At 37.1% G+C, this 72,089-nt stretch overlaps 1 long non-coding RNA gene across 1 annotated transcript; it reads left to right on the forward strand.

Moving 5' to 3' along the window:
• The first annotated feature begins 9,991 nt into the window (after nucleotides 1-9,991).
• On the forward strand, nucleotides 9,992-57,065 carry LOC130857911 (uncharacterized). The gene is made up of 5 exons (XR_009054912.1): nucleotides 9,992-10,094; nucleotides 10,702-10,780; nucleotides 13,146-13,293; nucleotides 18,385-18,459; nucleotides 56,734-57,065. It is a non-coding gene; the product is annotated as an uncharacterized LOC130857911 (long non-coding RNA).
• Nucleotides 57,066-72,089: the final 15,024 nt, after the last annotated feature.

A 72,089-nucleotide genomic window follows, 5' to 3' on the forward strand; every position in this document is an offset into this window, starting at 1 on the left:
TAAAGCCAATCACTTATTAAATGATCAGACTGTTTTGTTAAGTCAGTTTCAAAAGCCTTACATTTCATGTGATGAATGATGTTGAATTATTGTATTTGTGCAATAACTTGCTTCTCAAAACATTGAGTCTAATTAACAAGACTCATCCTCTGTAATTCTAGTACCTAGGAACATAGTTCAAAGTTTACAACTTTTTTTCTGCTGTAGTCATGAAACATAATCAAATCTTTTTTATCCAATTATTTATCTATCTGTAGTACCACATTTTCTAAAAATCTGACATTTTAAGGATGAAGTATTTTTAGGTTGGCCTATTTTTTAGGATAAAATGATTGAAGTTTTAAAATATTCAATAACATTTGGGTAAATCCATAAATATACGTTTGGTCACATATTTGAGGATTCATTTTTGCTTTAAAATTAATTTTACGAATTTGGGAATTTTCTGGACCATCTGGGTTGTAGAATTTCTTTAACCTCACCTCTTGCTTCAATTTTACCTAATTTCTATGAAATTTAACCACATATACAAAACATTATCTATGCGTGATCTAATAGAGTAAGAAATAAGTAAATTATTAAAGTAATTAAAATGGATAGTTATTTATAAAAGTTCATAGACTTGACTCATATAAGAAATTTCTGGTTTTCACGCAGAGCCTCTGTGGACTTACATTGAAGATAGTTATAGCTGAAGTAGTCATCTGGTTTCCAACCCCACAATAGATTACAAGCAATAAAGCATAAAGATCAGAGTGTCTACTGCAAACCCATATAGACACAGATAAATGATTATACATGATAGATAAATGGTTTTCCAAACCTCTAGGATCACCAGAAAATGGAAACTATCACCTCCAGAATTTCTGAATCACTAGGTTTAAATTAGTCCCTGAAGATTTATATTTTTAGCAAATTTCCAGGTGATGCTGTTGGCTGAGGGACCATACTTTGAGAATAATTGGGACAGACAATGGGGGAATAAATGCAGAAACTATGAAAAGTTTTACTTATGTGTGAGTGAATAGAGGAAAGCCTGATATAAAACACTAGGGTGGGACCATAAAATTTAGGGAAAATTATCTTTCCCATATCAGCAAATGCCATGGTCACTACTATATTTTACATAGTAAAATAATATCTAGAGAGATAATTCTAACTTATCTAGAAATGCTAGTGCATAAAAACTCATGAAGTAATTACTGTATTTCAAAAATGTGTTCATTCTGTATAATTCCTCTAATAAGAAGTCTTTGCCAAAAAAAGAATAAAGAATTAGCTATCTGGAAAACCAATGTATCCAAAACAAGTCAATGCCTGAGTGCTTTGTGTGGTAGGCTGAATAATGCCCATGTCCTAATTCCTGAAACGTGTGAATGTTACCATTTATGGGTAAAGAAACTTTGCAGATGTGATTAAATAAAGAATCTGAAAATGAGGTTATCCTGGAATATCTGAGTGGGCTCACTATTGTCAAAAAAATTTTTTTTAATTAATTAATTTATTTATTTATGGCTGCATTAGGTCTTCGTTGCGGCATGCAAGATCTTTTGTTGTGGCACCTGGGCTCTTCGGGTTTTCTCTCTCATTGTGGTGCGTGGTCCACGGGCTCCAGAGCATGTGAGCTCTGTAGTTTGCAGTAGGCAGGCTCTGTAGTTGAGGCACACAAGCTCAGTAGTTGTGGCTCACACAGGCTTAGTTGCCCTGCGGTATGTGGGATCTTAGTTCCCCAGCAAGGGATTGAACCCATGTCCCCTGCATTGGAAGGTAGATGCTTTACCGCTGGACCACCAGGGAAGTCCCCAAAAGAGTTTTTATAATAGCAAGACAGGAGATAAGAATGAGTAGAAGGCATTGAACAATGGAAGCAGAGAGTGGAGTGATGCAGCCACAAGCCAGGGGAAGCTGACAGTCTCTAGAAGCTTAAAGAAGCAAGAAATGGGTTCTCCTCTGGAGACTCCAGAAGGACCTAGCTCTGCTGACACTTTGATTTTACCTCCAATAGACCTATTTCAGACTTTTGACCTCTGGAACTGTGAGAGAATTACTTTGGGTTAAGTCACTCTGTTTGTGGTAATTTTTTTACACTACCAATAAGGAAACTGTTACGCCTTGTGAAGTCAAAATATTCCATTATTATTTTTTTAAATAATGTGACACTATCAACACTGGATTTCTTAAATCCTATTATGTGTGTGTGCATATGTACATATCTGCTAGATCAGAATTCCAAAATGCCATAGGAAAATGAGCAAGCAGTTAGGTCAGAAAGGCTTTGTATAGGATACTAGGGACTTTAGGTTGCTGGGTTTTTTGTTAGTTTGTTTACTGGTTTAGTTATGCCAAAGGGTTTCAGGCATTGTACTAAATGAAGGTGTGGCAAACTTTTTAAGTACAGGGCCAGACAGTAAATATTTTAGGGTTCGTAGGCCAACATGCAAAATAGAGGATCTTATATAGATGCTAACATAATAAGAGAAAACAAATTTCCACAGATATTTTATTGAAGAAATAAAAAAAACATAATAATTGAGTGTAATTTTCTTTAACATAGGACTACTATGAGATAAGTAGAATTCTTTTTCTTGCGGCGGAGGGGGGTGGGTGATAACATTTTGCTTAATTCAGGTTCAGAGTTAGTGTTTTTGTGATAAAAATCAGTTGCAGATGTTCATGTGTTAATGTAGATAAGCATGCTAAGCTGCATGGTATAAATCTGGCTGAAAGTGGCTTCAGCTTTCTGTGGTCCCATCTTTACCTTGTAGATCATTTCATCTGTAATTGCTATTCATTTGCTCAAATCTCTGTTTCATTTTGTTTTGAGCTGAGTTTCACCTTCAACTGGTTCTTGTTTAATTTTTTAAATTATAAGTCATTTATTTTTAAATTCAGCCTTTTCTGGATGTTTTGTTAAACTTAAAATGTGTAGTGAAGCATATTTTCATTAATAGTGTTACCAGTAACTAGACTTTAAGATATTTACCAGTAACTAGACTTTAAGATACTAATTCATTGTAATTGAAATAAATCATCCATACCGTCATTGCTAAAACAAATATAATACATAGACGTAGATACAGATATGCCACCTAGATGTATGTTTTGAAATGATAATTCACAAGAGATTAGTAACTGAGTTTATGTTATTAAATTCATTTATTGTGTTTATTCTATGTTATGATTTTGTAATATGCCTTCTATGTATGTTCATATTCTTCTCTTGTAAATCAAGCAAAAATCCTATATGGATTAAAGACAGCTATTTTTTTAAGAATGTATCTCATTTAGGTTGTTAATCTAAAGTTAGTCAATTGATAAACATATTCCTATGAAAAGGTTGAGGTTTGTAGCAAGGGAACAAAATTAGCTTTTATCTGAGTCAAGTTGTATCAGGCTACTTTTGGAAGTAGCAACTAAATAAGGAAACTTATTTTCCCACAAAACAAGTAATTTGGAGATTAGAGGATTGCACTGTTTAAAAATTCAATCTTATGTTGTTATGCACCTGCTTTCTTTCAGTCTTTCCTCTGTCATATTCAGCATTCTGGATTTGACCACAGGCTTACCCTACATGACAAGGTGGCTGCCATAGTTATTGGCATAACTATTTCATATGTACCCATAAAACTCAGAAAAAGGCATGCTTTTATATCTTTTTTTTTTTTAATCAGAGAGGAATACCTTTCCTGCAAATTTCCCAGAAATCATTTGTTTTAATTTAAAAATATAGTGCTAATTTCACATAATAGCAAATATTTAGTAGATCTTTACTGGATACACTACATAAACACATTTGGTTTGTTTCCATCTCCATGACTTTATATTTAGCTATAAAACATCAGTAGTCTGCTGGCAGCGACTGGTGAGGGGAGGGGAGAAGAAGAGAATGGGAGAGATGAGCAAGGGGATAACCTGGGAAGCAGAGGCAGCAGAAACAAACTTTACTGCCTTGGTGAAATGTTTCTCTGTCTTAACCTTCAAACCACACCCTGTGCTTAAAATATTCTTTATGTTTAATTTGCTAAAGTTTAAATTGGCTATCATCCAATAAAGCACTTTAGAGTTTCGTTTCTCCCATAAGATGATCCTATTCCCAAGGAAAAGGAAGAGTTAATTTCCAATCGATCTTTGTCTAAATAGTCCTTTCTCTCTTTCTCTTTGCAAATCATCTATTAAATGCATTCACATTTTAATTTCTAATGAAAAAAAATTTTTGTTATTTTTACTTATTTAGTTTTTTCTTTCTGTTTGATATCTTATACATAGATTATTATAGTAGCCTTCCATCTACTTTTATGGTTTCCATTATTACTATACCCAATTCACCCTGCAAACCTATTAATGCTTAATTAATCTTCATAAAAGACCATTATTTTTATGCTACTAGTACTCTCAGTCGTCCTTAAAACTCACACTTGATAGGTTCTAACTCATGGTCTTTCTCCTGAAATTTGGTTTCTCTTCCAATGTTTTCAGTCTTAGGAAATAGAACTCAAATATGACTGCTTAAGTCAGAGACCTGAATCTTTTTTAAACACCCCCTTAAAACTAATCCATTTCCAAGACCTGTTGGCTTTGTCTCCTGTGTCTCATAAATCTATTCATTTCTTCCCAATTTTACTGCATCTATGCTAATAAATACTGCAGTCATTCCTGTTTTAGATACTGCAAAAGCCAGGTAACTGGTCTACCTCACCTACCCTTGCTTTTCATCTCTTAAATCTGCTCTTTACATATATCTAGAAGAATCTTTTCAAAAGTGCCAATCTAATCAGATGGTTATCTTATGCCTCCCCTCTAGTACTCCCTCCCCTTTCCCTGTTTCTTAAAGTTTTTCAATGGTTTCTACAGCTCTTGGAATAAACACCAAGTTCCTGAATTTCCTACAAGACGCTAGCTATAAGGCCTGTATCTTTTTTTCCCCTAAGTCGTCTTGAATCATGTTTCTCTCTGGTCTGTCTTCTCTAGCTCTGTTTCTTCTTTCTGAAAGGATCTTCTTTCAGGCCCTTATGAACTTTCCTTTGTCCCTTCTTTATTTACATAAATATTGGTCATCCTTCACATATCATCTCAAATGTTAATTTGTTAGGATACTTTATTCAACCTTCAAATTTTTATTATTTGCTCTTATATAACTAATTACCCCTTCTTTATTTGTCATAATTATAACTTTATATTTATTTATGTGATTATTTTACCTATCATTAGATTGCAGGCTCCTAGGAGGAAGGGATTATATCTGCTTTTGTGGTAGATATTTGTTACATATTTCTGAATGAACGAAGAGAAGTAGGTCTTTGTTCTAGGTAAGATAAATTCTAATCATATTTGCCAACATTTTAAGGTCACTCACAATTTACTGCTCTTATCTTTCTAACCTTTCTTCTCGTAAGATATAAAATAATATTTGAGATAAAAGTTACCAGAAGAGTTTTTGTTTGTTGCTTGGTTTGAAAACGCAGCACTTCTGGGCATATACCTAGAGGAAACCATAATTCAAAAAGACACATGCATCCCAATGTTCATTGCAGCAGCATTTATAATAGCCAGGTCATGGAAGGAACTTAAGTGTCCCTCGACAGATGAATGGATAAAGAAGATGTGGTATGTATACACAGTGGAATATTAGTCAGCCATAAAAAGGAATGAAATTGGGTCATTTGTAGAGATGTGGATGGACCTAGAGACTGTCATACAGAGTGAAGTAACTCAGTAAAACAAATATCGTATATTAGCACATATATGTGGAATCTAGAAAAATGATACAGATGAACCAGTTTGCGAGGCAGAAATAGAGACACAGATGTAGAGATGAAACATATGGACACCAAGGCGGGGAAAGCTGATGGGGCTGGTGGTGGGCTGAATTGGGAGATTAGGGTTGACATATATATATATATATGCTAATATGTATAAAATAGATAACTAATAAAAAAATTTTTTGAAAAAAAAGGAAACTCAGCACTTCTAGGCTGAAGAGGATACATGAATATACCATACAGAAAGACAAGGGTAGAAAACATACAGTTCTGAAATTGTCAGAGTTCTTCAAATGTTCTGTGTTCTGCAGAAGTTTATAAACTAATTTTGAAAAAAAAAATAGCATCACTATGTACATGAAAGTGCCCTAAATGATTTTTTAATTAAGATGTTCTTCTGATCAACCTCAATAGAATTTAGAAAAAAGTTATGTTTACTATTATAATTTTTAATTAGTAATATCAGGTGTTAATATTTCTGCAACAAATTAGAGTACTTATGAATTCTAGCTCCTACATATGCTTAGATTGGTCATATTGAGATTGTCTTCATACTAAGTAATGGGGTGTTGGGGAGAGATTCTTGTTATTCCACACGGCAGCACGCAATGCAGTTTGAGCAGAGACATCAGACGCTGGAGACAAGAACAGCCCATTGTGTGGGTGAAACTTCAGAGTGTTTAGGGGCACTTGGTATTGGGATAGTTAGAGACAGAACATGGAGGGTAAACTTTAGGAGTAGAGATGTCTTACCTTCTTGAGAGAAAAGTTTAGACACATAGATTAATAAGCATTCTTGCTAACACCGTAGGAAAGAAGTGGAATGTAGTCACGTATGACATAAAGTGATGGATTTATATTTTTATCATCACAACCCCAATATACTCTCTTGTATTAAGTTTATTTATTTATGTGACCTCCCACTGTTCTTACTGGCTTTAAGCCCTGGGATTTATTTTCATTCTCTGCTTTGCTATCTGGTGTCCTTGGGGTGGCTCTATCTTCAAAATCAGAAATAACGAAAGGGGTCACACTCCACAAAGTTGAGCAGTTGTTTCCTTGGGAGTATTCTCTCTCCTCAAAGCAAAGGTGTGAGTCATGATGAGTTTTTTAAAAAATGGAATTCTTTATAAAAGCCAGGCATGCTCAATTCAGTAAAATAAGGAACAAATAGGAAGTGCGAAGCCTTTTATAAGACTATAGCTTACAACTCTATATCTAATACTATAGCAACATGCAAATAGATATGATTTGTTTCTCCTTACTCTTAAGCTCAGATGCTCAAAACAGCTATTTTTATATATCCTAGTAATAAGATTGTGGGGCATTATCAAAAGGAAGCTTAAGTGTGGAGGATTAGACCTCAGGAGAGTACCTGGAACATTCTGCTGATTAGTAAATAAGAACAGTGTGGTAAGTGGGGTGTGTGTGTGTCGAGGGGATGATACAACTTACTAGGGTCCTGAAGTCTAAACCATGAACAGTGCAAATTCCATGTGAATATTTTTAGCCAGTCTATCCTTGCTAGAGGGACTGACCATTTTTTCCTCATTGGTCTTTGGAAGACTAGTAGTAGAGGAGCCTGAATTAGGCTATAATCAGCATACGATTAAGGGTGAGAAGATGAAGGGTTGCTTTTGGTGCTGCAAGCTGCTACCTGAGGCACATTTTACTCTTTATTTCCTCTTTTTTAAAAAAATATTTATTTATTTATTTAATTGGCTGTGTTGGGTCTCTTTTTTTTTTTGCTGTGCATGGACTTTCTTTAGTTGCTACTCTTCGTTGTGGTGCGCGGGCTCCTCATTGCTGTGGCTTCTCTTGTTGCGGAGCATGGGCTCTAGTGCATGGGCTTCAGTAGTTGCAGCACGTGGGCTCAAGTTGTGGCTCACAGGCTCTAAAGCGCAGGCTCAGTGGTTGTGGCATACGGGCTTAGTTGCTCCGTGGCATGTGGGATCTTCCTGGAGCAGGGATTGAACCCATGTTCCCTGTATTGGCAGGCGGATTCTCAACCACTGTGCCACCTAGGAAGCCCCTCTTTATTTCCTCTTGATGGTACAAAGATTCCTGGGAGAGAAGAGCATAAAGATTAGGCCACACCAGACAATTTTAGGTAGGTTAAATTATCAAGATGAGTGATCTGCATTTTGTTATAGTTTAAAAATTTTTGATAAAAATCTTGAATTTGTTTTTATTTAAATTTGAATGTATATTTGTATATAATGGGGACAATGGGTGCTTTGACACGAGGGGTAAACAATATTTTCAAACAGAAGTAACATATATATGGAAATAGACATAAACTTCTTATTTCCATTGAGAAATAAGGTGAGCCTGGCAAGTTTAAGGAACTGTTTTTAATGAAGAATAAAGACACTGAACAATAGGCTACAAAAGATACTAAAATATAGTAAAAATAAGGCACATAGATGTCCTCTCCTGGAAAAACTAACCCTTTGGTAGCATATGTGTTGTACCTCACACAGCAAAACTCCAGAAACTTTTAGCACTTTCTGAGGAAACTGCACATAATTTATGTAGATTTTTCCATAAAAATGCAGTTTGTCAGTTTTCTTATTCAACAACTACTTTATCATGTGCTTACTATGTGAGTGGCCTTGTGCAATGTTTGAGGATTTATTCAAAGAATAATGAAGAGAAGGTGCTGACAGTTTAGTGAGGCAGACGGTCCAGTAAATAAAGAAGCACATTACAACTCAAGATGGACCTTGACTAGAGCTCGAGGAAGCATAAAGAGAGGGACCTCAGGTGGCCTTGAAGGAAAGAATCTACCCAGGAAATGACCTGAGTGGTCGTTTACTAAATAAAAAAGCGGTGGGAATATATCGTGAGGACAGACTTTATAATATTTTTCATACTTCAGAAATGTGCAATTGCGTAAAATACTGAGTTTAGCACACGAGGGCTGTGTTATTTAGTGTTAGATGGGGAATTCTCTGTAAGCAAGGGCTGAACTCTCACAGTGGATTTATGAGGGGGTAAAGACGAGCGGGGGGTGGTATACGGAAGAGCAGAAGGGATGGGAGAACAGAAGGGGTGGATCCCCATAAGCCGTGCGTTTGTGAAATGCTTTATTGCAGAGGGTTTCCTTGCAAATCCTTATTTGATCCTCACCCTAGCCCTATGAACCCAGAAAGGCAGGTGCAGGGTATTATTTCCCCCACTTCATGGCTGAGAAAACTGAGACATGAAGAGATTAGGGACCTTGCCTGAGGTCCAACAATTGCTTCGTGATAGACTGGACTAGGGCACACGTCTCTCCAGCCCTCCATGGAGCTCAGCTCTGCTAGACCACACTGCCTCCAGGCAGATACACACACTTGGCTTTCCTTTTGTTTCAATACAGATTTTCTGGAAAATCTCGAGGAAAGCTATGTATTCTCTTTCCCCAGTGAAAATTGTGTGTGTGTGTGTGTGTGTGCGCGCGCGCGCGCACGCACAACACACAGATACACGAGATTTTGTGTGTACTGTCAAGGAAGTCATAGAACCCATCCATATTTCACAAAAGCCTGCCCTGGGCAGCGAAGCCCCACCTTCTGTAATTGTGAATGAGGATTTAAAGGAGAACATCTCTAGTTGCGTAAGTAGACTATGACTGTGCAAAATCATTTCGGTATCAACCCAGGCTCGCAGCCCGCTGCAGGTCCCAGTGAGTTAGAGTCCTTCCTCACCGCCTGTATAGTGGTTCACCATCAAGATCTGGGACCTGTGCAATACTCTTCATCTTGTATTCTGACTTTAAAAAATCAGGAATCTAGATACTACGGAAATGGAGCATTTTCTGTTAAAAATAATAGCTAGTAAGAAAAGAATATTTTGTTTTAAAAATTGAAATTTATGTATTACTGCATTGGTAAATAAACCTAAGTTTCACTCCAATACATACCCACATTATATTTCTAAAGTTAAAAGCATCATCAGTTATTAGATTCTAATTTATTAGGAATCGTTTCCTACTTTTAAAATTTGGTAAAAAATTGCTCCACAAAGTTTAACAAGTGAATATTATGGAGGCTTTTAGTATTTTAAAAGTATGAAAGTGAAGTTAACCGGCAAATTCCATTCCCTTGACTCTGTTTTGCCAGTGCTAGCACAAGGGATTCCAAAGAGCTGTGACTACATACCTAGAAGTGTGCAAAACTTAATTTTGACTTGTGAAAACAGAAACACCATCAACATCATTTGGGAGAAAGAGCGGCCTTCTCACGGGAGGGAGAGTTTTCTTCAGCAAAGGGAACTCAGAAAGCTGAATCCTGAGTTCCCTGTGCTGGCCGTGTTCTTTAAGATTCACCTTCAGAGGAAACTGGAATCCTGGTATTTTTGCTTCCCTACGCTACTGAGAATTTCTCATTTTCCCCACTTTTTCCCCCCATTTTCATTCTCCCTTTGAAAACTTCCTATAACGCAGAGTTCTTCCTGAAATTTCTGTTCATCTAAAAACAGAAATGTTACTTAGCATGTGAAAGGGAAAAATAATCTACATGTTTTAATTTCATGGTATTACTTTCACTGATAGACTGTGAACCTTTGAACTTCTTATGTCATCAAATTGAACTCCTGAACTTTTTCTGAGAGCCTATAAACCTGAAAGTGAAAGCTGCATGAAATTGTTTTCCGAGGCCTCCCTCAGTGTCTGTACGGTGGCGGTGTGCTCTCGATTAAAGAGCAAAAGAGCAACGGCATGAAAATGTCCTGTAAAACGGACAGTTCTAAAAGTGTTTTTTGGGGCTTTTGGTCAGATACCTATCTTTCCTTTAGCCTCATTTTTCTATCTATAAAACTTAGGGTATGATCTGTCCCTTTCTAATTCAGCAGAACACAACTGGGAATTACACAAATTGATTCAAAAAGAAATCCATCAAGGGCTTTGCACTCCTCAGAGAGCCCCATGTAAATGCAATTATCTCATGGTTTGCTGCAGGCACCCACCACGTGTCCCGTGTCACCAGCCTGACTGCATGCTATGGAGAGCTGTGTGGCATTTGTAATGGCCTGTTGAAGTGAGTATGCATTTGACATCTTTCAAATTCTTGCTTAAGTCCTGGCTCACAGAGACTCAGAGGGTCATGAACAGTTTTATTCACACTTCTTTATATTTCCAGCTTCACAGGAAAGTGCTCCTCGCCCTGAGGTTGACCTTTAACTTCAAAGCTAAAACCATTTTGTAACTCAAAACATCTAACTGATATTGCAATGAATAGAAATGTCTTTAATTACCCTGTGAAGATTTAGAAGCAACCTTATATAAGGAATACACACACACACACCCCTATTCATGTGTGGGTGTGTATTTGTGTATATATGTTTAATAAATATGAAATGTTACATATATACCAGTGCTATACAGAGAAAGGATTGTGGGGAAGTAAGAATGTAGCATGAAGGCCAGTTACATAAATTGCTTTCTATATTGGAGTTTAATAATTATCAAATGATCTAAATAAAGGGAAGGTAAAATAAGTCTATCAATATGATTAGTTCCTCATGAGCCGATGTTAATATACTTCTTTGTACCACTAAGGTACTTGTGAGAGTTCTAGACGACGATTTTGGTAGATTTCTTGAATTGAACATAATATTGAACACTCACAAATCTAGGCACAGGATAATTAATTGTTCTTCCAGAAGTAATTTCGATTTTCGCCCAGTCGTACCAAATCGGATAAATATTGAATTGGAAAGGGCAAAAATAATCATTTTGCTTAAAATTTTCTAGTGACCATATAAATGCTTCATGATTGAAGAGTCTGGAGATTCACTTTAAATCCAGCCACTAGCTTCAGTAAGTAACAAATGCTTATTGAGTGTTGACTGTTTGTTACTGTGGTTCTAAGGCTGGATGTACAGTGGTTGCAAAGCAGGCAAATACTTACCATCACAGGACTTACATTCTTTTCCATTCATGCTGATGTGGGAATTAATGCATGGCAAAATGCACTGAAAGTAGTAAATACTAGAGATATATCACATAGAGATGTATCATTACATTACAAAGTGTCGATAGTATTGTTAATTTTACATCATAAAACTGAATTGACCAAGTTATTTATTTATCATTGTAAACCATAAAGATATAAGAACAAGAATATAGCCCTTTCTACTCAACTCCTGTATGACCACCTCAAAACTTCTTAAGGGTTCGTTAAGAAATTGATCAAGATACTCAAGAGAAGTAGTAAGAGTAATTTAATACCATAGTTTGGTGGCTTTTATTGAACAGCATTTATCCAACTCAAGGTCAAGTGATATTTCTCAGTGATTGTTTTCCTTTCTTCTCGTGAAAATACACCAATACTTGCGTTGCTATCATGAAACTTCACAAATGAATAGAAAATGAAGTATATTATTTAATGCTAATCTTCTCTGAGTTTAATAACTTTAAAATTCAAAAGACCCACTTACTTTCATGACTGATTTGAATTTCAAGACTATCAGGCCAATTAAGAGGACAGAGTATTACTGTAGACAGACAACTAATGTTTGCCGTCAAATAGCACATTAACCTTCCACAGTGCAGCCTGTCCTATTAGCTGGAAATGATCCCATGGCTATTGTTTCAATGGGTTAAATGGCATGGGTAATTACATTTTTTTTTTTAGGAAGAGAGAAAGATAAAACTGCAAAATATCGTTATCATTTTGGAGATTAGGAAGAATCGCTGGATCTTGGTTAGGACTCACAAATTCAAAGGCTTACAAAGGGTGGGCATGTAATATCAATGAGAGGAGTAGGATGGAAGTAAAGAGATAAGGTGAAGGATGCTAGACCTCAGTGTCCAGGGCACTAGGGAGAAGGGAAGATGTGGTGAGCCTGCATCCCATCTGAGACAGCCAGCCCACTTCAGGCAGCTTCACATGACTATTGCCATGTGGGAAAGCTAGCCTGGTGCTGAAAATTTTTGGAGTTTTCAAAAGTACCCAGAATTTATTTACACATAAATCTTGGATTTCATTGTTAGGCCAAACAGAGCATATCTTTGGCCACTATTTAGTAACTTCTGGTCTAAAAGATAATTCCCCCAGAAGAGTTTCCCCTGGCCTTCCCCCTTTGTCAAGTTAATAGCCAGGGAGGGGTTCTTTTTGAAATCACCTAAGGCAATGGGCCTGGAACTTGTGTACTTCAAAGAATGAATATAGATTGCCACAGTCTGGAAGAGGGAGGTGGGGAATAACAGAGGTACCACTTTGAGGGAGCAGAGAAGTATAGGGAACAAAGCAAGGATTTAGGGAGCAAAGAAACAGCAAAAGGATACTAAGTTTGGGAGGTCAGATCCTGCCTCAAGGGTACTCTGAAAAGGATCCAGAGAGAGAAAGAAAGACGGTGCTGTGGGAAATGCAAGAAAAAACAATTTTTCTTACTTCACAGTTTTGCCTGGGGCTGTCTGTGAGCCTGTTGGTGTGAAAGTAAGAAGAGAACTTTGGTCTCCAAAGAGAATCCCTTGGCCCAGAAGCAAAAAAGATTACAGTAATGACATCCAATAATTCTACATATGGAAGGCCTTAAAAGATTGCAGGTAAAGGTTAGGAGTTTTTGTTGTTGTTTTTTTTTAATCCTAGGTTTTTCATTTTTAAATAATAATTTAATAACACAGTTTGTAGGCCCAGGAACGACAAGACTTTAGTCACCATTAGATGAAATCATGCTGAATATAAAGACTATCTATTTTCCTCCATGTTTTATATTTGTATGCAGTGTTTGTCAGCATGGCAACCATGGACAATGATGAAGTGCGTTTTTCTGCTTGGGTGGTTAGCCCTTTCATTTTTACAAGTGACAAAATAAAAATCTGCTGAAGAGTGAACATGCTGCTTTCACTGTGTCATCTCAGCCCTGCGGGTCATTTTATTATAAAAATGTAAAAATCCAGTCAATTTTATTTAATCAGCTGAAAAGGAAAAGTGTTTCCAGGTCATTAATCAAGTGCTCCTTCTCTGTGGGACTTGTCTCTTCAGAAACTACCATATGAATCATTAATAAAGCTGGAAAGATTTTTTTGCCAGCAGGTTTTTGAGAAACCTAGATGTTATTAATATAACAGAAGTAAAGTAATTTTAGGTCAACAAATAAAGCCTTCGTAGCCATTGCCTGTAGATCTGCACCTATGTTATTAAAAGCAGCTAATTCTTTACTTTCCAAACATTTAATTGTTGGAACTGTTGGGAAATGATCAGCTGTTAGATTGTATATGATTATATATTCCATAATTACATGTTTTTCTGAATGTTACCTAACCTTATATTTACAGTAAACTTTTATTATGTGAATTGATCAAAACATAATGAGACAGTAAGAAGAGATAATTACTGCTGTATCTATAATAATAATAATGATAGTAATTAAACACAGCAAACTGCATTCACATAATGTCAAGCTTGTGCTTAAACCCATAAAAGCAAGTCGTGAAATAGAAGCTTGAAATTCCCTCCTGGAAGAATGTTGCTGCTCATGTTGGTATTGTTCACAGGGCTTTGTTTTTAAAAGGTGGTCTTGATATGCATGAAGCACTTAATAGTATTTGATCCGCAGTTATCAGTTATATTAGAGATCTCTTCTGATGAAACTCGTCCTGTTTTGGAGTCGTATTGAGAATGAAGCCAAATGAGAGAGTCAGCAGACAAGGGAGAAGTGAGAGGAGCCACATTTCTGAAAGACTATGAATTACAACTCCAGGAAGTCAAGAATAAGGAACATTAACAAATATGCAGTTGCATTAAATAACCCCATAATCTTCCAGTTTATACTATACTTTTGTGGATTAAACACATCCTAGGCACCATACTCTCTATTTTTTCTCGTCAATCATCTTAGTCCGTTCAACCTAGACTAGGTGGCTTATAAACAACAGAAACTTATTTCTCACAGCTCTGGGGGCTTGGAAGTCCAGGATCAAGGCGATGGCAGATTTGACGGGGTCTGGTGAGGACCCACTTCCTCGTTCATAGGCAGTCATATTTTCACTGTGTCCTCACATGGCAGAAGAGGGCAAAGGAGCTCTCTGGATGCCTCTTCTATAAGGGTACTAATCCCATCCATGAGGATGTCACCCCCATGACCTCAAAGGTCTCTCGAAGGTCCCTCCTCCAAATCCCATCATATTGGAGATGAGGTTTTAACATACGAATTTTGGAGGGACATAAGCATTCAGTCTATAGCATCAATGTAACACAATCACTCTAGAATTTATAGAAAATCTTCTTTTTTGGATGTCTTCACCATTAGGTAACTTGTACTTTATATCAATTTATGGTGTTAATATTTAAAATTTACATTTATTTACTCATTCTCAAACTCTCAGAGATTTCCCCCCAAAACCTGTTATGGTAACTCATTTGTCCCATGTCTATGGTTATGATTCAATATTTAATAAATATGCTCTTTTGTCTGTATATAGCCTTGTGCCAAACATGAAGCCCCTCTTTTCCATTCTAAGATCAGGTCTGATGATTGTTTATGTTACATATGAACTTGTTATTCAAAAAAATCATTAGACATGCACACATATATTTAAAACATATGCATACACACTTCCTTACTATTAAGTGTCATTTGAGTCATTAGTCAAGCAGTGCATAACCTCTGATGCACCTTTGAGGAAATTTAAACATTCAAAACAGATCTCTTAGCAATTTTTGTAGCAACACAAGCACATTAACAAAAAGAGCATAGCATTGCTTGGCACACATTGAAAGAAATTTTCTGGTAAAGTTATGTTCTTGATCTAAAAAGCAAGAAAGATTTATATTTACTGAGTATTTGTATATCATTGAACAATTAGGTCACCAGAACCAAATCATAGCAAGTCATATACAAATAAACTATAAGTTAATATCCAAAATTATCTTATAAAACATGTAGTGTTTGATTTATGTTGTAGCAGTGTAATGGAGAAATACCCCAGCCAATCTTGAAGAGAAGGGTTTGGGGTCAGTCAAGCAGTCCTGACTCAATGAAGTTACAATTGAGCCAAGTCTTAAAGAACACTAGGAGTTAGCTAGGAAAACTGGGGTGAGAAGTGGGAGAAGTAAACCCGTTTTAGACATAGGAGATAACATATTCAAAGGTCCGAAGTTTGAAAAGTTTGCAGCGGAGAGTTCAAGTGATGATCAGATGAAATGGTCTATAAGAGAGTACTTGATAAATGCGATAGTACACAAATGAAGGCACTGCCATTATTATCCCCATGGTCAATTATCTGAACCTTTCCGTGACTCAGGCAAGAGACTATAAGCTCCATGAGGACAGGTATCTGTGTTCACTTGCATATCTCAAATACATGAAACACTGTCTGGCATCAGGTACCTGATGTATAAGTTGTTGAAAGAACAAAGGAAACAAAAATGAGTAGATACATGGGATAGGAGAAAGAGAGTAAGAAACATAAACCTCGAGTCATAAGCAGGGACCAGAGTACAAATGTAATAAACACTACGATAATCTGTTTGAATTTAATTGTGCAAACCATGAGTTCATATTGAACAATTTCCAAATATAAAAAACATGTTATTAGATTTTCTATCTTAGAAAGCTCATCTTGATAATTGTATAGGAAATGAAATAGAGGAGGCTTTGGTAACCAAAGTATATTAGGATTATAAATATTACCTGCTAGAGGCTGGAATCCAGGTTTCCTTAAAAATAAGCAGCTGTTATAACAAACTAGTGATAACGTAAAAGAAGCAGACTCACAGATATAGAGAACAAACTAGTGGTTACCAGTGGGGCAGGGGGGCAACATGAGAGTGGGCAGTGGGAGGTAGAAACCACCGGGTGGAAGTTAGGCTCAGGGATGTATTGCACACCACAGGGAGTACAGCCAATATTTTTGTGATAACTGTAAATGGAAAGTAACCTTTAAAAATTGTATAAAAATTAAAAAATTTTTACAAATACGAGACTTTATCAACTTTGGAAAAAAAAGAAAAACCAAGCAACTGCATGAGCAATTGAGCTAAAAGTCATAGAAAAACTAGGATCTACGCGAAGATGCATTTATTTGCATGTACTGTGCTCTCTCTATTCTTGGTCTCACAACTTTTTTTTTTAAACCTCTAGGCAGATGGGATAGTGATTATGTTCAGGATTATATTTCGTGCCTATGAATTTTACGTTATGGTAAATGAGAAATCATTGAAGGGAGGTTTCACCTGCTAAACATTTTCATAGTCGCTTATTTACATGCCACTAATATTGATTTGATAAACGAAACTGAACTAATTACCCATAACAAAAGGTTACATGAACTATGCATCATCTGCTGAGCTATTTTGTCTTCTCTTTCCCAATATATTCATTTTGCATTGTTTTTGTATTTTTCTCATCTATTCATGTAATGGAGTTTTTAGTTACATTTATTGGTTATAATCACGCATAATACGTGTTATCATAGACAAAACATAATCTCTTTCCCCAGTTTTACTACTTCTTTCTAGAATCCTCAAATCTACAATTTACCATGGCATTTGAACAACATCAGTAGACGTATATGTACTCTTTGCATTAATTTTGTACTACTTTTTATATAAGGATTCTAAACTCTTGGATTCAGTGTGGTTTAAAAGAGTATTGAACCATGATTTTAATATCTCTGTGAATTTGACAAAATTGACTAGCCTCTCCCAGCTCTAGTTCACTCATTTGAAAAATCAGGTTAACACTTAAATGGCCTAAATTTTTTTAATGGAATTAGATACTAAATGGCAGACACATAAGCAAGAGGCTTGGAAGCTCAAACCTGTTCTATAAGGACCTAGAATGAACATATCATTGTTTTAATCAAACATGGAAAACAGCCACTTTAATCAACTGAACAGGTAAACTCTGAAGGTAGCCCTCTGGTCCATGTTTTTGGGAAAGTTTATTCATTGATGCTTAATGATAAAAGATGAAATTCTGGGTACCCCGAGAAAAAACATCAGAAATGTGTTATCTGCATTATCCACTATGTAACTGTGTAGAGGTTTATTCATAATGTTGATATTTTAATTCTTACCATATTTTGTTCATCACTTAAGCAATTTTTAGTTAATGATACTAGTATTAGTAATACCATTTTTTAATTGTAGTATAATTGCTTTACGATGTTGTGTTAGTTTCTGCTGTACAGTGAAGCGAATCAGCTATGTGTATACCTATATCCCATCCCTCTTGGACCTCCCTCCCCACCCCCATCCCACCCATCTAGGTCGTCACAGAGCACCTAGCTGAGCTCCCTGTGCCTTATAGCATGTTCCCACTAGCTATCTGTTCTACTCACGGCAGTGCATATATGTCACTCCCAATCTCCTAATTCATCCCACCCTCCCCTTCCCGCCACCTGCCTCCCCCCCCATGTTTACATGTCCGTTCTCTACGTCTGCATCTCTCTTCCTGTCCTGCAAATAGGTTCATCTGTATCATTTTTCTAGATTCCATATATGCTTTTCTCTTTCTGAAAGGTGATATGTAGTTCACTTGATACAAACAATATTACTCAACATTTAGTATTATTAGTCTTCCTCTCTATAGACAAATTACTTAGAAAGAATATTAATTGTTAAGTTCCCTCTATGGTAAAGGAGTGTTTTTGTTATTGTTGTTTATGTTTTCTAATATTTTTCCTGACCAGGGATCGAACCTCCACCCCTTGCATTGGAAGTGCAGAGTCTTAACCACTGGACCACCAGGGAAGTCCCTAAAGGAGGTATTTGAACCCAGCTTTTTTCATTTCCTAATCTGTATTCTTCCTGCTAAGCGTCTTAATCCATGAATTGAAAGAAAAATGTTAAATTCTGTATTCTCTGGTCTGAGCCTCTGTGAAGCTGTGGCAGAAACAGTTATTTATTCCCTGGTGTTTGTTCTCTTCTGTTTTATTGTCCATAAAACTACAGATTTTAGATTGGGAACATGGTCAATTGGAAAAAAAAAGACATTTTCAAGCTTTCTTTATTAGATGTGGCTAAATTCTGGCCAGTGGAATATAAGTCATATGGCCTTTAAAGGGGACACATACCCTCTTTCTCTCTTTTTTTTTTCCCTTTCTTTTTGTTGGCTGGGATGTGGACATACTACCTGGAGCTCAAGCAGCCATTTTAAACCATAAGATTTAAACTACAAATTGAAGATGGCACACCAGCAATGTAGAAGGAATCTGGGTCCATGGTAACCATGGAGTTGTCTTACTATTTTTGTTTTCAATATTTATTGGAGTATAATAGCCTTACGCTGTTGTGCCAGTTTCAGCTGTACAACTAAGCGAATCAGCTATATTTATACACGTATCCCCATATCCTCCGTTAATTCTGAGTTATTAACTTCTGGGCAGTGAGAAGAGAAACTTCCATGTTGTGAAAACAAAAGCAAAAGCAAAAAATTCTTTAACGTTCTTATGTTGAGCTTTTATTGCCTCTTCATAGCCTTCAAGCAAAGATTAAAAGATTTGTTTTTTACTTTTTTATTATTCCAATTTTATTTATTTTATTTTATTTTTTTTTCTTTTCCATTATGGTTTATTACAGGATGTTGTATATAGTTCCCTCTGCTATACAGTAGGATCTTGTTTATCTATTTTATATCTGGTAGTTTGTATCTGCTATACCCAAACTCTTAATTTATCCCTCCCTCCCACCTTTCCCCTTTGGTAACCATTAGTTTGTTCTATGTCTGTGAGTCTCTTTCTGTTTCATAGGTAAGTTCATTTGTGTCATGTTTTAGATTCCACATATAAGTGATATTATATAGTATTTGTCTTTCTCTTTCTGACTGACTTAATATGATAATCTCTAGGTCTACCCATGTTGCTGCAAATGGCATAATTTCATTCTTTTTTATGTAGTATTGAGTAGTATTCCATTGTATATATGTACCACATCTTCTTTATCCATTCATCTGTCATTGGACATTTAGGTTGGTTCCATGTCTTGGCTATTGTGAGTAGTGCTGCTATGAATATTGGGGTGCACGTATCTTTTCGAATTAGAGTTTTGTCTGATATATAGGAGTTGGATTGCTGGATCATATGGCAACTCTATTTTTAGTTTTTTAAAGAACCTCCTTACTATTTTCCACAGTGGCTGCACCAATTTACATTCCAAAAGGAGGGTTCCCTTTTTCTCCACATCCTCTCCAGCATTTGTTATTTGTAGATTTTTTAGTGATGGCCGCCCTTTCTGACTGGTGTGAGGTGGTACCTCATTGTGGTTTTGACTTGCATTTCTCTAATAATTAGCAGTGTTGAGCATCTTCTCAAGTGCTTGTTGGCCATCTGTATGTCTTCTTTAGAGAAATGTTTATGTAGTTCTTCTGTCTGTGTTTTGATTGTGTTGTTTGTGTTTTTGTTATTTGTATGAGCTGTTTGTATATTTTGGAAATTAAGCCCTTGTAGGTCTCATGGTTTGCAAATACTTTCTCCCATTCTGTCAGTTGTCTTTTTTTTTTGAGGTACACCAAAGTGACAGCTGTCTTTTTGTTTTGTTTATGGTTTCCTTTGTTGTGCAAAATCTTATCAGTTTGGTTAAGTCCCATTTGTTTATTTTTGCTTTTATTTCTGTTGTCTTGGGAGACTGACCTAAGAAAACATTGGTATGATTTATGTTAGAGAATGTTTTGCCTATGTGTTCTCTTCTAGGATTTTATAGTGTCATGTCTTACATTTAAGTCTTTAAGCCATTTTGAGTTTATTTTTGCATAAGCTGTGAGGGTATGTTCTAACTTTATTGATTTACATGAGGCTGTCCAACTTTCCCAACACCATTTGCTGAAGAGACTGTCTTTTTTCTATTGTATATTCTTGCATCATTTGTTGAAGGTTAATTGACTGTAGGGATGTGGGTTTATTTCTGGGCTCTCTATTCTGTTCCATTGATCGGTTGTCTGTTTTTGTGCCAATACTGTGTTGTTTTGATTACTGTAGCTTCGTAGTATTGTCTGAAGTCTGGGAGGGTTATGCCTCTAGCTTTGTTCTTTTTCCTTAGGATTGCTTTGGCAATTCTGGGTATTTTACGGTTTCATATAAAATTTAGGGTTATTTGTTCTAGCTCTGTGAAAAATGTTGTGGGTAATTTGATAGGGATTGCATTAAATCTGTAGATTGCTTTGGGTAGTGTGACCATTTTAACAATATTAATTCCTTCAATCCAAGAGCATGGGATATCTTTCCATTTCTGTGAATTGTATTTAATTTCTTTTATCAATGTTTTATAGTTCTAGGATATGTCTTTTACCTCCTTGTTATAAGCTGTATTATGTATTATTTCATTGTTTCCACATGCATTACTACATAGTTAATGCATGTAGGAATCTGACTGTGGATTAGGTGCTGGAGTAGGGATAGAAATTTAGGAAGCATGGCTTAAGAAAGAGTTTCTGTCTTTATGGAGTTAATATTACTGCACAAATTCTTATATTTTGACAAGGAAGAAAAGGGAGATAAGTTATGGAAGAGCAGAAAAGCACCACTTTTTTTTTGTTTGAATCATGAATATTATAATTAAAAGGAAGAGAATAGTTTGAATCCTGGGATATGCAATAATGTGAAACTTTGATTAGCCAAAAGACGTATCATTATAGTCAAAGAGTCTTGTGATGGCTGGAAAAAGGAAAATAAGGAAGTGTGTCCTGATGGATATTAAATATTAAATATAGAAAGATGAAGTGGGAAGTGGGCTTGAGTCCAAACATGACTCTTGAACTGAGGAGAGCTCTATATGGAGCAATGGAGCATAATATCATATTGGACAGTGATTAACCTCTGAATATAGCTGTGCATAATTTGAAACTATGTCAGACTTTCAACTGTCATGATAAATTTCTTATGACAAAACACATGTGACTGTGTGCCCATACAACAATGATAAAGCTGTGTCTGTTAAAAAAAGGCATTCCAGTTTGGACATGTAGTAAGTCTTTCGCTAATTTCTTTAGAAGTAAAATTGATCGTTTATGGTAGTTTTAGTTTGATGAGAAGAATGTCCTTTTCAAAGGTATGTTTAATCATGGAGTGGTTTTTTCCTTCCCGGAGGCACTGAATCTCTTGATGTGTACTACCCACCAGCCCCTTGTGGTCCACTTCATTTCTATTCAGTTTGTTCCATGATCAACCGCTCAATCATGTGTTTCAAGCCCCCGTGATTCCCTGGTGTCATTGTCAGTACCATACACCTACCTTGTTCTTCACGCAGCTCCAGATATGCCACCTCATCTATTCTGTGGTGCTTCAGAAATGGGGGCGTTAGAATGACTTATTGAAGCATAAATTTATGCGTTTTGGTTTCAACTAGACTCTCTATTTGAGATGAATGTTAAATTTACCTGTAAATTACCTCCCAATCAAATTCTCCAAAGACCTTGCTCCAGACTCTTTAGTATGTCTTTCAAAGAAAAAACCAAATGAAAACAATAACAAAATGTACTCTTCATAATTGGCCATTTTTTATTGAAAACACATCCCCTATGGACTTGCCTAATTTCCATTCCCTCCACTTGAAGTTTTTTCTTGGTTTGATTTGATCCCAGTGTGTTCCAACTTCCTTCTCAATCCTAGGGTTCGTGACAGGTTAGAAAGTATTCTCTCAGATGATTTTACTTCCGAATATTAACAATGGGCAAGAGACAGTAGCACTTTATTAAACTAACTGCATACATAGTAGAGCTTAAAAACATATAATATGTAATGTGAAGTGACACTCTTTGTGAATATGTATATGTTCAAAAGAATATGCTTAAGGCTATATATTGTGACATTTTAGCAAAAGACTAAAAGTAATCAAATATCCCTATGTAGAGCACTGGTTGTACATATTAAGGTAAATCCACAACATAAAATATGTGCAACTGTAAAAAGGACCAAGGAATATCTCCCAGTACTAATATGGAATGATCTTGAGGATGTACTTTAGATGAAAAAATAAAAGTGAAGACAAAATATATAACTAAGGAAGGAGAGAAATATTAATAGATAGACATTTCATTGCTTTCATCTTCAAAATCGAACAATGAAAGTGTACATTAAATGTAATAAAAATTATTGCTTTTAGGAAGGAGAGAGGGATACAGGGCAGAGAATACAGGATGAATAAAGACCTTTGTATATGCACCTTCTTATTTTTTTCTTTTGAAATCTTTTATGTTTTATGTAATTTTATATAATTAAAGACAAAAAAGCCATCTTTAAAAATTGAAAGGCAACTTAAAGAAATGAACTTAATTGTATATCAAGTTGTCAAAACCACGAAGTCAAAGAATTACTTCAAAATATTTTGAATGCTCAGTCTGTGAACTTTACAGTCTAGTGAACTATAAGGACAAATAGAGCCAAAGACAAAAATTAAAAACCCTTTCTTAGGGAATTCCCTCGCGGTCACGTGGTTAGGACTCCACACTTGCACTACAGGGGGCACAGGCTGGATCTTGGCTGGGGAACCAGGATCTCGCATGCTACACAGCATGGCCAAAAAAAAAAGACAAAAAAACCTGTCTTAAGTTTCATTTAGGTAGTCTTATTGTTAGTATGTTGGTTTAAAATTATCATAGGTAAAATATAGAATAAAGACAATATAAATTATGTAAATGTAATCAGAAACCAATATTTTCAGTGTAAAATAATGGAAACACTCTAAAGAATCATATTCTTTTTTTCTCTGTCACCAGTGATTATTTATTATAGTCTTTTGTTTGATTAGTGTTGAAATAACTAATGATAAATTTTTAATTCTTATAAAATGTTTTGCATTTATGTAGAAATAAAAAACTGTGTATAGTTACATAAATAGTTAAAATGTAATTATACATATGTAATATACATATTTTATAATTTTTTTTTGGTTAAAAATGCAAATTTCTTTGTTCTATCTACCACAAGTTCTGAAAGTGCTGAGAAGGATATAATTGAGTAGAGTAAGTTAAAAATCAAAATAAATTTAAAAAGACTTCCGTGAAAGCATGTCCATACTGTTATTAATCTGTAGACTTTTCCCCCTTTTTAAAAACTTAGGAATATTATTCAGCTATAAAAATTAATAAAATTTTGACATTTGCGACAACACGGATAAAACTTCAGGGCATTATGCTAAGAGAAATAAGCCAGAGAAAGAGAGTATGATCTCATTTGTGTGTGGAATCTGAAAACAAAAGCAAAAACAAACTCATAGTTACAGAGAACAGATTGGTGGTTGCCAGAGGCGGGGACTGGAGGATTGGTAAAATGGGTGAAGGGGGTCAAAAGGTGCAAATTCTAGTTATAAATACATAAGTCATGAAGATGTAATGTACAGCATAGCAACTATTAATAATGCTGTATTGCATATTTGAAAAGTGCTAAGAGAGTAAATCTTAAAACTTCTCATCACAAAAAATATTTATAACTGTATATGGTGACAGATGTTAATTAGACTTATTGTGACCATTTTGCAATTATATACAAATATCAAACCATTATGTTTTACACCTGAAAATAATTTAGTGTCGTATCTCAATTATACTTCAAAGAATAATAACCTTAAGTCATATACTTTTATAATCAAAATTAACTTTGGGTGAAGTTACTTCCTGATTTCCTGCATTTTAGAGGATCACTCCTTCTGACTCATTGATTTCAGGTTGCAGCTGGTATATATTGCTGAGTGTTTTCCTCCAGTTTTACGTGAGTTATCATCCTCTAATTCACCACACAGACTTTATTTTATTATCTTGTGTTAGAAGGTGAACCAGAAGTGGATTTACATTTTGAGCTTATGTTTAGGATTTGGAATTAACTACAAAACAAGTCTGGGTGAAACTTCCACTTGCTTACTGCTCCAGCACCTAAAGAGGGCACGCTTAGAATCAGTATCTGAGGAATGGATGTTGGATAAATAAACACTGATTAACAACAACATTTTAAAAGATTTTAAATATTATCTTTTTCACCTGGCAATTATCAAGTATATTAATTAATCAAGTAGCAAAAGAAATTCCAAGTCAGTACTACCCTGTATGACTATTACACAAACCACAAGTGCAAGCTGTATAGGTAATTTTAAATCTTCTTGAAGCCACATTAAAAAAAAAGTAGAAGCCAACAAGTAAAATTAATTTTAATAACACATTTTACTTAGCCTACTACATACAAAATATTATCATTTTTATATGTATTCCATATAAAATATTGAGATATTTTACATTTTTTAAAAATACTAAATCTTCACTCAGTGTGTATTTTATACTTTTGGCACTTCGTGATTCAGATTAGCTGCATTTCAAGTACTGAATAGCCACATACATAGTGGCTACTCTATTGGACAGCAAAGGCTAAAGTATAAATCAGACTGTAGTAAAACATGGCAAGACATATAACCAATGCAATAAAAGAGTTTACATTAATATAGTGAAAAATAAGCTCTAGTGAAAAAATCCAAGTGTTCTGTACTTTTCAGATTAGCCAAATTGACTATTTGGGTAGTTATAGAAGCACTAAGAAAGCAGATTCTCTTTCCTCTGTCACAGTTGCTTATTTATTACAATTATTGGTCTGAATTAATGTGAAATGAGTAATAATGAACTTCCTTTGATTCTTACAAAATTGCTTGTGTTTATTTAGAGTAAAAAAACGCCTATGAAATATTTAAAATAAAAAGATGGTTCTATGAAACCTGTGGAAAAGAGAGAGGAAAACCTAAGCTGAACTGACTTGAAATGAGGCTTCTAAATCCTGAAGTGACTAGCTTAAATTCACATGCTGAGAAAAAGCATAGCAGGAGTTAGCCTAACAACAGCCTGCAGGTCCTGAGTGGCTGGTTATCTGATGCCATTGAATGCCCACAGCACTCTGTAAGGTGGGGACAATTGCCATCTTCATTTTACCAAGGAGGACACTGAGTGATTAAGTAATTTGCACAGTGTCATACGGGCAAAGTATTGCTTCTGCAGCTTGGGTCCTAACCATAATGACACTATTTCACCTTAAAATTAGGTTGTATGAAATAATTTGGGGTCTAAACCAGAAGTTCTCATTCAAAACCATCACTCTATGCCAATACACGTCATTACCAACTAAAATTTCCATTGTGCTTGGATGATATGGAGACTGTCGTATCTATAAATTACTATTTGAAATATTAAAAATATTGCTCCGATATTTTTGACATTGCCATTGCAGTGCAGTCAGCAAATTGGATGTAACTTATGTACCACAGGGCATTTCTTCATGGTTCAATTGGGAATCCTGATTTTCATTTTTCTGTTCACTTAAGTGGAGGTTTTCTTTCCCTTGCTTTCTCTCAGCTCGATATGCTAATTGCTGTGTTAATTTTTGGCTGTTTTGGAGATCAGGGTGAAAGGCTGAACTTTTAAGTCTGAAAGCATCTGGCCTGGAGCTGCCACCATGGAAATCGAACCATAAGCCAGCTGAAGGTGTATATGGAAGCATGGGAGAAAGCAGACCCCTACTGGGATATCGTAGAACAAACATATAGAAACAGCTAAGACCAACTCCTACAGGGTTTCTTACATTCATGCCTTCCCTCATTGTCTTTGTTTCCAACAAGCCTTCTTCATGTATACACAGCCTAGAGGATAAACTAAAAAGAATATCTAATATCTGCCGCCAGCTCCTGAAACTGTCATTTCTGTTGTCTGGACTCAACTGCTGGCCCTCAGTGGACAATCTCCTCCTCCTAATCCTCCTCTTCCTCCTCCCCCCCCTCCCCCCCCCGTGGTGATCTTGCCTCCGTGATCGTGGGAGAATTCTTTCTCACCAGTGTAATAGAATCGGACTGCTTTTCTCTTTTAGTTTGTGAGAAATTGACTTCTTGAAGGTTTTGAGTTCTTTCTCAGCATTTAACAGAGGAAGGCTCTGTAGACATCAGCAGGCCATTCCTTAAGCCTGCCTGGTACAGCCTGAGGCATCTGTTGTTCTCAAACTCCCCTTCCCTCACTGGAATGTGGTGCAGGACTCGGCTGTCACCAGGGGGGTTCCTCTCCCATCTGCTGGAGCCAGCAGCGGAGAACTGGCATTTCCAGAACTAACGCTTTTCTCTGATTTCCCTGCCTGTGTTATGGGAGAGCATGTAACCTGACCTTCATTTCCTTTCGAAGCTCAGGCAGCTTCCTATGCTGCAGATTAGTGGTGAGTGGGATCATTGGGTTCTCTCCGCCTATACTCTTCCAGCTCTGCCCCATCTTCCTAGCATCCTAATCCTAAAAGAGCATATTCCATTAGGACCTATCTCCCAGTCACATGCAAGCCTATGCAACACCCAGCACGGGAGAGCCACACACCCTGAAATGTTAATGAATTCCTCTCGTTTGTTATTGTGAATGTGAATGAATCAAAGACGAATGATAGAGTAATATGTCATCTGTTAACTTGTGGAATATATTGTAGTTTATAAATTTTCTAGAGAGTGCCAGAGAAGAAAGATCACTTTGAGGTCAGAATAGTTGAGGAAGTCGCATCCTCCACCTGGAAGCCCCTTTTCTAGCAGCCACAGCATCAGGAAGCATCCCAGCAGACTGAGAGCTGCTGGGTAAAGACTGCTGCTCCCTAGCATACCAGAAACTACTTCCGCATTTCTGCTGTTTTCCAACTATCAATGGAAGTGTTTTCAGTCAACCACAGTACTTATTATTTAAGTGGTAAATGATACCTTTTCAGTTCTGTTTTATAATTTATCCTACTTGTCATAATCCATATTTACAGATTATTTAAACAACAATCAACGAGTTTTTCAGAATATGAGCTTTTATTCTCCCTTTTAAAATAAATAGACATGTACATACTCATTTGCACAAATGGCACTTGTTCCCCTCTGCTGCCATTTCTGTGACAGCAGCGTGCAGGACTGTTCTTTAAGTGATTATATTCTGATGGGAAAAGCCAAACAAAAACTGTCAGCTATTTCATATACTTTCTAAAGCTATTTCGAAATACAAATGAACATTTAACGTGAGGATCTATAAATATGGGTGAGTAATGGGCTATAAACCTGCATTTTATTTTCTTAGCTTCCTAAGCTTCTGGCAAAATAGACTGAAATTTGCCTGATGAATCTTTTTTTAAGGTAGGTTACGTGACTTTATGACATTGATATGTGATTTGAAATGTCTAGTAATTAAGATAAACAAAGGGAAAGGACATAGAAGAAGGACGATGACCCCCCCCCACACACACAATTTTTATTATCTGTTGGAAGAGTTACATTTTAATTAAGTTCTTTCTTGACTTATGAACTCAGAGGAGATTTTGTATTGGAAAAAAAAAATAGCCGGCTTATCACGCAGGGTCTTACAGGTCTCATAGCTCAGCTTCTGACGACACTGATGTCAACTGGAGAGTGCCTTGTCTTTGTTCTTTTTGGATGTGGGAGAGGCAAGTGTCTGACAGAGACAAGTTTCAGTGTTCTATTTACTTGTCATTTTGGCCTTTCAATGGGTGTAATTTATAAATAGCAAATCATTAATATGCTGAGTAGTTTAAAGAGCTTTTAAAACCACTTGAGAATGGTATAAGGAGGCTGTTCTTGTTTTCTTGCTGTGAAAAAGAAATGAGGGGAAAATATTAGTCACTGGCATGTTGCAGGAGATATCATGCACTTTTTATGTTCTCTTTGAAACGGATGGGTTGTTCCATTGCAGAGAGGAGTGGAAATTGTCATTCCTAGGTCACGTAATGAAACACAGTTCCCTGGTTTCTGATAAACAATCCTTGTATGTTTTTCATAAAATTTAATGCTTTCAGATAAGGTGGCATAACATTTAATGAGCTACACAGTTTACACGTGCTTGCTCTTACATTCCTAGCTTTGCAGTGGTGTATTCAGGTATATGTTTCTACTGGAACAAAATCAATTATATTTTTGGTTCAATGCTAGATGATAAAACTGTGACTGTGTTTGTTGATTATGAAGAAGAAGCTCTTTTCTGTAGTGAAAATTATAGGTGTAATCCAGGGACTCTATTAGAGGCGACTTTGACTCTCTCTCCGAGAATAGTTGTGGCTTCTTGGGAACTTGGATTACTTTGTCTCGTAGGATTCTCGATCTGTGTGGTAACAGAGAGTTTTCTAACTTTCCTGGCTATCTGATTCTGCAATGGAAAGAAACCCTTGAAATAGATGAGAACCTCTGAGCTCAGGATTCTGTATTAAATTTTGTTAATTTTACCTCTTACTTGTTTTACCTGTTTGCCTCCACTGCACTACCTTAGCCTAATTTACCAATGTATCACTTAACTGGACTTCCCACACTCACTCTAACCCCATTCCAATCCATAATCTGATATGTGCTAGAGTGAGTTCATAATGCAGATCTGATCACATCACCCTCCGTTCCCCCATCCTCCACCCCCTCGATCAAAGGTCTTCAATGTTTGTTTGTTGCTCTTGTGACAAAGATCAAAACTTCACAGGTCCTACATGGCCTGATACCTGGTTTGGCCCAGATCTTTAGTCATGTGTTTCACACACACATCCTTTACCTATATCCAGTCACACTGGGCTTCTTTTAGTTCATCTTTTTAGGGGAATCAGTACATCCCATTTTCTCTCCCAGGGACACTTTTCCTTTTACTGCTTGTCTAGTTATCTCCTAATCATTCATCCTTTAGCTCTAAAAGGACTTCCTCTGGCAAGTCTTCCTTCACTCCCAGTTGAGGTTAGGTTCTCTCATTAAATGTTCTCCTTCTAAGCAAGAGAGTAGCACAGACATATATATACTACCAACTGTAAAATAGTCAGTGGGAAGTTGTTGTATAACAAAGGGAGTCCAACTCGAGGATGGAAGATGCCTTAGAGGACTGGGGCGGGGAGGGTGGGGGGGACTCGAGGAGGGGGGGGAGTCAAGGAAGGGAGGGAATATGGGGATATGTGTATAAAAACAGTTGATTGAACCTGGTGTACCCCCAAAAAATAAAAAAAAAAATGTTCTCCTTCTTCAAAGCACATATCTGAATATGTCATCGTTTATTCAGTTCTGCAGCTATTTGATTCCTGTCCACCTACCCATCTGGGGTGCTGGAACATAAGTTTCATGGTGGAAAAAACATGCCTTTATGCCATCTTCATCCTTGCATCCAGCACACCATGCTTTGTACAGTAGCAGGGACTAAGGAAATATATGTTGAACGAATGAATAAATGACTTGTGGATACATAAGTTTCTGAACCAAGGGATCTATCTCTCAGAAGAAGGCAGCCAGACAGGTGTATATATATTTTGGTGTAATTTTGGAATAAGTTGTGCCGTGAGACTTATTCTGAGATTTGTTGGAAGCACTAAGCAGTTAGGTGAAGAATTCAGCAGATATTGTACCAAGAGCTGTCCCCAGCATTATTGACGAAGGGATGACACTGACTTCTCCAGAGACCAAGCGATGAATGTTTGCTTGAGAAAAGACCACCAAGTGAATTTTGAGCATAGGTGTCTTTGGGAAGAGCCTTGCTCATTTGGAATAGATGGATGAAAATCTGAAGCTGAACAATTGCCCTGGAAGAGAGAAACTAGAAGAGAAGGGTAGTGTGCTGAGAGCATCTGTCAGAACAGAGCAGTGGAAAACTTGGAACGGAAGAGCAGAAATGTGTGTTGGGGGTGTGGGGGTGGGGTGGGGATGTGATGTCCCTGAAGAGACAGGAATGGGGCAGAATCTTATTAAACTAGCAGGAGGAACTATTCATCTTTTTTTTTTTAGTTTTCAAACCAAGAGTAGGGTGGGAGAACTAAGGAAAACAAAATGAAGAATCCAAACAGCAGAGTGTCCATTGTTTATTTATCTTCAAAGTCCTTCATATGATGGGATTTTCCTGATGATTTTCCCATGATATGCCTGCCTGCAGGAATCTTTATGTTATGTGTGAGGCAGTCCTAGAATTAAGGATAGTGTATCTGAGGGCATGGAGACAGTGAAAAAACATAGTATTGTGATCAGCATAGGGGTGAAACCAAGTTACCAGTGGAAGTGATAACTTTCACTGAGGGAAAGTGATACATGATAATTTCTGCTCATGCCAGTACAAGCCCCTCAATCCCCATGAAAAGAATGAGCTCCATTTTAGACACTGGAATATGCCTGTTAGATGTTACTATGACAACTGGGTGTACTAGTGGGCCACTGAATATTCTAGATTGGCATTTGGGGAGAGGGCTAATCTAGAGGAATACACTTTGGAATCACTGGCATTCACATAGGTGTTTAAAATAATAGGACTAGATAGGATAACCTAGGAAAAGTATATACTTGAAAAAGGAGAGCCAGATATGAGTCTTGAGGAAGAGCTTGAAAAGAAGGATGAATAAAAAAAAAAAAAATAATGCCATTTGTAGCAACATGGATGGACCTAGAGATGATCATACTAAGTGAATTAAGTCGGAAAGAGAAAGACAAATACCATATGATATCACTTATACGTGGAATCCTAAAATATGACACAGTGAACTTATTTATGAAGCAGAAACAGACTCACAGACATGAAAACAAATTTATGGTAACCAAAGGGGAAAAGGGGGGGAGGGGAGGGATAAGTTTGGAGTTTGGGATTAACAGACACAAACTACTATATATAAAATAGATAATTAGCAAGGTCCTACTGTACAACACAGGGAACTATATTCAATATCCTGTAATAAACCATAATGGAAAAGAATATGAAAGAATCTTTATGTATGTATAAGTGAATCACTTTGCTGTACACAGGAAACTAGCACAACATTGTAAATTGACTATACTTCAATTAAAAAACAAAGAAGGCTGAGATAAATTTGTGAGTGTGTAAGAGGAGAAACAGGAAAAGGTAGTGTCACAGATCTCAAAAGAGAAGTACCATGGAGGTCAACAAGATGGGTGTGGACAAATGTTAAATGCAGCAGGAAGTCCAATAAGATGCAGACAGAGAAGGGTATCTGAGATTTGTCAGCGCGGATGCTAGGATGGTCTTGGAAAGGACGGTTTTAGTGCACTGATGAGGATAGATGCTAGAATTCAGTAAGTATGGAGGTCTTAGTTGGCTTGGGTTGCTATAATACCATAGACTGGGTAGCTTAAAACAACGACAAAAACAACAACAAATTTATTTCTCATAGTTCTGGAATATGGGAAGATGCCTGTGATTGGTACTTGGTAAAGCCTCTATTCCTGGCTTACAGACAGCTGCCTTATCTCTGTGTCCTCACATGACCTTTCCTCAGTGGTGAAGAGAGAGAGAGGGGGGGAGAACAAATGAAGGGAGGGAGAAAGATCTTTCTCTCTTCTTCTTATAAAGCCACTAATCTCATGATGAGGACTCAATCTAACCCTGGTCTCCCAAAAGCCGCATCTCCAAACACCATCACATTAGATGTTAGGACTTCAGCATATGCATTTCAGGGAGACACAAACATTTAGCTCTTAAAAATGGACAACTTATTTGAGAAGTTTTACTGTAGAGGAAAGCAGATAATTTGAATGTTGGATAGAGAGGATGTGGGAGTCAAGAGATAGTTTTTTGTTTTATTTTGTGTGTATGTTTTTAAGGTGGTAAATAAAAGAATGTTGACATGCCAGTGGACTTAACTCAGAAGAAAACAGAGCATTAGATAACGCAGTAGAGATGAGGAGCCTTTGAGAGAAAAGAAGTTGTCTCAGGGAGTGGAAACTCTAACTTGTGTTGTAGGATTGCTTGCAGTTTGGAATTTCCAGTTGAGATTCTAGTTGTCCCAGCTGAGACACTAAAGTGAAATTAATCCGTGAGCCCAGCTGCCCTGCTTTTACTTTCAGCTCTGCTACATATTAGGCTTATGCTTTGGAAAAGTTACCTAGTCTCACTTGGTTCAACTCCAATATGGGAATAATAATAATGAAAAACAGCAGCCTGTCTCATATGGGTTGTGCCTCCTAGAGTATCCTAGGTGGCTAATCATGAAGACTGAAGCTCATGTAACTTGATGTCCGTTCCTTTGGCAGTACCTGCAGTAGGCCTTGGCCAGTGCCCTTGGCTGATGCGATTTCTCTTCGTACGTCATTCCCTAAGCACCTACCACCTAGTCCACCCCGTGGCCTGAATTAGTGTCCTGTCCAGAGCCTTTCTGGGGGCAGGGGGGTCAACTTGTTCCTCTGTGATGGGCCAGGAAAGCCATCTGGCTTTCAACTCAGAATTTTTGTCAAATACAAGCTAACAGAGATTCTGAAATATTCTAGATCAGAGCTCCCTCTGACTGTCCATGACACATCTCCCTCTTTTGGTTGAGGCAGAGTCACTTGAAAGTGGACCCCTCCCGAGACCCAAAGCAGTTAGCAGCACACAAACCCTCTTCTCTCTGTATTCAGCTCAGCTCACCCAAAGGGACTTCTTTTCTCAGGCCAAATCCTTCCTTCACCTCTTCTTCATCAAATTTCCCTTGGAAAACACCCCCATCCAACCAAAGGATCTTTTATTTTCATTTCCCACCTCTTAGGCTCCTTTTTCTCGACTCCTCTAAGTTTTAGTGGTGGACTGTACCGAAGGGAGAACACAGTGAGCATGACGTTGAAAACATAGTATTGATAGGGCACCAGAGGAGAGACCTGAAAGAACCAGGAGGTCCCATCTCAACAGTGACCTAGATTGCAGAGCCATGATTGTGCCATGTGATCCTATTTCTCAAGTGATGGTCCCGGAATATTTTCTCAGCAGTCTCCCCAGTTTCTTCTGTAACCTGGTCTCATCTCTATCTTGGCAAATGGATGCTTAAGGTAGACCACAGTAAGAGTTGGTGAGCATCTAGAAAAATAAGAAAGGGAAGCAAATTGATTTTTTTTTAAACATCACTCCTGTTAACTCAACTAAAGCTTATTGATCACTTAACTATGTATTGAGCAACATGAAAGGTAATGGGATGCACATATGCATAGAATATTTTCCCTACCTGGATGCAGTATATATCCTAGAAGGGGCAGGCGCATGTGGAAAGGGCAGTGCAGAGCATGGGAGAGGGATGCCCTGGGTGATTGTGCCAGAGCATCGCGGAAGACAAATGTGCGCAGAGCCCACAGGATGGTGGTCCTGGCGGGATACAGGTTCAGTCCTTCTCTGGCCTATCATTTAGGAAAGTTAGGTCTGTCTACTTTGATCCAATTTAGTACATCTCCCTAATAATTGAATATGTGCTTAAACACACCAATACCTAAAGTATATAGCCAATGTAATATTCAGCAGAAGTATACTCATCGCCAGAGATTGTAGTCATAAAATAAATCAGCCCAATCAATGCTGGTGCATAATAAAAAGGAAGAAAGTTTTATTTATTCATTTATTTCCCATTAACTTAGCTGTCCTTACCTGAGGGTATATGTGTTCTTCTGATGTTTTGACTTTTGCTAACTACACAGTATTAGAAAACTGGATATTATTTGGAAAACTTCAAACAGCCCATATTGACTACTAATTGTAACAAAACACATGTGCACAGACATAGGCACACACACAAATGCAGCTTTGCAAAGTGGACATGGGCCAAAATACTTCTAAATCAGGCAGCGTCACTTAGCAGCTGTGTTTTAAAAAATAATGTGCTCTTAGTGTGCGAGTATAGCTGTGTCTGTGTGCGAGTGTGTGTGTTTAACAAGCTAAGGGATTTTTTTTTCCTTTTTGATTAACATTACTCAGGATTATAACATTAGCAGCTCTTAAGACTGATTATGCTTTGGACACCTTAGGATGTCAATCCTCTCCTCAGGCAGTCTGATGTATACCAGGGAGCCAAGAGGAAATACCTTGATTATAAAGTTATCCAGGTTATTTTCAAATAATTGCAAGTAAACAGGAAGCAATGAACTGACATTCTCAAATATTAAAAAAAATTGTAGTCCTATTGTTTCTGTGATTTGCGAAGTTACTATAGCAATTACTGCTTGTTTATTCAAGGGCTGCTTAATGTCTACAAGCAAACTTTCCTTTCTGCTTGATGAGTGTTTTCTCCTACTTTTGGCCATACCAAGTCATTTGTAGTCAGCCCTTACTATGTAAAGGGATGTCGTAAAATAGTGTCTGTGCATAGCATGCAGGGCTAGTCTCTCTACCAAATCCTGCATCTCTTGAAAGAGGATGCACCTGCTGTTAAGGTCAGATGGCTTAGATTTATAATGGGGGGAAAAAGCCTGTGGAATTTAATCTAAGTGATGGCTCACCATCTCCCCTGTGTTTAATGCCTGTCTGTGAGATGATATTGACATTGCTGCCAGGCATGCCAGTTTATCTGTGACAGGAAGACAGCAAATATAAAACCACATGAAACATTGTACTTAGTCTTGACTATTTCATCACAAGAATGAAGTGTACAGTCTTCAAAAATACTTGGAAGATCAACAAACATTATTAAGAACCAAACTTCTAAGGACATAAACATTCAGAATGTTTAGTCATGGGAGATAAACTGTGCTATTAAAACATCTTTAAAAGACATGGTGTTCAGCTGAAAATAAAGTTCTGGCGTCCATCTCTGGTAGCTCAGGACCCAGAATGCTGCCAACACGAACACTGTGAAACCTCAGGTTCATCCTGCCCGGTTCTTGACTCAACTGTCATCCTAGACAAACGTTGGGATCTCCAGTTATACCAGCCAGTAGGCATCTGAAATAATCAGATCTGGGGAGCCCGGGGGAGTCCAGAACTTCTTCACCCTGCTTCCTGCTCTTCATTTAATCCTCCACTCCCACTGGACTTAATCTGTGTGAATGTGGCCTGGCTTCTGGCCCTGTATTGGTTTGCTCTACAAATCCTTGCTGTAAATTTGAGTTTTATCCTGAATCACAATTAAGTAGCCTCTACTCTAATTAATATTTAACTTTTCTAAGTTTCCTCTTCTCCATTGTAAGGTGAAGATGATAATAAGACTAATATTTCCCAACTCATGTGTTCTGAGGAATACATGGGATGAACTATAACGTGCCTAATATAGTACACACTACATAGTCGTGGTTTAGGTATCCTCTGTCTATAAAGACTCAGTGTGATTCTCACTGAAGGCCTAATTCAGCTTCTTTATCACAGCACTCAAAGGAAGGAACTGTTGGGTAAGTTGGAGGTCTGCACTGCACAAAGACATTAAAGTCCTTTTGAATTGACAACAAGAGGTTTCAGTGGTATTGCACCATCGTTCTTATAAGGTGTGAGCGAAATACAACAATATTTGTTGCCTTTGACTGTGGAATTTAGTTCTTTTATATTTTTACATTCCTCTTACTCATACTGAATCTGGAATAGCAGGAAAAATAAAGATGACACTCTTCGACAGCATTATGTAATAGATTATGCATAAATCATATACAAATACTGTTGCTGTGGATCTATATGATTCAAACTTAGGTTGATACTGTAATCAGGGACCACATTTCACAGCCACCCCCTCCTGCCACTATCTTCAAATGAAAGAGGCAGTTTCATTCCTTAAGTATACATCTTGAGGATCTGGTTGGTAAATTCTAGTAATGCATTCGCACTTTCTGTTCTCCTCTCTCAATTTTTTTGCACTTCTTCCACATTCTTCGGAGATCAGTTTGCTACAGTTCCCCAGGAATTGCAATGCCTTTACTCTTTTTCCCTCCTCTTGTTTTCTCTCTCCCTTTTTACATAGATTGTCACTACTTATTTTTGCATAATTATTTCTCCCGTCTTCTGCCTCCTGGGTTCTGGCCTTCTCTGTCCATTCAGTACGTCTTCATCATCAAAGTCTAGTATCAGGTCTGACAAAAACAGATTCACCCTGAGGCCACAAGGCAGACCAGGTGCCAGTAGGGATAACCAGGCTATTAAACTCAGTACTAGTCTAGTCTGGTAGACAATGAGGGGAGGGGTTTGGAGGGATGGGGAAAGATGGGGAGAAATGGAGATGGCTGGGGAGTTATGACATCATTACCACGTCAATAATTTTTAGTCCTTATATTATTACTAAAATTGATGCCTATAAGGTAGGCATTAATATTTTATTTTTACAGGTGAAAAAACTGAGACTCAGAAAATTTACATTATTAGCCAATGCAAAGACAACTAATATTTTTCCAAGTCACGTCTTGTCCAATTCTGTGGCCTCTGCTTTTTCCCATCATTGTGAAATTTCCATGTTTGTGATCTTCAGGATTAGGTTATAAGAGTAGTTTCATAAGCATTGTATTCTGTCAACTTACCATACTATTCCATTATGTAAGGACATGTTCTGGACAATCTCAGAACTGGACTGACTTTATTCTAATCATAAGAAAACCACCAAGTAAAATGTTTGTGCCAAAGTAAAATTAATGGAAATATTAATAAATGAATAAAATTAAGACACCAGTCAGGAGCTCTTTTGTTCTTTGAATAAAGGAAATTTCTTGTCAGAATGCAGAAAGATGTTATGGGCACCAGAGTAAGAAGCAGAGCCAGAGTCCGTGGGGAATGGAATGCTAGTAGGCATTTTCTCTCTTGGCTTCTGTCTCTCTCTTTTGGGCTTTACGTGCCTCTTGTCAAGACTTATATGTCTGCTTCATTTTTTTAAAATTTATTTTTATTTATTTTATTTATTGGCTGCATTGGGTCTTCACTGCTGCGTGTGGACTTTCTCTAGTTGCACAAGTGGGGACTACTCTTTGTTGCAGTGCATGGGCTTCTCACTGCGGTGGCTTCTCTTGTTGCAGAACACAGGCTCTAGGCACGTGGGCTTCAGTAGTTGTGGACGTGGGCTCCAGAGCACAGGCTCAGTAGTTGTGGCACGGGCTTGGTTGCTCCGTGGCATGTGGGATCTTCCCGGACCAGGGCTCAGATCCGTGTCCCCTCCATTGGCAGGTGGATTCTTAACCACTGTGCCACCAGGGAAGTCCCGTCTGCTTCATTTTTATCTGTCCAAAAACTGACTTCTTGGTATTCTATGTGTGTATGTCTCACCATGACAACCTTCAAATGGTATTCTCAGTCTTCTAGTCAATATGACCTTTCAGCACAACCTCACAACAATAAAAATAGCACTTCCTGCGTTTTGTTGTCTTGTTTCCAAGTTCATTGGCTGGACAGTAGGGTTGGCTGGGCTCTTTTTAGTTGTTTACCCCAGCCCAATGACTGTGACCTGTAGGTCAGAGTTTTTTTTCTTCATAGCTGCTCATTCTGAGCCCGTGTGAACATGTTTCACTAAAAAGTGTGGACAAATATACAGTGATTGACAACTCTGTACAGTAGTGTGAGAAAGAATATACAAATTTATAAGAAACCAAGCAGCCCTGTGACCTGACTGAACCCTCGATATCAGTTTGGGCAATCTCAGTTGCTCAGCTAAATACGCCAGGCGTTATTAGCTGCACGCCAGTGAACGTTTCCTATGATGGTCCCTTCTTGCTCACTGAGTGTGGGAATGTCTTAGATTTCATGAGTTTTTTTCTGATAACTCACCAATGGAATTCAGTGATAGAAAATATCAAGAAAGAGCATTGATGTTATCCTTCTCTCAGTCATTTTATTGTCAAGAATTGTGACAAATCTAAAATTCTACTCTGTTTGTACATTAGCAAGTTAGCCTGCCACAGTTTCGCGGGTGGTGGTAGAAGGAATGAGACTCCTGGCTCAGAGTCAAAGAACTTTACTGCTCAGTAGCAACAGCAAGACCCAGAATACCAGCATCTGCACTAGTTTTGGGGTAGTTGACATCTGCACATGTAGTGGGCTCTGCGGTGGGGAGGAATTCTGAGCTTAGAGAACCTAACTCTTTAATAATAAGCAGTAAGCCTAGTTGACCTTTGCCCTAGAGAGAGAGATTATCTTTTATTGTACAGGGCTAAAACAAGCCTACCCTTTCCCCCAGAAGGGAGTGTTATCTTTGTTTTCAAGACTGTTTTCTATACAAGTATTCTTGGAATATTGTTCATAACAAAGGCAGTTAATATCTCTACTTGAGAGATATGTAGCAAAAGGAGAAAACCATACAGAATTGTCTTCTAACAGTTACGAGGCTGTCATTTTGAAAGAATCAGAAAGGTGCAAATTCATGTGAAAGGGTGCGCAGAATATTTCAAATACTAAGAAATAAATTTATGCCAGTTTTCATTCAGTTAATTCCTAAGGTTTTCTTCCTAGTGAGTAAAGATTTTAGAAAAAGGCATGAGGTAACACAACTTTAAAAGACTGGTTTTGTATGTTATTTAGCGGTTAAATGAGAGCAAATTACTCTTCAAAGAAGTCTATATGACATAAAAAAAAAATCAACTTTTTTTTTCATTGATTTTATTTCATTCCCAAGGCAAAACTTTCACACCGTGAGAGATAGGAAGCCTTACTGAGTTTACTGTCAGGGTTTTCGATGTCATCAGAGTTGTACTTAATCCTTTAAAATTGGAGTTCCTATCAGTTTCTGACTCATAAATGTTGTGTTGTAAATTAGTCAAAATATGTAATAAGAAAATGACAGTACTTCCTGTCGTGATTATATTGCGTAGCATTCCTTACGTGTCCACAATATTTGGAACCTCAGAGCAACCTGAGAGATGAACGGGGCAGGCATTTTTTCTTGAATCGAGGGTTGAGGAAGGAAGCAGAGTGTTAAGCGGTCTAACTGCCCAAGTCCACAGGACTAATTAGAGACCTAGATCCAAAGTCCCCTTACTTCTAGTCTGGTTCTCTTTCCACCACCTTGCAGTAGCCTTCCCTCAGAAGCCCAGTGGGAGTGGAAACTAAATTACATACAGGAACAAAGAGAATGCTCCTGCAGTCCGGGTTTGAAACACATCTGTTCAGCAGCATGTTGAAAACTTGGTTGAATTCATGGAAACCCCCCTTGAAGAGGCGCAGGAATATAATCTCCCTTCCTCACAGGAAGCCTGCTGAGGAAGTGATTCTTTATGTTCAAAAGGTCCAATGACGGAAAGTACAGAAGAACTCACTGGGACTTCTATTCCGACTTGAAGTAGGGGACTAGGAAAAAGGTTGTTAGAGCAGCCATCCTGTAGTTTTAACTTAGAGGTTTAAGGACTTCGAACAGGTGACAGGAGCTTTCCAGGAGGTTTCTGAAGTAACACTGTGGTTTGTACTAAGCATTGTTACCCATGAAACTTGGGGAAAAGGTGCAAATAGTTTTGGTATCCCTCAAGCTTTAATATTATTAATTACTTAGATTTACCTACAGGATATAAAATTTACAACTATTTAATAGTTAAACTGAAGTACTGAAATGAAAAAATTTTAAAAATGAACAGATATTTATGTTACTAAATTCAATAGCTAATCCTAAATGAAGTAGAAAAAGTTTTAATTAGAAAACACACCCCCAGGGTAATCAGACACTCACTCTTTAAAATTAAATATGAGGTAATGAAAAATGGTTGGCTACGTGTGCCTCTGTGTGTGTGTGTGTGTGTGTGTGTGTCCCAATGAAAATTGTTTTGGGTCCAGTGTGAAAATTTCTCATCTTCTGATATTTGTAAAAATGAATTTATCAGATAATTTGTTCTATATCTCAAAAGGAGGAGAAAGCCAGACCTAAGCTTGAGGGGATAATGACATAACTAGACAGTAATCTTCTATCTGGAAATAAAATGCTAGAAGCTTTGTGGTGACTGGACTCAGGGCTTTAGAGCAACAGTCCGGAGCCCCTCAGCTCAGAGACGCAGCGGCAAAGGCTGCACTTGGCAGTGTGCCTCTGGGAGGAGAGGGCTGGGTTAACAGGGAGCAGCGGACGTCACACGCAGCTTCCAGTTGTTCCTCGGGCTTAGCTTTTTCAGGTTGTCAGAAAAGCTAGGTATGCTTTTATGTTTCTTTTCTCAGTTAATTATCACAATAGCCCAGTGAGAAAGATATTATTCTTATTCTTTTTTTAAAAATTTTTTAAGAACTTTTATTGAGATATAATAGACATACAATAAACTGCATATATTTAAAGTGTACAATTTGATATTTTTTCTTATTAGTAATGTACATATGGCAATCCCAATCTCCCAGTTCATCCCACCCCAACCCTCCCCGCTCCCCTGCTTCCCCCCCTTGGTGTCCATATGATTGTTCTTTACATCTGTATCTCTATTTCTGCCTTGCAAACTGGTTGATCTGTATCATTTTTCTAGATTGCACATATATATGCATTACTATATGCTATTTGTTTTTCTCTTTCTGACTTCACTCTGTATGACAGTCTCTAGGTCCACCCATGTCTCTACAAATTTCCCAATTTCATTCCTTTTTAAGGATGAGTAATATTCCATTGTATATATTCCATTATATATATATGTGTGTGTGTGTATACCACATCTTCTTTATCCATTCATCTGTCAATGGACATTTAGGTTGCTTCCATGACCTGGCTGTTGTAAATAGTGCTGTAATGAACATTGGGGTGCATGTGTCTTTTTGAATTATGGTGTTCTCTGGGTATATGCCCAGCAGTGGGATTGCTGGGTCATATGTTAATTCTATTTTTAATTTTTAAAGGAATCTCCATACTGTTCTCCATAGGGGCTGTATCAGTTTACATTCCCACCAACAGTGCAAGAGGGTTCCCTTTTCTCCACACTCTTATTCTTGAATATACTGAAACCTCAGAGAGTGAAAATGTATGTGATGTGCTTAGGATTTGAAATTTGCATCCAAATCCAGTGCTCAATTCAAAATCCTCTATTGATGTCATTTCACTGGTACTTGGATTGAGTACTAGCTCTGATCTTTCATAGATCAGAAAACTTAGGCTATTCCTTTTTATTTGTTTTTAAAATTATGCTTAACTTAAAGTTTTGACTCTGGAAAAACAATGTTGACCAAAGGATTATTTTTTAAGTGGGGTGGCATGGTGTGTGTGAGTGTGTGTTTATGTGTATGTGCACGTGAAAGAGAGAAACGGGGAGAGAGAATTCGCTTCTCTTTTTCTTCTGTATCATATTGTATTAATGTCACCACTGACTTGATCTGGAAATTAATATATGTCATGTGACTTAAAATATCTGTTATGCGTTGTATTAGCTCAGGCTGCCGTAGCAAAATACTACAGACTGGGTAGTTGAGATAACAGATTTATTTTTCTGAAATTTGGAAGTCTAAGATCAAGGTGTCATCAGGCTTAGCTTCTGGAGACGTTTCTCCTCCTGGCTTGCAGATGGCCACCTTCTCGTTATGTCCTCACACGATTTTTCCTGTGTGTATGTGTGTGTGTGTAGAGAAATAGGGAGCTCTAGTATCCCTTCCTCTTCTTATAAGGACACCAGTCCTATCAAATCAGGGCCTAACCCTTAGGATCTCATTTAACTTTACCTTCTTAAAGAGCCTGTCTCCAAACACAGCCATATTGGAGGTGTGAATTCAGCATATGAGTTTTGATGAGACATACATAATTCAGTCCATAACAGTTGTTCATGCTCAGATTTACCAGATGGATGAATGGATACTAATGGTGATGTGTGTGTGTGTCCATGTATGTTGTTTTTATATAGAAATTTACATCCGATGTTTGAAATAATCTAAGTAGATTTTAACATATAAAAATGGAAATAATTTGAAATTATTCTGAGATTTAAAAACAGTTTCAAACTCCACTATTGATATGAAACAAGATAAACTTGAGCTACAAACAAAACTCCATTTCAAACTTCCAAGAAAAGCAGAAAAAATGTTTAGGATAAGAAATATGTATAAAATAATCGTTTTATGAGGTTTCTGATCTTAAATCTAAGACTTCTGAGGACTCAGAAATTGGAATGCTGTGAACACTTTATTTAAAATACATATAACTGTTAGCAAACATTGAATATTTCTCTGATGCCTTAATATTCAAAATAAATTTCAAATATTTCAAATGTATGTATTCAATTTTCAAATTACATTTATCCTTAGTGTCAGTGTACTGTGGTATTTGAAAACATAGGCTGAGACTTGAACTTTGGGTTCAGATCCTGGTTTCAAGACTTACTAGCTGTGCAACCCTGGGAAATTTACTTAATTGCTTTGTGTTTTCATTTTCTCATCTGTAAAGTGAGGACAATGTAAATGCTTATCTCTGAGTTTCTGTGAAAATTCAGTGGGATAATCTCTAAGTACTTAAGAATAGTACCTGGTGCTGTTCTTATGTTAGTTCCTATTGTTACCCCGCAATGAGTGTGTGTGCTCATTAGCATTTCTAAACTGCTTAGAATTGGCTGGGGGAAGCAAGTGAATTTGTAAAATTTGCAGTTCTCTACCTGTCATTTGCGAACTCCTACTTGAGACCCTTTCACTGTGTCCTGCAGGTCAAAACTGTTTTCCCAATAACACTAGGTATCCTTTGCCTTTTTCGCTGTATTGACATTTGCCCTGTTGATACAAAAGCAATGGTGGGTGAAACTGCTGGTACCATAGTATAAATCATGGTAGTGATGCTGAACTGTATGGCCAGTTTCACTTAAGAATATCCTTGATGAAAGAATAAAAATTAATAATGTTATTCAATCCTTATCCTTAAGGAAATTCATGGAAAGTACTTCTGCTGCATACATTATGACAGTTCTTTTGTGAAAAGAATTTATGTGATGGCTCAAGCCACTTTAGCCACTTTTCTCCTGAGAGTACCATGTATACTTGAAAGAGCAACTGACAAACTATGGTTATGCAGTCTTAGGTATTTGACAGATATTTTCTCAAAAACTGACTAAGTGAGCCTGTCACTTGAAGGAAAAAACCTGAGAGTATTTGTTGCCAATGATACAATTCGAGCTTTCAAACAAATATTTGAATTTAGAACTTGTATGCCCACCTTGGATTTGATATCATCTCAACACTTAAAGACTTTTCTAATGTGATCTGCAATGATATTTATGAATGGGATTTTTGGGGAATTATATAATTAAATGTGTCAATATTTGTAACATCTGTATGTCAGTGGACTAATATTTTCCAAAGACCAGTTTATGATGTTATAATATCATGCAGGGTTAAAAGGTTCATTCAAAGTAAAAAAAAATAGACTAATGACTTTAATATAACACAGTAGAAAAAGTTGTTCTAGCTTCCGAGCCCAAACTGAAATCAACCATTGAGGAATTACCACAAGTTGAGTTTTGGAATAGTATCCATGAAAAACATACAGAATTATCTGAAATGGCTATTAATATACTCCTTACTTTTCCAACTACATATCTGTATAAGACCAGATTTCCTTCATACAGTTCAAAAAAGCCAACATATTGAATCAGATTAAGTGCTGAAGCAGATAAGAGAATCTAGCTATTTTCTATTAACTGAGTTATTAAAATGATTCTTAAAAAAATGCCCCTCTTGGGACTTCCCTGGTGGCGCAGTGGTTAAGAATCTGCCTGCCAGTGCAGGGGACAGGAGTTTGAGCCCTGGTCTGGGAAGATCCCACATGCCACTGAGCAACTAAGCCTGTGGGTCACAACTACTGAAGCCTGCACACTCTAAGGCCCGTTCTCTTCAACAATAGAAGCCACCGCACTGAGAAGCCTGTGCACCGCAACTAAGAGAAAGCCCTTGCGCAGCAACGAAGACCCAATGCAACCAAAAAAAGAAAAAAAAAAAAAAAGCTACTCTTCTCACTAATTATTTTGTTAGGGAAAATATTTATTTTTCATAAATAATGTGTTATTTATGTTAACATATGTGTTTATTACTATTCCTTTTAAAGTAATAAATGAACATTAATGTATTCTGCTTTAATTTCTAATGTGTTTACTATTAATAGATAAAATCCATATTAACAAAGGCTTTTGGGGGTGTTAAACATATTTTAGAAGTAAAAGGGGTTCTGAGACTAAAATGTTGGTAAACCTCTAATAAAATCTGAACGTCTCCTGGAAGCTAGTCCTTCAGCGTGCATGACAGCTGCTAGTTGGTCTTCCCTGTGTTCTGTTGTGTTCTGTCTTTGCAGAGCCTATCACTACATGCTAACAGTACCTGCCAGAGCTCAGTGGAAGATGTCCCATGGCAACCGGCATACAACCGGACTTTCAGAACTTTCTCTTCCTAAAAAAAGTAGATACATTCTTTTTAATCTCTACATCCATCAAGGCGGTCCTCAATATTTACCACACCTGTGTATATAACAAAGTGTAAGTTCATATAATGCTATGACTTGGTACTTTTTGTTGTTATCCTATGTAGCTGTCAGAACATTCTTGCACATCGTGAAGATTGTTTTAAAATTTTAAATTAAGAAATCTACAAAAGACATTAATTAAGGGAAATCTTTGGGGGGGGGGCTCCTCTAGCATCCATAGGTAATGATGTTTCCCCTTTGAGAGAAAAAAATATTAAATCTATATGATTTTTACAAGTTGTATTGGAACATGTGTGCTCTTTTTATCAACGTCCATTGTAACTGAAATAAGGAGAGGGGGTATGGAATGTTCAAAAACTTCTCGTGAGAGTCCCTCTTGCCCAGAAATCATGTTTGTTTATTGCTGTCACCATTGGATGTATCATAAATGAGGTAAGAAAACTGTTGGCTGGAAACCACCTCTGATCCAAAGGAAGTGGTACTCCCCTCCCCACAGTGAGGCAGTCTTCCAGCTTTGTTTCCACTTACGTGTAACTTCTTTACTAGCTACACATCCGGATGATTAGAGGGGTGCCAGACTGCTTCGTTGTTCAAAGAAATAAAAGAAAAATCAGGTAGAGTGAAGAGTTATTTCAGGTAGCATCTGAATGTCTGGGATAGAAAATGAAGACATGGTTAACCCTTGCTTATTCTTCATGTCTCAAAACATCCATTTTATTGCAAAGAAAAGAATCAAATTAAGGCATAAGCACAGGAAGAGGAGTCACTTCTCATTTTGCCAGGTCCTCAAACAGCATTACTACCTACTAAAAATCTATAATTTAATTTCTTCAAAAATAAAGTTTTGCTATTTTTATGTCTTAAATACAGGCTATTTATTTGTTTTAAGGAGGACTAGCTCAAGTTGTAAATAAGAATTGACATAATGTGTTTTTTTCAATTGTTTTGATGATTTTATTTTCCTTTTTATTGAAATGGATGCACTAATTTGGGGTGTTTTTTCAATAAAATTTACATTTTAAAAAATGAACAATTTTTGTTTTCCTTTTGCACAGTCAAGAAGTTTTTAGTGGAGGGAAAATTTTTGAAATCTGGCATTTAGAAGTAGCCTCTTCCAAAGTTATGAATAATGTTGTATTTCAGGCAGGAGGATCTGGGTGACAGGGTCTTAAAGAGTAGGGGAATGCCCTGAGTCAGAATGCTTTGGGGGGGGGTCTCCCAAGAAGGTCAGAAACACTGAGTGTGTAATAAGCAGGGGACACCACAGCAGCCATTATCTTCCCTCCGACAGAGCAGCTCACTGACCTGGCACGCTGGCAAATGGAGAGGAAAACTCTGCTCGGAGATGTAAATGCCCCATCCAGGTCCCTCATGAATATCTTGTCTCCAGGATTCAAGCCAGTGACCTGGAAAACAAGGTTCCTCCCCAATCAAAATGACAGGCAGAGCTGGTTTCCTGTTAGGAAGACTATGAGGTGTGTAAAAAAATTATGATTTCTGAGGGGAAAAAAATGAGATGTCACACAGAGCAAAATATTACTTTCAAATGGTCCTCCGCAGTTCTTTTGAATGGCAGCTGTTAAGAATTCAATTGTGTGTATGACACGCTGGAATCCCGAATGGAAGTTCTGTTGGGGGGCAGGAATGAATAGAAATTTTCGATTTAAATACTCATTTGAGAATATTTGAATATCTGTCATTCTTTATAGCCTAAAGGTTAATTCTTGAAAAAATAATTTCCATTAGCAACACAAATGCTAACCTTGTCAGATCTTCTAATGTAATGCTCAGTGCTGAAAAGCATACTCTTGCAAAACTACCATTAAATATATAATCCTGCTTTATAGACAATATTTTCCTCTAGAAGTTTCATTGGTTTATCAGTTATTTGCTTGTGGGGAATTCACTATGTTTACTTTTATGTCCAACATAAAATAATCATACATCATCAATTTTTTAAAATTATGGAAAATATTGAAATTATAAAAAATACCCACTGTTATGTATTTCAATGACGGAGAAGTCTAAAATTCATATAGAAAACATGACCATTTTAAAGTATATTATCATATAATACTACATATAGTAAAATAATGCCTTAGAGTTTGGTTAAATTTTGGAAAGCATATTTATTTAAAATATTCTGCTTGTTTCAAGTAATATATCTTCCTACTTTTATAATAATTTATAAAACTACAACTCAATTGACATGAATTTTTCTACAACACTGTGATCAACTTGAAACAATTAATCTTCTATCAGATACGGCAGGCAAAACGTGTGTAAATCATAGTTAAGCCTCTTCTGTTTTTCCAAGAACAATATTTACACTTATACCCATTAAAATAAGACTTAAAAAAGAGTTTTGTGGGATTTCTAGTTCATACACATTATATAAAATTTTCCTTAGAAAAATAATATTTTGTTGTTTATTTTTAAAAAGTTTTTGGTAATGTAATGATATATAAATCAATTTAAAAAACCCACTTTGAAGTTAAAAAAAATTACTATCTGAAAGAGAAAATAGGAACAAATATTCTGGGATTTGTCACTAGGAATTTTATGTACACACACACACTTTCCCCCTTGTTACTCCCACATGAAATTTTGTTTATTGCAGTTTTCTTTTTTTTTTATGTTTGTGTTCAACATAATCTGAATGTAAATTATATGCAGTATTGTTATGACTTTTTTCCCAGAGTTGGGAATTATCTTCCAAAGGATTTGCTTATCACGTGGAAGTTCTGAAGCTACACCACTGGTGCCAAGGATGACTGGTTTTGATGTTTTGGAGTTGTTATGGGCCATTCTTGGAAAACCACAATTTAAATTTGCACACAGAGCTTAGACAGAATGAATATGTTAATGAGCTCCAGCCATGGATTGCACACTCAGATTATCATCAATTGTGCATGAAATTTTTCCAGGCTATTTGTTCTGAAAATAAGTACTAAATTACGCATTCAACTTAGATTCAGGCATAAAATAGGTTTTCACAAATATTTTCAGATGGCAGTTTTTGTGTGTGCAAATACTATACATTCTTGTTATATGGCATTTTCACTTTACTCGATTAAAATCAACATAGCGATGCATTCATTGCCCACAGAGCACAGGCAGATGTTTTTGCCACTCTTAAATTATACCTTGGAATAATGAAATTCACTCTTGTTTATTAAAACCGCCACAAGCTGCCTTCTGTTCACTTCTGTGTCTCTACTAAATGTACCTTCAATATAAGGAAACAACAGTTAAGCATTCATTTTCAGTAAGCATTGTAGTGGCAATATTGAATCCCTCTGGATTTTGCATTCGGATTTTGAAAGGACTTTACTATGTTAGAACTACAATTATCTTCTTGACTTCTACAACAAAATAATAATTTCAGGTCAAAAGATAATTTTGTATTTAAAATTATAGCAAAATTTAATATTAGGAGAATAAAAAGGCAAATGAATGACTTTCTATGGCTAGCACTAAACATTTCCTTATCTAAGATGGTTAATGTTACTAATGAACTTATTAATTGATCATAGCCAAATAATAAAAAGTCCGAATAGCAGGTTGCAAGGCATTCTTCATTCTGCCACAAGGATCAGAGTTAGAGAAAATATTTTCATGTGGGGCTAAGGAAACCAAGCATGAGCTTGAAGAAATCTTGTCTCTTCATTACTGCCTCACTGTGCATTTAAGAAACAGGACTGAACTTGAAAGCAGATGCAGAAGAACAAAGACCTTTGTTGTGGTGTGAGCCAAGGGTGGGAGGTCTGTAGTAAGAACATGAATAGCTGTGTATTTTTTTAGGCTCAGAACTACAGAACCCAAATACTCACTCTTGGAGTATCTGAATTGACGTCTACTGCAGCTTAGGAATCTGTAATTAACGAGTGTTTGAGCTAGAAAGAACCATAAGGAATGCAGTCTGATCTTACATTGCTTACTGAGAGCTGCATGGGCTCTAAAGTGGTTGCAGCATGGTTGAGTCACACATAGGACTTCAGTGGCTCCCAAATAAGCTTGTTTATGCTTCAGATTATACTTTGAAGTTCATCATAGGTAAAATGTCAAAAATGAAACTATTCTTTGGTAATGTTTTAGAAACAACTAACTAAATAAACACAGTCTTTGCAATGGTCTATTTCAGTCAGGGAGTCTGTTAGTTAAGTTAGTGGATGAAATAGCCCAATCTTACATCTTTTGATGGCCTTGAAAAGATATTTCATTCTTTTGGCAGACATGAATGATCCAAATTTTTTGAATTAAAAAAGAAAAAGCGTTTCATAGGCTTAAGGATAGCGTCTGTTAAAACTATAGGTAAAATTTGTCATGGCTACTGTCACTTTCATAACCTGCACCCTCCTCTATCCAAATTTTCTTTTCATGAGAGTGAATCTTTCCTTTTTGTTTTCCCAATTCACTCCTCCTGCCTCCCACAAATTCTTTGCTTCCAAGTCCTCTTGTTGCAGAAATCGGTCCGTCGAGAAACCAAGCACCACACTTGGAGGGTTGGAGAACTCAGGTTTATTAAGCTGGTGGCCCCAGATGAGCTCATGCTCCAAAGTTCTGGGCCCTGAGCTCAGGGTGAGCTTTACTTTTATAGGGGTCGGTGCACATGGTTACAGTTAGCATTGGTAGATTGTTTACTTGGTTTACAGAGCACGGAAGTTTCCAAACAGAAACTTACAAGAGCAGGTGCAGAACATTCCATGTTTTAGCAAAACATCCTATGGTTACATTTGATTGCTAGGTCACCCTGGTTTTGTTTTTCCCTCTTCGGTGCAGCAAGCATATTTTACAGAAGCAGAATGAGCATGGAGTTATTTTTAGCTGAGTGCAAGTTTCTAATTTTCCTCTTCACTCCTAGTGACCCCACTATCTACGAATATGCACACTGTGGACTGAGCTCCAAACTCAACCTCTTTGCACTATCCTAACCATCCTCTGTGATTGAAGTATCTGTAGGTGGCTGTCTTTTCCAGGAATTGTTTGGTTATAAGAAACTGAAACCCACTGCATACAACTAATCTAAGCAGATGAGAATGGCCATCTGTCCAAAGCCAAAAACAGAAATTGTAGCCATGCTTTATGTGGAACTGGAAACAGGACCTGGGAGGTCATCTATAATAAAGGCAATTATCCTCTCCATCTGTTTTTCTCTGGGGCTGTTATGTGTGTTCATCTCTTCTCTCCATGCATCTTTTCCTCTTTATCTTTAGAGAATACTCTCTGCCTATTTGCAGAGACAGCCTCATCTTGACTTGCCCCTCAAAGTGACCTCCATATTTGAGGCTACTCATTTTACAAGCCTAGTATCAATTTAATTGATCTGATTGTACCAATTGTAATTTTCTCAGAGAGAGAATCCCATGGACCTGATGCAGCCCCTGGGTTAGGTGTCCTGCCCTGAATTAGTCAGCTATGCCTAGGAAGAGGTATCTGGTACAAACAAGGTTGAAGGGTGGAGAGTGGAGAAAGATGGCCTGGCTATGAAAGGTGCCCTGAGGCTTATTTGTTGTTATTCTGGCAGCTTTGTTACCCTTTTTAAATCAAAAAATTGTTAGGTAATTTGATTAAATAATCTGTGTTAATGTGTTCAAAAGGTGCTAGTGAGTTACCCTCTGGTAAAGCTTTTTGCCTTTTAAGGGCTCTTTCACACCTAGATCGTAAGCTCGAATGCTTTCAAGAGGTTGGACCAAAAATTATATGAAGGAAACATCTGGGCATAGAACAATTGTTTGTGGATCATCTTTGAGACAGTTGGAGAGGGCATGTGCGGTGTAACTGCATTTACAGATCATTTTAAAAGTTACGTGCAGTACAAGTGAAACAGCGTAGGGCCAGAGGCTGCCCACAGCCTGTTTTGTGACTCCTGATCTGAAGCACTGCTCTATTTCAAAAGGGTGATTCTAATTGCTGCTCTGATTGGCATCATGGAAAAGCCAGCGGAAAAAATACTGCTGTGTGCAATTCCCTAAATCCCATAGGAAAAGTTCTGTTTGGGGAGTAAGAAGATCTGGATTCTAGTTCCGATTTTGTCCTTTACTGACTGTAAGATTTTAAAGACATGAGTTTCTCCTCTGTGAGCTCACAGAAGAAGGGTGACTGCTGAGAGGTGTACACACTTAGTATCATCAGAATAACATGGTGATGATGGCTGGGGCAGTGTGTCAGAGCAAAGAAGAAAATTCCTAGGTCCTGTCCTAGACCAACAGTTGCAAAATGTCTGAGAGTGGTGCCCAGGAATGTGTATTTTTTAAAACTCCCCAGATGGTTTTAATGCAGTTGTGATGGTGACTGCCATTTAGGAAGCTGACCTAGCTGCTCTCTCAGCTCTGACAGTCTAAGAGACTAATGTTCGAAGACTGACCTTTTTTCATGGGCTGCTCTGCTGGAAATGGAATCTGGGATTGCCATATTGAGTAAAACCAGACTTCCCTTGGGATAGATTAACACATCTGCCATTATTTTCTCCTCAGAGGCAAATATGAGGGATTTCTGTTTTCCTACATGTTAAAGCGTGCCTCTGCTAGGGAGCGATCCTTCAACCATTAATTCTCGATCCCTGGTTTTGTAAGGCTCTTTTCATTTTCCTCTTTGGTGTCTGTATCTTTATACTGTGTACAATTTCCTACTCCTCTTCAAAAAGTTAACTCTGTGGTTTTGAGTTTAGAAAGATTTCATACACCTTGACCTCTCCCAGTCAGATTTCTCTGAATGCTCAGTCTCATTTGTGCAATTCTCTTGTATGTTTCTGTCATGTCTTGCATATAATTATACGTATTTCTTATATTGAACTGCAGAACTTGGTTTATTCTGCTTTTTCCCATTAAATTTTACTTTCATGAGGCAAAAACTCTACCTTATTTATTTACTATTACTAGTATCAATGCTTACTGTTACTAGTTTCTAACATATTGACTGAAAAAAAAATGCGTCTCTGTAATGAGTGAATTAGTGATGTGAAAACTGCTACCACCATTGCTTATCTCACCATCACCACCACCATTGTCTTCAGCACTATATGTATGTAAGAGCTTTGCACATATTTTATTTTTCACAGGAACTCAATGACAGGTAGTTGCTCATTTCTGTCTCTTTTTTTTTTTTTCAGATGAGAGATCTGGGTATAGCATAAAATAAATGGGCCAAGGTCAATATGTTGGTAAGCAGCAGAGCCAGCGTCTAAATCTAGTCTGACTTTGGAGCCCAAGGTCTTAACCACAATGATATACTCCCTCCATCATTTGTTACAGTTGTTCTGAAGTCTGGAGGAGAGATTCGTTAGGCTGCTTTAGAGTTAGGGTCACCAGATTATTTACAAGAAGAGGAGCGATAGGGACATTTGTTGCTTCCCAATAACTGCTCACACAACCCTAGATTTTGTCCTTTTCTCCATTTTTTTCCCCCTTGCGTCTGCATGACTGCATCTCTGTGCAAGCTCTGGTCAAGGAAGTCACAGTGATTCTGGTTTATAAGTTGAAAGCCAGGAAGAAAATGCACTGTTCTGCTGGTTCAGGGAAAACAGCAAAACAAAGTGAACAAACAAAAACTCCAGTTCTTCATAACCATCACAGTTTACTAGGTGATCTAGGAAAAAAAATATGGTAGTTGATTAAAAACACTCAGCATCCCATGTCACCATGTACAAGTTGACGCAAATACTAATGTTGGTAATTTCTTATGAGTGCTGGTTAGCTTCGTTTTTGTTCATTTTGTTCATTCTCATATGTATATATGGATTAGGGTTAGGGTAATCTCACATGCATTTTATACTTGCGACGGGGCTTTATTTTTGAACTGCCCCCTTTGTATTCCTGTCTCTGGTTATTTCTAACTACCTGACATACAAATGCAGTAATAGCAGTAGGAGCTAAAATGCTTTGAAAGTTCATGTTGCATCATGTACTTTACATACATTGTTTTAGTTCATCCTGCAAACAACCCTGTGACCAGCAACTTAATACTTTTCCCACTTCACAAAGGCAGACCCTGAGGCCTAGAGAGAGCAAGTAAATTAGCATTAACATGTAGCTAATAAATGGAAGAAATCACATTCAAATAAAATTCTGTTTGATTTTAAAGCCTGTGCTATATGATATTAACTACCCCTGTGCCCTCTCACTGTTCTGCCCAGTGTTCCACACTTTCATGTCACTGCCTGTGCTGTTCCTTTACCTGGGTTGCCTTACCCACTCGTCCCCCTGAATTTCTTCTGCTGATCCTTCAAAAATCAGCCCAAGCATCAGCACATCTGGAAGGCCTTCCCTGCCCACCCTTCCACTACCGCCCTTTGCAGTGAGTCAGTGGACTCATTTTATCTTCTTATTTAGCAGCACTCCATTATTGCATTTATAAACTCATACTTAATTTTTCCTACAGTGTATTGTGAAGGTGTTCCCTTATGCTCCCAAAGCCCACCAAAGTGTTTGGCTTGCTGTGAACATATAAGACATTCTCAGTGGATAAATAAATGAGCTCCGTTGCTGATTTCTTTTTTTTAGAAAAATACTTATTTATTTATTTATTTATTTATTTATTTATTTAGAAAAATACTTTTTAACTTCCAACTAACAGAAAGGTTGCAAAAATAGGGTAAAGAATTCAAGTCTACTCTTCATCCAGATTCATCAAATATTGTCTGCTATATTTGTTATTCCTCCCTTCTTTCCTTCCTCCCTCCCTCCCTTCCTTCCCTCTTCTCTCTCTCTCTGTATATATAAATTTTATCATGTATCTTTCATACATATATAAGAGAATTATGTATATACATATATGTATAGATAGACCTAGATCTAGATATCATTCTCATATGTGTACATATATAGAGAACAAGTTGAAAGAACAAGTTGAAAATATCATGTCTTCATTCTTAAATATTCAGTATGTATTATCTGAGAATAAGAACATTCTCTTATATAACTGCAATCACAATCATCAAAATAAAGAAATTTAACAGTGATTTTAAAGTGCTTTGCACAGCAAAGGAAACCATAAACAAAATGAAAAGACAACCCACAGAATGGGAGAAAATATTTGCAAATGATACAACTGACAAAGGATTAGTCTCCAAAGTTTACAAATAGCTCATATAGCTCAATATCAAAAAAAACCAAACAACCCAATCAAAAAATGGGCAGAAGACCTAAATAGACATTTCTCCAAAGAAGACATATAGATGGCCAAGAGACACATGAAAAGATACTCAACATTGCTAATTATTAGAGAAATGCAAATCAAAACTACAATAAGATATCACCTCACACCAGTCAAAATGGCCATCATCAAAAAATCTGCGAACAGTAAATGCTGGAGAGGGTGTGGAGAAAAGGGACCCTTGTACTCTGTTGGTGGGAATGTAAATTGGTACAGCCACTATGGGGAACAGTATGGAAGTTCCTTAAAAAACTAAAAATAGAGCTACCATATGATCTAGCAATCCCATTCTTAGGCATGTATCTGGAGAAAAACATGGTTCAAAAGGATACATGCGCCCCAGTATTCATTGCAGCACTGTTTACAATAGCCAAGACATGGAAGCAACCTAAATGTCCACTGACAGATGAATGGATAAAGAAGGTGTTGTACGTTTACACAATGGAATACTATTCAGCCATTAAAAAGAATGAAATACTGACATTTGCAGCAACATGGATGGACCTGGAGATTATCATACTAGGTGAAATAAGTCAGACAGAGTCTAAAAAATGATGCAAATGAACTTATTTACAAAACAGAAACAGACTCACAGACTTAGGGAATGAATTTATGGTTACCAGGGGGAAGGGTGGCAGTGAGAGAGACTGGGAGTTTGGAATTGACAAGTATACACAGCTATATTTAAAATAAAATATCTTTCCATTAGAAAGATGCATTAATTACCCAATTTATGTCAGTTTTCAAATGCCACTCATTGTCCCAATAATGTCCTTTTAGCTCTTTATTTCCAGTGCAAGATCACTCGTCTTCAGTCATCATATGTCTTTTAGACTCCTGTAACTCTTTTTTCCCTCTCACTCTTATTACTTTGACATACTTTAGAGTACATTACATGCCAGTTATATTGTAGAATAACTGAAGGCTTTGTCTGATGTTTTGTCTGATTTTTCCTCATGATTTGATTCAATTTAAGCATTTGTCAAGAATTTCACGGAAGTCACACGGTATTCTTCACAGTGCATCACATCTGGAGCACATCTTGTTTTTGCTGTTGTCTATTCATTTGTTTACCTTTCATCTATATTATTGGCATTAACTTTTGATCATTCCTTTAGGGTGGTATCCTCTGTTCACTTTAGAAAGTGGGTCACTAATATGTTATATGTGAGAAGATATTTTGAGACCATGTAAATGCTCCTTTCCTTCTACAGATTTTTCATTCTGCCTCAATCAATGACCATGGTTATTGCATGGAGGTGATTTTCTAACTCCATCATTCCTTGTGCACTTATCAGTTGGTGTTCTACTGTCAGGAAGATCTTTCCCTTCTCCCTCATTTATTTATTTATTTTATGAGACTGACGTGCTACCTACTGCGCTAACGAGGCACCTTATTTATTTATTTTAATATGGGCTTATGGCTTTTTATTTTATTCAGTGGTTTATAACCCATACAAAAACAAACATTTTATAAAATGGTAAAATGGTCTTACATTTGGCCTGCAGCACCCTCTTAAAGCTCTGTTTCTATTGCATGTTCTATTGATGCTATTTTACACAAATTTCTTTTTGTTACTTCTCATATAAAAATGTTCAGTGTCAACCAGGTTTTGATGTTCAGAAATAAGGAACTTTGGGGTGGAGATGAATGGTTTCCTGCATTGTTGGAGTTATAGTCAGTGGTGCTCGGCAGCTGGCTCGAGAGCCAATTTCTTGCATCTTTTCTCAGCTCCCAGTGACATCATCATGTTGGTAGCTTGAAATCAGCCATATCACAGAAATTGTCAGGCTTCCCCTACTCCCACACCCCTGAGAGATGGTTGTTAAACATTTCATCAGCTCAGTGCTAGCTATATTCAGTCTCTAATTTATCGTTACTTTCTTCAGATTAGCCAAGCCTCCTGAGCAGGAGTTGGTATAGCTTTCCTTGAGATCCCTAACGTCACACACGGGTCTCCTGCCTTGGAACAGAGTCCCGAGGAGCAGGATGACAATGAATGAGAGATGAACAGTAACTGGGAGTGAATTTCCCCATTGGTTATCCCCCCAACATGGGAAAGAGGCATCATAACCCTAGAGTCATCTGGTAAAAAGAGGTCATTCCAATTCCATGAGCTCAGCTCTTTGGGGTCTCAGAGGGGTGTGTGCCTGGAGCTGAGAAGGTCCCTTCTGAGTGGGCAAATACAATTACCCAGCTTCAGTGAATGTTGCTCCCATTTTAGGTTCACTGATTCCTCTTCCCCTCAACCTGGCAGCCCCCACACCATGTCTTTGTCTCCCTGCAGCCCATCACAGAGAGCTGCCCCAGAAAACTACAAGTTAAAAATGCCTGGGTGAATTTGTTCTGGAAAGCGGGGTCTCTATCAAATTCTTATTTAAAATGTGTGTGCCCAGCTGGAACATTCATTTATCTCAGATTGATAAGCAAGCCTAGGCTTGTTTTCATCAGCTCCAAATTTGCTTTGACATGGGAATGTTGACACTACCAACCTGGGCTCAAATTTGATCACATGCTTTTACCGAAAGGGTGGCCAGCAGGCTAGGATTCCTCTAATGTGACAGTACTTGAAGGCACTACCCAGCTTTAAATGTAATAACATTTGAAAGGCTTGCTCTAACACTAAGAGGGGTTGTAGCATTCTTGAACAGATGCAGTTTTAAGTGCTATGCCATTCTCAGAAAAGTAACCAGGAATATGGAAGCTTTACCTACTATCCTCCACATCCAAAAAAAAAAAAAAAAAAAATTCTCTCAGTCTGCTGCTTCCAAAGGAAAATAGAGAGTATAAAGGGTATATCTAAACATTTTTATTTTTCCTCTTTGTCTTGTGTCATATAAGATGTATTTTATTTTTTAATAATAATTCATAAAGATGGAAAAATAAAAATTTTCTCCAATTTGCTTTATTATTTGTAGGATTGTTTTCTGACAGATCTGATTGTGACAAGCAGAGGAATATTAAAGGCTGACACCTGCTATTAAGTTGGAATTTTTGATGAGGTTCAAAGATGGATCTCCATGACCTGGAAGAATAAATCAAGGTCACTGATTGACTCATACAAAGTCTTTTCAGCCATTTATATTACAATGTAATTACAGCAAACTGATGTGCAATCCTGGAAGAGCTCTAACCTACTCACATTGATACATATGCATTGTATGATGAATAAATGAAAAGAGAAAAAAGATGCAATGGAAATTGTCTATGTTCTTCATTACAAGGAGGTTCAAAGTACTGCACAGCTACGGTAAAGGTTCGTTTCTGAATCCCCATCCCTCAGTGATGTTCAGGTTGTCTTGACTTACTATAATTTTGCTAATATTCACTTATTATTATTATTTGAATTGAACACAGTCTTATTATTTTACTTGATCTTAGAAATTAGCATTATTTCAGAACTGAAACACTATGATTGTAATATTCAAGAAAATCCATTATCTTGAAGAAACATCAAATCAAAGTGTGTATTGACGTTTCCTATGCTGCAGTGACTTTGGGAAATTGTGGGAGGAGAGAAATGCTCATATATCCAGAAGCTTCTTCCTTGCTTATCTCAGGGTTAGACTCAGTCCTATTAAGTCAGCTTTCAGCTCTCCTGTCAAGGAGTGGCAGGATAAACACACAAGGAGAAGTACTGTATGTGGCTATGTGTGTTGGGGATGCAACTTTTTCTTTGCAGCGTTTTCTTCCTTGGATGAAAAGGAAAGGGTTGATTGGCAGGTGCATTGCCTGAAGTGTGAAAGAGGGTAGTCAGAAATGTATTGGTTCAAAAAGTACAGCAAAGGGTTGCTTAGCCTTTTACTTGGTCTTAATCAAGAGCAGTTCTTTTCCTTAGTTATTCTTTGAAGGAAATTGAAACACACACACACACAGAAAAGGCAGGAAAGATCAAGGAGGAAAGATCAAGGAGGAAAGCTGTGGCTACGAAGCATTGTGGCAAAATTCCTGTCACAATACTTCATAGAAAACAATGGGAAACCAGAGACACAGGTAGAATTTTTTTTTCTTTCTAATTCCAGGCGATTCCAGTATATTGTTGCCCTTCACTTAGTCAATAGGGAAATGCAATGTTTAAACACAGTGTACATATCTAATTCTCAAATCAATTCCTTTTTATAGAAACAGATAAAATATATGATTGAAAGCAAAGTTACACAATTGTTTAAAAGGGATTCCTCCTTTCAATATGTGCGAATCTCATGAATCTTCCCATCTCAGAGTTTTTGATTGTGTTCCTTTGGGCTGTGTCCCCTAGACGTTTTACATGGCTTCCCCTTCATCCAAGATCGAGGTAAGCTTTTCTTTTACCTAGTTGATATTATTGAAACTATCTCTATCTCTCTGTAGCTGGTCTAGCTATATAGCTTTCTATATATTTACTACATTATAATGCTGGAAATACCCTAGCATGACCTCCTTCTTCTAGAATATATTATTTGTCATTCTGGGGATATTTTTTCATGTTTACTTTAAAACCTCAACCAAGAGTTGCTGAATTAATCTTCTTATGGCTCTTTTTGTAAAAGCACTTTTAAAATTAAAAATTTACTATTTAATTTACAGAGTAATCATCTAAATATTTTCAAAGAGAAGTTGGAATTTTTAAGATTATTTCTGGAAATTATATAGACATCAAAGTTACCTTCTATGGAATATTTCAACCAAACTCAGAAGTTATGAAAATAGAAAAATAATTTATTTTTTATTTCTTGCTGATTAAAATTTTATGTCATGTCAACCTTAATTAAGACTATAATCTCAAATTTGTGTTTTTAGTCTCAAGAAGACTACTGGTGGCCAAGTATGTCATAAAGATGATCTAGCCACATTTGACTAAATAAGGGAGACAATGTATTTTCTCAAGAAAATTTGTAATTCAATGGATACCACATAAAACATTGGAGTAAAAGAAATATATAAGCCATAAAAGAAATGTATAAGTCAAATATTTATTCCTCTAAATATTTATATTTGCAGAATGTATGATGTAGGATATATCCTAAAAGTTGACTGAAAGGAGCATTTGTCTCCAGGTAAGTGGGAGGGGGCACAGGGACATTTTTAAAAAGCTGAAGAGATTGCAAAACTAAATCACATCAGATGCTGCAGGGTAGCATAAATAGGATTCTATCTCTGTGCATTTTCAGTAGTTAATATGCAGATAGAGCACTTTTGTGGAATTAGTTTGGCTCTTGTTCAGCTCCCAGCAATATCAATATTAAATCTCTAGTACAGTTGAATAAGTAGGGGATTAACATATTTCCAGATTCATTTTATTTTGTACCTTGATGGTTGATTTCTTGTATTGAAAAAAAATTACTTCTGAAGTAACTCCATAGACAAGTGCTTTTATTCTAAAGATGCGGAAAATTGTAGACATTTTAGGTATAACAAATCTTTTAAGTAGCTTTAAGAAAACTTAAACGGGAAAGGATTCTCTTCTGCATCATTTTAACATGACTAGTTGTTGGTATTTTGGTACAAATGGCATTTTCTAGATATAGTTGATTAATATTAACTTTGTTGCTAATTTATTAAAATAACACATTTAAAATGCAATTAATTACCCCCATCTCTCTTTTTTTTCCCCTCTTCTTTTTATGCAAGTGGGTATGAAAAGAAATGCATAGCTGCTATCTGTAATGTTCCCTATAGTGAGTTCTATTTTTCTTGTGCTTTGTCTGCAATTTCCCTCTTGAAATTTGGCACAATATACATAAAAATTAGACTATCAGCCACTAGTATTATAGATTCTGCCAGACAGAACCATCAATATGAGAACGGGGAAAAAAAACCCCATTGCCTTTCATGGATCACCCTTCAGCCATCACTGTGACAAAATAATTGTAGGACCAGTAAGATTAGTCAGACCACATGGGCACAGGACACCGAATCTGTGACAGAAGCAAATGTGCTATTAAGAAAGTAGCCAAGTAAGGCCATGCTGTTCTGACACTTCGAGTGCTGCCTGTGAATACAGAATGCCTTCTGTGGGGTAACGTCAGGGCACAATGATTACCATAATTAAAACATACATATATGGCACGTGTGTAACTGGTTAAAGTTCCAGCAAGTAAAGATTACAACTGGAAATCTGCTACAGTGACCGTGGCCTAAGGACACCACAGAGTTCAGGTGTTAGAGGTAACATCCGTATAAAGAAAGCACAGCCCTACACTCAAGGGTTTTGTTTGCCTTATGGAAACATGCTACCAGAGTCCATTTATGCCTGCTCTGGTTTAAAAGAACAAATAAACTCACTGGCTCCAACCATTTCTATTTTTCTTACCAGGCAACAGCAACTGAGAAGCTTTGGGTCTTATGTTTTATGGGGAAGCCAGAAAACATTTCTCCCTTTGTAAAAGCCTAGCTATGAAAGTCTGGAAAGTCACGTTAATTATTGTGCTTTGAAGGTTGAATTGATGAGCATTCCATCAGTTAGTGCCTGGGTGTAGGCTAACTGTTACAGTGCACCAACATCATGAGTGGCTAGGTGTGATAAAACATACCCAGCAGGTTATAGTGGTTTATGTATTTACAGCACCTGGTTAACTTGTTTTTAATAAATCCGCTGTGTAACTCACTGCTTTGCCTCCAACATTAGCTTTTCGGCACAAATTTTTGTTTTAATAACAGACCAGCCTAATAGGACGTGATGGTAGTACAACATAGTAATTCATTTAATAACCTAGGTAAAGATACAGGTTTATTTTCTAAGAATGGATATTGTCAAGGAATCTTCTAGCCTATTTTTTAAATAAATTAAACTTGGGGAAGAATTGTGGGCACAAAATTCAGGCAGTTACCTGCTTTCAAAAAATCTCCTCTAAACTGTACTTCATATGAAATGTAAAACATACATGTTTTACTATCAATAGAATCTTGAAAGAAGATATTGGAGAGACAAACAGAATTCTTTGTTTATGCTCATTAGCTGAGTCATTCAGCTAATACTTATTATTAAATAGTTGTACGATATCAAATATTTATTATCGAAGCAGGTGCTAACTTACCCTAGGACATATTTTGAAAATTTGGGGGTACCTTTCTTGAGGTCACAGTGAATTGGGGGCACCACTGGCATTTAGTGTGTGGGGCCAGCCCTCGTTATCCTGCAAGCGTGTATTATCTGCCTCTTCTCAGCTAAAGTGGGCAGTTTCCACCTCAAACATCTCCATGTCTCTTCTTCTCTGGCTGAGAGTTTTCTGCAGCACCACAGGAGCTTACACAGCCACAAGCAGGGGCAACCCCGAGGTGGGGGTAGGTAAAGACCCCAGTGGGTCATAAGAATCCACGGATAAACGCCCCAGGCGTCCTGTCCTCCGGGAAAAGATGCCGCTGAGGCGTGTTCCGCCTGGTTTCTCAGAGGCAGTCCAGTGGGTCGGGCCCCATTTCCCCAGAGCAACATCCTGCGGGTTAACTCACCCTGTAGTCTCTCTTTTCTTTCCTTACACCTGTGTTCTTTTCTTGTTGTATGTTTTGGGGAGATGCCAGCCTAAGACGTAATCCCTCACAAGGAAGGTTTGGCCTGAATCCCTCACAACTGTCGAATGTCCTGCTAAGTATTAAGCTTGGCTGTATATGCACACACCACTCATATAATATGTTATATATTATATGCATTTATATATGTATATACATTTAATAAGTCTAGAATCTACCTATAAGTATAAAGCAGATTTTTCATGGTTTCACTATATAGTAAAATTTTCAGGAATGCAAGTATGTATTATGGGAAAAATGGGAAGATTTTACTCAATTTTGTTTCCTTCTTCAAGAAGTTCTTGGCATTTTGGAAAAATTAAAAAAATTTTTTTTACCAGTGGTAGAAATTTGTCCTGTGATCAGAACATTGTGGCTGCAATGTAGAGAACTTAACATACAGGACAGGGTTGATGCTATAGACCAATTAGACAACATTGACAATTGTTACAAGGGAAATAAGGATAGCTTGGTCTAGAGATACAATCATGGATCTGAAATAATTATATATATAATACATGTTATATTATATATAATTACTAAATATAATATAATATAATATAATATAATATAATATAATATAATATAATATATTAGGTTTAGGCAGATGGAGTTTGAGCTGTCATTGAGATACCCAAAGGGAGATGTCAGGTAGGCACCTGAATATGTGAGTCTGGAAATTGGAGAACGGGTCAGGTGTAAAGATACAGATGTTGTATGTCATCATCCTATAGACAGTAATCAATTTTGATAGCATAGCTCAGATAGCCCAGGGAGAGGATGTAGGGTGAGACAAGAAGCCTGAAAGGGAGCTCCAAGGATTTCTGATACTTAATTTTCTGGTAGTGTTCGAAATAAAACTGTGAAGCAGAAGCCAGCAAGGCAGAGGAAACCAGAAAAGTGTAATCACAGCAGTCAAGGGATGACAGCGCTTCTAGAAAGATTAAATGTCAAATTCTGCTGAAGGGGCAAAATAACAACTAAAAATTACCCATGTGGGTAATTTTGGCTCCACCATTGCATACTTCCTCTTGGGAACTTGGGAAGTTATACTTAAAATTCCCCCATCCACATAGTCTAGATAGAATTATTGACCTCACAGGAATAGTGTCAGGATTAAATGAGATAGTGTTTGTTTGGGACTTAGCAAACACAGTCTCAATTTATGGAAACTTCAGAAAGGAAAAGGAGGACCCTGGTTAGGTTTACGATGTCCCTATAACCTGCTGTGCACTCACTGTAACGAAGAGAAACTGAATTGCTCATTCCTAGCTTAAAAGAGGGGTGGCAAATCCAGATGCAGGAGTATAAAGTGATCCTTAAAGCAGTTCCAGTAGCTAAAAATTCAGAGAGCTGTGGTGGTTACAGAACCTAATTACAGTTAAACCACATTTACTGAGCTTCATCAGGAAATGATGGGATCTACATCAGGGCATTTTTCATGCACTATACAGTATCATGTTACTTAAGTTACTGTGTCTGCTTTTTTAAAGGTTTCCTGTCCTCTTCTCTCTCTGGTAGTCCATGGTAATCTCAAGGATGCTCCGGGTGCCTGTGGGTAACAATCAAATCATTCCTTTCTGCCTCACACGATCACTAATGTACTGCTTTAATCAGTTATGAGGCCACTGCCTTTTTTTTCCCCCCATGATATGGCTTAAGTTTGGGGTAATGTGTAGCTTCTCTATGCACATATCTAATGCAGGTGTGTATTAAATTTATACACCAGGCACATTTGTGGATGATCCTCTCTGGTTGGTACTAAGAATTTCTACCCATGCCTTCAGAAGACTGACTGACTTTAGTTGGTGTCTGCACCTTCTGTGTACATATGGATCATCTGGGGAGTTTGCTAAAAATGCTAAAGCCCAGCTTTTGCTGCCACAGATTCTGATTCAATAGGTCTTGTCTGGCACTCAGAAATCTTAACTATTAAAAAGCCACCCACATGATTTTGACATGTATCGAGCACTTTGTGAAGGAGGAGTAGTGACGCAAAACTGTAGACTGTCCAACTAGATATACTGGATTTGAATCTTAGCTCTGTCACGTCCTAGCTGTGCGAACTTAAGCAATTGAGCTTGTCTCCTTATTTGTAAAATGAGACATAATAGCAGCTACATGATAGGTTTATTGTGAGGATTAACTGAGTCAATCATGAAAGTACTTAGCACAATGACTGGCATATACTAAGTGCTTGTCTTAGGTTGCGTTCCTCGGAAAGCAGAGCCTAAAATAAGGACTTGGGTGCAGCTGCTTATTTGAGGAATGATCTTAGGAAACAGAGTGAGGGATGAAGAGAGAGAGGGAAGGGAGAAAAGCCAGTAGAGGGTGAGTTAGTGGGCTGGGGTGCAGTACCTTGGGGGCCTTCTGAGGGGCACCTAGAATTGTCCCACCACAGAAGAAGGAGGCTGGGGAATGGATCCACCCACCCCTGTGCCCCACTGGCTGAGAGTTGCCTCAGGGAGGAAACTTCCCCAGTTGCGGGCTGCACCTGCACGAGGCTGAGCTGTCTTCCTTGGCTTTAGAGGAAGCTTTGAGGCTCAAAGCAGAAACACCACTGGCCATTGGAGAGGGGCCTGGCACTATGCAGGGAACTGAAGTGGGGTGAGGTCTGTAATGGGCTTCATCACAGGCGTCTGCTGTGATTGGTAAATCCCAGTTAGCTTACTACGTGCTCAGTGTTAATCACCGTTATCAGATTTTAGATATTGTGCCAAGTTCTTTATATGCTTACTCTACTCACTTTCATGAAACCCTTTGTGGCATCACTGTGTCCGTTTCACAGAAACTGGTAGCTGGAGAGGCGAGCAAAAGTTAGAACGCCCAGCGCGTCATGCTGAGGAGAGGTGGGTGGGCTTTAACCCAGGCTGTCTTCACCATAAATATCTCGGCCCCACCCGGGATGGCTCTGACCAGTGGTGAGAGAGAAGAAATACATATTCCCAGCATTTACGTTCTCGAGGTGCTTATGGGAATGGCAGCAACTTTGTGTTCCTAAGATTCCAAAAGTTAAAAAAAACAAAAAAACAAAACTTTACATAAGACACTGGAGCATCACCAGTTTGGCGTCGTGCTCTTTATAGTCAGCTCTGAATTATTTGTGGATTAGGTTGTGTATAGCTGAGTTAAGTTTTTCCTTTTTCCTCATTCCTCTTGGCATTTTGCCATTAAGCAGTTCCTCTATAGAAGTTTGGTGGTGAAATCTTGGCCAGGTGAATTTTACAACTTGTGAGTACGTCCTATCTTAGTTTGATGGAAAGGAATTTGAAGATTATGGTATGACGATGAATTATTTAACTAGTCAAATAATCCTTGATTTATAGAATTTCAGACTTAAGGATTGCCTTAAAGGTTATCTAATTGGTTTAATTTCCTAATGGGTGAGTTGTATTTTTGTCAACATGTTTAAGAATACAGCCTAAAACAACTGATAAAATTATTTTTGAAGCTAACAAAACCCAGAAGAGTACAGAAATAGCCTGTCAGTTATTAATGTCTAATGATTTTGGCAGATATTGGTAAGAAAATTTTTATTATGTCCATTTTGCACAAAAGACAATTCATGCAATAAAAGAAATTGTGTGATGGGTTCTGAACCTACTGACTGATCATCTTGAATTAAAAACAATTACTTGAAAATTTCAGCTTGGTGTTTAATTAATATAATGAAATGATATGGTGCAATATATTCCTTGTAAAACCCTTGTATATCTCAGCACAGAGTTGAAACAATGCCTCAAAAGGAACATTTTTTTTCCCAAAGACTATTTTGCTAAGATTGAAACGTGAAATCTCTGATATGCTGAGGAGTGATTTTGAAGTGGGACCGGGTGCTGTGCCTGCACTTGGGCTGAGCAGACCAGCTGTGCGAGTTGTTCTGTTGGAGGGAATACCTGCTGAGAGACTAGCCTGCATGTGTTCCTTAATTTCCTGAATTATCATATCCTTATAATCAGTACCTGAGCCATGACGCCATTATGAAGACTGAAATACTAGGTTCCAGGAGAGTTTCTTTCTAGGAGATGTAGTTTGAAGTGGAATATTTTTTTTGGCCTCTTATCACTCAGTGTGTATGTGTGTGTGTGTGTGCGTGTGTGTATGAATTTATACATATATGTATATACACATGGATTTCTATGTTTGCCTTACCTAAGCCATGAGCCACTTATGTTAATTTATCGTAATGAGGTTTCAGATCCCCAGATGGTCTTCAAGTAGTTAAGTAAGAAATATCATCTCACTTAAGAAGGCGGAACCAGACAAAATATATTTGGATTGTGCTTACACTGAGAGAAGGAAAAAAATCATGTCTTACAGGCACGCTGCAGGGTCCAAAATAATGGATACACTTTTAATTGAAAATGACAATGATATTCTTTGCAGTTTAGTGGTTAACTTCTCTTTGCATGAGCATAGAGGCATGAAGGAAATTGACCCACAATGACCACAGCTGTGAGGCTCCAGTATTCCTTGTTTACCTTTTAAATATTCTTAAACCATGAGCTGCCATTTTATTCCGTGCAGGTGAGCCCTTCATACAGACATTGTGGACTTTGGCAATAAGTAAGAAGCTGAAGTTTTAAATTCAGAGAACAGTAATTGTTACTATTAGGAATGCTCATTCATTTTTTAATAAAACATTTTGCTAGGGTTAAAGAGTCAAATGCATCTTCCTTTATACTTTTCAATTTATACTCTACAGTTGCAATTATTGATAAGAGTAAGTTTATAGTGTTCGAAACTCAAAGGTTTCAAGCGTGTGTGAGATGGAGGATGGTGTGATAATATAGAAAACAGGATAGGGTGTCCAGGAGGGAAGCCCATGTTCAGAGAAAATTAAATGCTTAGATGAGAGCGTGTTGGGTCTGAAGGGGTAAAGAGACACTCATGTGGAAGAATCAGCAGGTCATTTCTGCACGCCTCGCTGAGCCCAACGCTCCGATTCCCTCAAGCAAATTAACAATGTTTACTTCATGTTTGAAGTGACCCTATGAATTCATAGAAAAAGAAAGTTCAAATTAATTTGGTGATAAGAATCCAGCAACCGTAGTAGCTCAAAATAAAAAGTCTCAGAGTGTGGGCCTCTGGTTCGAGGGGACACAGCTCTGGGCTGAGCACAGAGGCTAGCTGCGGCACTAAATTGTCGAGGCCCGCGTTGCACCCAGTGCTGAGGACTCACACATCTGTGTCTCCGGACCAGGTTTCTTTCTGAAGCCCCCTGGATTAGTTCACGTCAGTGACCATAGGACACTTATTCTAAATAGGCCAAAGGAAGGAGTCATACTTTCCCCGTCCAGCATCTGCTCACCCTGCGTTCTTTATGTCAGTGAAGGGCATCTCAAGCCTATAAAATGAACATCCTAGAATTTGTGTATTTTATAGGACTTTCTTTTTTACTTTAAAAGCAATATGAATGGAATATTCCTTTATCTCTCTCCTTTTAGCTTCATTTGAAAATGGTCCCCATATAAGACTGTAGTTTATAATGTGCCATTTTTACCGTATATAGTTATTATAGCTTGTGTTATTAGATTTAAAAACACAAGGATAAAGCATCTTATGATTCTCTTCCACTGTAAACCGCCCCCAAAACAAACAAATCCCTCAAACTGAATTAAGTTACTCTCCACTTATGAGTAATCAGGGGTGAGTAGCTCTTTGTTCATGATACCAGTGTATTTCTCCAGAATATGTCTCCATCACATTCAGTGAACAAAAACTTTCATTTCATACCTGATGATATTGGCCGTGTGCTCTTCTGTGAAAAGGATTGGGTGAAGGTGGGGGTGAGGAAAACTCTTATCTGGTTTGCTTATTTATTTATTTATTTAATTTCTATGTTTTACTCGCATAATCCTTTCTGAGTGTGTTCAAGCATCTTGACAAATTATGAGTTGCAGAGTGCCAGGCTGTTGCAGTTCTAAGCCAACTTATAGAGACACCAGAGCAACAGGCCTGCAACTTCCCATTTCAAACTTATTTCAGTGCAAAAATTGGCTGCTAAAACCAGACAAATTGTAAAAAGGAGAAAAAAATCTTAAAATTATAATTAAAAAATTACATACTGAAGACATTCTTCATCCAAATCTGCTAAGGTCTTGATCTTTATTATTTATTGTTTATTTATTTTTGTGAGGTGTGATTGCCATATGGTGAAGTACTTTAATAATGAAATTCAAAGAATGGCATCTGAGTTACATTATTATGATGATTTTTTAAATTAGTAAATATTTGTATTATAATGAAAATCTATGAATCAATAAATGAACTTATTCCTGTTTAATACCTTGAGTTATCAATCTAATCTTACATTTATTTGAAAAATGACAACCACTTTCGTCAAGTCAGCTAGAGCTTAAAATGGGGTTTGGAGAGTTTGGCCAAGTGTTGCATTCTTCTAAAGTTTGCGTTTTAAAATTTCCCATTATAATATTAATATTAAAACAAGAACAAAAGTATTTGACATGCTACTATAATAGTCCCTATCCATAGATATCCATAGATTCATTGGAATCAATGAAAACATACTCTAACATAGTATTTCTTGGGGTTGGAGTTCTAATTTTTCTGTCAATTTTTGATTCATTATTGGCCAGAGCATTTCCAAGACATTGAAGATTTCCCTAACTAGAGCATCAGTACCCTAACCAGCTTGTCGGAGTGACTGGGGGTTAAAGATAGTACCACATACACACCAATTCCTTCACCAGCATCTCCAGTCTAACCTCGCTAGGGAGGTGGCAGTCATTCTCCAGCTAAGCTAGCTTTCTGCTTGGCTCCATTTTCCTAGTGTGTTACAAGGCCTTGGAGATACCTTCTGTATTTGCTCCATGTCTTATTGTGATATTCCAAGAGCTTCAGTGTCCTAATACAAGAAGATCCCTGGACCTCCTGCTCCTGTGACTGTTGCTTTGGTAGCTCTTGTTTTCTGAGCTATACTTACCCTACTTCTTAATTTCTTTGCACAGTACCATGCATTATATTGCTATATTTTTTTAAAAGATTTTTTTGATTTTTAAAGTCTTTATTGAATTTGTTACAATATTGCATCTGTTTTATGTTTTTTGGTTTTTTGGCTGCCAGGCATGTGGGATTTTAGCTCCCCAACCAGGGATTAAACCCTCACCCCCTGCACTGGAAGGTGAAGTCTTAACCACTGGACCTCCAGGGAAGTCTCGATGTTGCTGTATTGAATTCACGTTTGTTTTTTTTCTTCAACTGCTTATAAATTTGAGCTTTCTTCTTTTTGTTTATGTTTTCTTTTTGAACTTGGCAAATATTTTCAAGCTTGATTTTTGTTTTCTTTTGTTTTATTGAAGGGCATGCTTGTTCTAAAAATATAATATGGAAAAAATAAAAGAATATAAAATCAAACTAATTCACATCGATCACCCAGGAATAATCGGTTTTAATATTACATCTCCTCACATATGTGCATATTAGTATAATTATTATTTGTAATTAGTAAATAATAATAATTTCACTAATATTAGTTATCCTCACATATATACATATGTACAAAAAAGATCAACAGGATAACAAAATTTGATAGATAGCAAAAGAATTTTATAAAAATTAAATCATATTATAAAAGCTGTAAAACTAAAGCATTTAATATAAAATAAAACCAAAACCAAAGAAAAACTGAAGGAAATTCTGTACCTCATAAATGTTTATTTTGATTTTTTGTATCAAAAATATATTGCTTCTGTAAAGTTTCTAATATTAATATGCAATACCATTAAAAAGATACAGTCTTTCTTTTCAAAAACTACTTATTTCCTAGTGGACTCCCAGTAGAATTTTTCTAGCATGTTTTTCCACTGAGCATTTAGCCCTGTGAAGCTTCTGTCTTTTTTCAGTTGTCTCTTTTCCACCTCATCAAGGGTCTAGGCCTTATCTCATTTCCCTAAAGGCATTTAAAAATCCCAACTGCCCCAAATTTGTAAGAGCTTCGGTTTGTCATTTTGGTTGTCATTCACTCAATTTATTTTGCTTTCAGTAATACATTAAAAAGTGTTTTAAAATAATTTAAAACACTCCTTTGTGTTCTAGAACAGGTGAATTTTTCTGAATGTTTAGCTAGCCATGTTGGTAGAAATGAAATTCCCCATTGCATTTTCATCTCAGCTTTGTTTTCCCCCTAGATTTTGGGTCCTGTTTTTGTTTAGTTTTATTGATTCATAAACTTGTTCATGTTATCTTGTATCTCTTTCTTTCTTCCTTTTTTTTTTTTTTTTTGGCTTTTGTAGTAGAATAATCTTTAAATTTTCGGGGTATTGATCCATTTCCTTTAAGTCTCAATTAATTTGTTTTTGTTAAGATGATCTTGACTAGAAGTATCAGAGATGCAACATAACAGTGCCTTAAATAAAAGAATGTTTCTCTCTCCTGTTAAGTAGGTGGTCTAGGCTTGCCATGGTAATTCTCATCCAAGAAACCCTTGTTTCTTTCGGTTCACCACTTCTAGCAAAACATAGTGGGTACTGCTCCAGCCACCACTCTCAGTTTTAAGCCATAGAATAGAACAAGGGACAAAGAATTTTAAAGTGTGGAAAAGGCGTACACCAGTAATTTCATAAGAAAGGTTCATGGAAGTGGTCAAATGACACTTTGGAGTACATATTATAGACCAAAACTTATTCATAGATTGCTGCAAGGAAGACAGACAAATGTGTTCCTTATTCGTTGTCTAGATAAAAATCAGAGCTCTCTTACTGGAGAAAACAGATTTTGGAAGTAATGACTTTTTTCTATCACATTATTCTGATGTGAATGAATTGTTTCCAAGAGAAAGAGTGAAGGCCTTCCTACAACCTTGTATGGTACGTGCTATTATCACCCTTGTGTTAGAGGTGAAGAGACTAAGATGTAGAGGATTAACTTGTTGAAAACCATAGCACTTTAATAAATGGCTCAACTGGCATTCATTCCAGAAAGTCTGGAGCCCAGGCTCTTAATACTCATATGACTCTGCCTCCTTTTACGAAATGTGACTGTTCCAGGGTCTACAAAATAATAATGAGAATTCTCCATATATTTTGAACATATTAAATTTCAGAACCATGAAGATTAACATGTCATTATTTTCTAAATCTATGTAATATGTGAGAAACCCAGTGTTTACTCACTCAGCTTCCTGGCTCCAAGCAGAAAACAAAAACAAAAACAAACAAAAACAAAAAATATCCAACAACTAAACAAAAAACCTTTTAGTTTTGATTAGTCAACTAGAGGCAGTTTAAAGAGAACATCTGCTCCGGGGGCATTTTTGAATGTATCATCTTCAAATGGTTTAATGTGTTTTCCATGATTATCTTTGACACTTTGAATGATTAACAAAGACATTTATAATTTTTTAAAAAGCTAGGATGCTCTTCTTCCTAGATGATAAGAAAATTCAGTTTTAAGAAAAAGATTTAAAATTATGACCATCATCTGACTTGTGAGTGACCATGTACTCATCTACTTAGCCATCATTTGATAGAGGAAACAATCTGCTAAAATATTTCTTCAGATGGTTGGTTGACAAAGATTATGCAAACTTATTTTTACATACTAGTTGTAAATATTTAGAAGTTTTATTAGCCCCTTCAAATAATCAAGATATTGCTTATTAAATGGGTACAATCATAACATTATATATAGGCATACACACACATACATATGTATGTATATATAGTATCTATAACAAATATATGTATTATATATAATATTCATCTGCGCTGATGGGAGTGTTGTCAGTTGTTGGGTCTCACCTAAGTCTCTTTCCGAGAATTGCCCTCAGTTGAAGAGAGCCACCTTCCATAGTGACATTCCTTTTCCCAGAGCAGCCTGTATCCAATAAATGGTCCATGTGGAACATAAACTTGGCCCCCTGGCCTCAATTGTGGACAGTTCCAAAGGGCCACCTCAATTTCTGAGTCTGTGGGATCTGCTAACACCTTTGCTGTAATTGCTTTACAATTCAACTCATCCCTTTGTTCAGTCTTATTTTATTCACTTTCTCATAAGCCTAGCTCCTGCAGGCACTCGCTGATAAATTTTCTTCCTGCTAATCTCTGTCCCAAATTCTATTTCCCAGGTACCCCTACACTAAGATATTCGGCTGTATGGTTTGCTAGAATATTGAAACTCAGATAAGATGACTCCCATTCCATGGGGTGACTTCCGTCCCATGCTGCCTCTGCCGCCCTGGTCATGCCAGGTCCTTCCCCAGGATCTCTCACCTTCCTTACTCTCTAGAAGTCCTGAAATTCAGAAGGAACCTAGAATGGTAAAATATGCACAGCTGCAAAACAAAGTTTGAATGTAAATTTTGACTTTCAAATTCTAAATTATTATAGCATCTCCACTGCCACACCCATCCATAATTATGTGTAAGTGAAAATGTAAACCAATGGAAAGGCACATGCCCTTATATTTATGCAATTTACAGAATAAGAAGATAAACTGTTTTGTAAAGCCTGCTGATGAAATTCTTTTTCACTGAGTCAGTAAATATATGGATAAACTATGTGGGTGAATGGACAAATGGATAAATGGACTGCATTGAGACACATGCAAATAATCATCATAGCTGTTCTTTTGATTAAAAACAGAAAGATCTCATCAATTAAGTCACTAAGTTTCTAGCTCTTTGATTATCTTTGTGAGAGTATGATCTTAAAGGTACTGTGTTAAAAAATTGGACCACAAAATAACCCTTGATGTATTTAATAATAGCCAATTTTCAGTCTTCATGATTTAAATATGGTCATTATTATATAGCAAATATTTCTTGATT

Source organism: Hippopotamus amphibius, chromosome 1 (assembly GCF_030028045.1).
Source record: "Hippopotamus amphibius kiboko isolate mHipAmp2 chromosome 1, mHipAmp2.hap2, whole genome shotgun sequence".
Taxonomy (NCBI): domain Eukaryota; kingdom Metazoa; phylum Chordata; class Mammalia; order Artiodactyla; family Hippopotamidae; genus Hippopotamus; species Hippopotamus amphibius.